This window comes from Dromaius novaehollandiae, chromosome 25 (assembly GCF_036370855.1).
Source record: "Dromaius novaehollandiae isolate bDroNov1 chromosome 25, bDroNov1.hap1, whole genome shotgun sequence".
Taxonomy (NCBI): Eukaryota; Metazoa; Chordata; class Aves; order Casuariiformes; family Dromaiidae; genus Dromaius; species Dromaius novaehollandiae.
Genome location: NC_088122.1, coordinates 4,232,534 through 4,299,318, shown reverse-complemented (window position 1 = coordinate 4,299,318; position 66,785 = coordinate 4,232,534). Strand labels below are relative to the sequence as shown.

Here is a 66,785-nt window from a genome sequence, read left to right as displayed (position 1 = left end):
GCCAGGCCTGGATGCTCCCAGGCCACCTCTGACCCAGCATCCTATCCCTGTGCCTGGTTTTGAGCATCTGAGCTTAGTCCTGATCTCCGATTTCCTCCCTCAAAGCATGCAGGGCTCTGGGCTTCCCACTGAACCTGATTCAGTGGGAAAACCGGGCCCATTTCTGCCTCCTGACCAGCAGCTAATGGTGAACCCCTCGAGCACTGAGGCAGCCCCTGCCCGTGGAGCCACACCACACCCCTCTCTGGAAGAGGAACCCACACCTTACCGCTGCCCACCACCATGCAAAGGGGATGCTGGTGAAGTTGGTGCCTGGGACGTCGTGTTCCACAGAGTGCATGAGAGCGGAGAAGGTGAAGACCCCCATGGCGATGAAGAGGAAGAGGCAGCAAACCTGCTGGTAACACTGGCGCATGGTGAAGCCGAAGGCCTGGAGGCCAGTGGAGTGGCGTGCCAGCTTGAGGATGCGGAAGATCCTCATGAGCTTGATGAGCTTGAGGACTTTTCCCAGCTTGCTCACATTCTCCATCTTGTGCAGTTCCTCATGGTAAAGTGTGTCTGCTTCATCCAGATTTTCAAAGAGAATCTGGATATAGAAAGGCAGGATGGCCACTAGGTCTACAGCATTAAATGCTGCCCGCAAAAACTTCTGGAAGGTGGAGGAAGATAAAAGCCGCATGAGATACTCGGAAGTGAAGAAAATGGCACAGATCATCTCCAGCTGCTCCATCCACTTCTTCCCAGTCTTGTGCTTCATCTCCTCCACTGTGCTCAAAGTCATGCCCACGATGGAGATGAGCACAAAGAAGCTGGACATGACAGCAATGATCTTGGCTGGGACAGAAGAGTAAGGGTTCTCAATGAGGTCCCAGATCATCTTCCGAAACTTCCCCAGGCATTTGCCTTCAAAGTGCTCTGCTGAGTCCAGGGGCTCCAGTTCTGCCTCCAGCTCCTTCTCTATTTTCAGGAACTCACTGAGTTCATCTTGCTTTTCCTCAAACAGCATCCGGCAGCAGCGCTGGGAGTATTTCAGATGGATTCCCCAGTACTCAATTTCCTCCACAAAGTGGCTGGGGCACATCTCGCCCATTATCCACAGGACACCGCTGCGGTAGAAGTGGAAGACGTAGTGGAAAATTGAAGGATCTCTGTCAAAGAAGTACTCATTCCTCTGCACTGAGTAGTCATCGCAGAGCTGCAGCTTCTTCATAGGGTCTGTGTAAATGGCTAGCTTCCCAATCCTGGTGATGGGATACCGGGCAGCTGCCTTGTAAGCTATCTGGAATGATTTGCCTCCCACATTAATGTTGAGGAAGTACTTGTTCCTTATGATGGGAATTCTGCTTTCGTCCTGGTTTCTGTCTGTCATGTTCTGCATGGAGCTCCACTGCTTTATCAGGCTGTCCTGAGCAAACGGGATGTAGACTTCCTCTTCCTCTGGGGTCCGGCAGCAGCCCCGGTGGTCCCCAATCTTCAGATTGGCGGAGAGGCTTGCACGCCGCTTCCCCAGCTGCCTCATTGTGCCCAACCCTTCAAAGCGGCGATTCCTCTTCCAGGCTGCGGGACAGTAACTTTGGCTTCACAGGAACATTCCCACCAGCCATGTGCGGACTAGGGCAAGTGCTTTCAGCTCGGAGGAGCCGTGGAGAGTTACTGCCAAGGGGCACTGCCTGTGTCACGGTGCCACGTGGCACCTGCCAGGTTCCCAAAGCCGATTGCTTATCAGATTGAGGTTTGCGTTGTAGGAGCTGGAAGCAGCTCAGTGTCCGCTCCTTAAGACAATAATGAGATTGAAGCACTAACCCTTTATATAAGGGACTATTTCCAGCCCTGCACTTCTCTTTTTCCTCATTCTGTTCTGATTAGCTGTTTGCATTTGTCACATACTACCCTATTTCCAAGCAGGGCATCTACTATAGCAAGCTGAAGAGACAGCATGAACTTGCCTACATTTAACCTTTGAAGGCCTCTTTTGCGAAGGACATAAAGGTGCAGACACGCGGGACTGGTATCAGCTTTAACCTCCACATTGCTCCCCACAACAGATGCTGCTTTTGGCATCGGTCATTAAGCACAAGTGTTAGTGCAGCTGCCATTGCTCCATTCAGCTGTCACAGCCCAGAAAAGGGAAATGGTTATTAGCTCCCAGCTCATCCCTTGAAAGCCCAGGGTGTAGATTTACAGGGGTAGCTGTGAAGGCACCATCTCACCCCTCCAGCCAGGGCCTGAGTGGGATTCACAGCATGACAGGGTGCTTCTGCGCTGCAGCAGCGCAACATCTGCTTACCGTCTCACTCGCCTTCAGCCCCATTACTCCCACAGGGCGGGAGGCTGAACGTGGAATGAGACACTGGAAAGCAAGTATGCAACAGACGTTGCCCTGGTCTATAGGAACGGAAAAGGGAGAAATAAGGCTTTGGCTTTTAAAGCAGGAGAGTCTAAGCTAACAGAAATGGGTCCATTTTTGATGTCTTACCATAGAACAGTCCATGTGAGCATGAAGAACATCATTTATTTATGTGGAATGACTTAACTAAATGTAGACAGCCAGAGCACAAAATTGTTACCAGGCTGTAAAGCAGCTCAATCTCTGCTATAATTGAAGTCTCTGAGCCTGGATACCGGGGATCGGTAAGCAGTGCACACGTGACTTTGCAATGGGAAGGGGCTGCTGCTCCTGGATCCATGCCCCAACCTTGCTCCCCATCGCACAGAGGAAGGGGCTCTGCACAGTGTGACAGACCAGTAAGTCCCAGGCTCAACACAGCTCAAGCTAAGAGGATGATCTAGGACAAGCTCGTGACAGCTGACCTCTGCCACACAGCCCTGACGGCACAAGACATGTACTGTATGGTGCTACAGCACTTCTAATGCCCTAGTTTTGCCCCATCCAGCTGGGATTTCTGGAAGTGCCTTTCTGCTCTGCTGGGCACCCCACTCCTTCCACTTGCTCTAACGAAGGAGTGAGGGATGCAAGGTCTTAAGTCTTAAGTCTTAAGTCTTAAGTTTTTCACCTTATTCTAGATTAAGCTTTTCACTTGTCATCTGTTCTGCAGTAGCACCCATGCTGCAAGTGCTGATTATATTTCTCTTACCTCCACTCTGCTCTCCCTATTTCACATTTTTTTCCTGTTATGGCTGATGTGTGCTGAAGTCACTTCAGTCCCAAGTTTGCATGGCAGCACCTGCTTTCCTCATCTGCCCACCCCAGTCCACCTTCCACATAAGCCCTTTTTCCCTGGATGTGACAATCCAGAGCAGACGCAGCCCCTGGGCTGCTGAGCACAGAGTCAAACAAATCACCAACTGAGGAACAACTAAAATCCAGAAGTCACTACTATTTCATGTTCTTTATTCTCCTTTGTCGTTCACCTGCTGTGGTTTCCACATGTTCCTACGAAAGCAGAAGCAGGGCTGTGTGTACCCTTGCAAAAAACCTCTTGGTACTAAAAATACAAGCACCAGAACAGCCCAGGACTCCGTATTTCTTATAGAAATTGTTCTCATAGTCTACAGCTGCACCCTTGCTACCTAAGAGCAGTTTTAAGCCTGTTTTAAGGCTGATGACCAGCATTTGCCCTGCAAGCTGGGTTCTCACCCGTAAGGCACTGAGTTCAGCAGCCAAAGCAGCGCCGTTTTTCTTCTGTGCATTTAGTGAACACTTGTGCAAGGGATACATGGAGCAGAGGTCAACACTGAATTAAAGAACCAGTCAGTAGTCTTCCTCCCACTGTCAGTTCTTCTGCAGAGTGTACAGTACAGAGCCGTTCAAAAACAGCTGCACGTGTCATGACCATGATCAAAGACAACATTAGATTCAAGATCTGAGTTATTTCAAGCCAAAAGCAAAGAACTCCAAACACCTCTCAAAACCCAGAGCAGGACAGGTTTAAGATACATATCTCTAACAACGCTACAGAAGCAACATCCAGAGTTCAGCACTGCGGTGGAAAGCACAGTTTGCAACGGGCTGAGATCTCTCCCGGAAGGGAGTGCACTCAGGAGCCGCCTGCCCCACGCTGCCTCAGGGCTCCAGCACAGCACGTAGCACCCTGCAAAGCCCAAGCAGACAGGAAGCGTTTCACCTTTTATCTCTGTGGTTGGCCTGACCATCAGGAAAAGCTTCTGGTACATTAGATTGAGCAGCGCCAAAACACTAGCGCAAACATGTGGTATACGTGTCTGATCTGTGCAGATTCAATTGCTCCTTCTGAAACAGGCGAGAAAGCCTGTATTCCCTGGCAAAATCCATGGGGAAGAATGGTGCGGGTGGCAAAAATATCTGAGCTGGAGACAGAAGAAAACCACTGAACGGCACCTGGCATTGCATCTGTATTTCCATAGAGAATAAAACCAGTAGGTCCAGGGTGACACTGGCGAGAAGCAGCATTAATACTTGTAGGCAGGAACGGTCTGAACATTTCTATCGCCTTTGACGCACTACTTCAGAGCACCAGGGAAGGTCCTGCCAGATCGCCAGTGCCAAAGTGGTCCCACAGTCTCAGCCCCATCTTGCAAGGGGAGCATCCTCCGATTAATCCAGTGCAACTACAACCCAGATTGGAGAGCTTATGTCTGGTTCAGTCCACACCTGTGGGGAGCAGGAGGGACACCAGGGTAGTCCCATTTCACCACATCATGGACCAAGTGCCTTGCGATGAGAAGAGACAAACATCTGGTTATTGACAGCCCTTTTGCCAAAAACTTGTTTTTACTTGGATTTGTGCAAAGTGGAGGAAAGCAATCCACACCAGAAGATTGATAACTTAGCATTTGAGGGCTCAGCTTCCTTGGTAGCAGGGGAAAGCCCAGAGACTGGCACATCACTACTGAAAGAAGCCGGCATCTTCTCATCGGACTGGATTGTACAGCTATCCCTGCAGCCAGACAAGAGCCTTCACGTCTGCTCATAGGAGAGGAAGGGAAGGGGCGAGTGCTGCCGCTTCACTGCACACTGGAATCCCAAGCATGCGGCTGGTCAGCAGCACAGCCAAAAGGAACAACTGGGAAAATCTGCCCCCAGAGGGAACAGCTCTAGAGGCTTGAAATGGAGAGCAAGAAGGTATTTCTCCCTCCCACACACAGAGCACTTGGGGTTCAGGGGAACGTGTTTGACTGGCTCTTGCTGAGCATCAGCTGTTCCCTGGAGGTTTTCTCAAGCCTGACGTTTTTAGACCTGGTTTTTGCTTTGGACTGGCTCCGTGCAGCAATACAGCCACCAGGATGCTCAGGAGCACTGAGCAGAGGAGCGCACAAGCAGAGAGCCGCTCATTGCACCTGATCTGGACATCAGTACCAGCTTCTGCTGCTCTACAGCATTAGCTAACAGCTAGAGACCAGCTGCTTCCCTCAAGCATAAGGGACAAAGAAGGGAAGTTAGTGTCAGACCACATGCAACAGGATGCCTTTCAAACGGAAGGATATAATATGCACAGATCGGAGCTTCAAGAATGAACAGGCCATGGTGTAGGGCCTCCCCTAACCCTTCCAGCCCAGAGAAAGCAGCTACTGCCACAAGTCTGGAAATGACTCCATCAGGATACTCTGTTTATGGTCTAACACGAGACCAAGACTGTGTGTAGCACTCTAGCGTTAACAGCTGCTCCCCCGGGGTCGGACAGTCTCCTCGCGTCGGAGCGCTGCTCGGCCAGGACACATCCACTTGTCGGAGCAGCTCACTGCTCGCTGGGCGAGACCCTGCTTGCTCCCCTGCAGAATTTCACAGAGAAAAAGCACAGCCGCAAAATCGGTGCTATTTTCCTGCTTGCTGCTCTCGTTGACTAGGTAAAAGGCTGTCTCACCGGGACTTTACAGGAAGGCAGTCAGGTTTCTTGGTGGAAATGCACTGCTTGCCAAATGGGTTCATTTATGTAAAACAAACTTTCCCAAGTTATGGCTTCTTGTAAATGAATTGGCTCCTGCCAGCCTTTTGATTAGCATTCGCTGCAGAGTTGAGCCAGATCTATTTTTGCCTCTACTTCTCTCCAAATGAGATTTTTTAGGCTTTATTGGCCAGCCCGGCTGAGGCAGTGGGATAAAAACCTAAGTGCTGTTTTCAGTCAGCTGACATTGCAAGGACTCTATAAACCGTGTAACACTCCTCCCCGTCTTCCAACAGCTGCAGAACCAAAGTGCTCAAGCAGCTCACTGAGGAGCAATCAGTGTAGCTCAGGGCAATAGCCAGAGCCCTGCAGCGTGAGCCCAGGCAGCCTGCTGTCAATGGGGACAGACAGGACTAACGTACTCTGTAACAGAGGAGTGTATTTGCAGCAGGCCAGGCTGACAACGCTAACTGGGCACTTCAAGTGTGAGCCTAGAATAGTCTCTAGCAGTGATTGACTTTTACTTTTAACAACCACAGGGGAAGGGAAAGGAAGTGCCTGGATTCCCTTGCACTAGCACGTACCAAATAAACTTGGAGGACATATGTTTGGCATGGAATGAAGCAGGCTTTACAGCAACATCTGCATCCAACCATTCCTCCTAAATGGCAGCCTTAAAGATGTAATGTCAGAACAAACTGAGAGAGACTAAATCTGGTTATTTGACCAGGACTTTGAGGTTGCTGGGAAGTGAGTACTTCTAGACTAAGAGTGCCACATGCTATTTAACTGATGTCTCTTACCAACAAAACAGTGTCAGGTCCTTTTGGGCTCTGCTCGGTTCTGTCCTTAAGTGATATTCCAACCATATTTAGGGGTCTTACCTTGGATTAGTTACCATCTCATACACTTGCAAATCCTCTGAGCCAAAGCTCAAAATTGTACGCTATGTTGCTATTCCCTCCAGAAAACAAATTTATGCCAGAGATGATATTAAAAATAAGTAATCTCTTGTAATTCAAATAGAACAGACAAAATGGAGGACATCACAGCTTTAAATATATTTATTAGTCATGCACAAGCAAAACTAGGATACATTCAATACAGACAGCGTCGTGGTAGTTAAATCCAACGTGGGCTTCCACATCACAGTGCTGCTTCTTAATGAGCTATTACCTGTACATCCAGCATCTCCAGCCTCATCGTATTTATTTCTCACAAATAAGGCTGGTCTTTTGAAAGCTCCCACTTCTCAAGTACTGGCCCTGGTGTCACCGGTTTTTTCTCAGCTGTTGTCACTGCAGACCCTGAACTGCGATAGAGGAGGGAAGAGAAAGGTGACTAGGTTTTAATAGCAACTTATAAAGAACACCCAGATTTAATCAGGAGTACAGATTTTATTAGCGCTAGAGAGTTTAGGTAAATCAACTTCCAACCAACTTGTTTACTTATTCAAGAAGAGATACAGAAAAAAAGTATTAGTTCAGTGTTTTTCTACTAACCTGCTAAATACAACATTATTTATTGGAAGAGTTCTGTATTTTTAGGGATGATCGAGGCAGATCAAACTAGGCTCAACCCTGCTTAGCTTGCAGAGTCACAGCTGTAAAAACGCAGGAGAGACTAGGTCAGACCTACCTGCCAGCCTGAGCCCCTGCGGCAAGGGTTTTCTGTGCTGACGTGACAACAATTGGCGGGAAAGCCTCTCTGCGTCCATCGCGGGTGCAATAATAGTTATTTGCGAACTTGTGGCTGGGACCCACGGGGAGCCGAGGTGGTGGCTGAGTTCTAGACAGCAAATGTTTCAAGAACTTCAGTGTGTAAGTTATGATAAATAGGTCTCCACGTTAACGTGAAATCAGAATACAATCACTGCAGCGCTGTGCACTGGCCAGCCTGCAGTCACATCAGTTTTTACGACAGCTGAACGTGTCTGATACAAATACAATCACGTTAAAACCCCAGAGCTGGGAAATAACAGCCCCCCTTGCCCACATCTCTGCAGTAACGAACCCCACAAGCCACAGGGACAACCTCCTCCTCTCCTGGAGGGCAGAAACTGGTCAACAAGGGAGCTGCGGGGCGAGGAAACGCTGGTCGTCCCGTCCCCGGTGCAGGGAAACGGGGAGCAGCGCCGAGGCTCGGCCGCCGGCTCTACGAGAGGCGCGGGCGGCGGCAGGGCTCCGCCACCGCCCGCCCGTTACCTCTTGGAGATCTCGGTGTAGCGCAGCGACAGCTTGGCCTGGAGGTCCCGCTGCAAGACAAGGCGAGAGCAGCTCAGCGCGGCGCCCGCCGGCGCTCGGCAGCAGCCGGCAGGAAGCGCAGCGCCGAGCCGGCGCTCCCGCAGCGCCGGGGAGCCGCGGGGCCGGGGCCGGGGCCGGGGCCGCCCTTACCCCCGCCGCGAAGTTGCGGAGCCGCTGGATGATGCGGGTGGCCGTCGCCATCTCGGCCGCCGCGAAGGGCAGGGAGGCGGCGCGGGGGGTGCCGGGAAGGCGCGCGGGGGGTGCCGGGAGGGCGCGCGGGGGGTGCCGGGAAGGCGCGCGGGGGGTGCCGGGAGGGCGCGCGGGGCACGCCGGGTCTCGCGAGACGCGGCGCTGTATAAAGGGGGGCGGGGCGCGGCCCTCCGTCTCTCTCTCCGCCGCGGGGCCGCCATGGACACGAGCCGCGTGCAGCCCATCAAGCTCGCCCGGGTGGGGGCCGCGCCGCGCCGGGGGGCGGTGGGGGGGACCGGGGCCGCCTCCGCGCGCTGACGCCGTGTCTTGTGCCCGCAGGTGACCAAGGTGCTGGGCCGGACCGGCTCGCAGGGGCAGTGCACGCAGGTGAGCGGGGCCGGGCCGGGCGGGGAGGGGGGGGGGGGGGCGGCGGCGGCCCGGCCTGACGCTGTGCCGCGCCGCAGGTGCGCGTGGAGTTCATGGACGACACGAGCCGCTCCATCATCCGCAACGTGAAGGGGCCGGTGCGCGAGGGCGACGTCCTCACGCTGCTCGAGTCGGAGCGCGAGGCGCGGCGGCTGCGCTGACCCGACCCCACCCGACCCGCCGGTGAGTGCCGCCCCCCTGCGCCGCCCGGCCCGGCGGCGGCCCAGGCCCTGCCCGCTTCCCCGGGGGGGCTGCCCGCTCTCCCGGTAGCTCCCGCTGAGGGACGCTGGGCCCTGAAGCTCCTCAGGCCTCGCCCAGGTCACAAATAGCACGAAACGCTCCTTTTTATTTACCTTTTCTACCCTTCTGAACCATTCAAAGTGGCAGTTCTGTAGTCAAAATGAAGCTGTCTCCACTGCTTTCCTTTCAGGTGACGAAAGCCTTATTGCATTTGCTCAGAGCTGCTCGTTGACATCTGCTCTGCCGGACATGGATCACAGAAGAAGAAGAAGATGGCGTTTTGAGTTAATACAATAAAATCTGGGTTTTTTTTTTCCAGTAGTGTTTTCTCTAGCTCTCAGTTATTGAATGTGTGAATGTTGTGACTTGTCTCAGTGCTTATGCACCTGCCTTTTATAGTTGCATTCAGCAGAGGGACAAAAGCCCAGTCTGCTTATTACAGCGGTTAGGCTTGCCCTTTTGGGGTAAAATGCCTTCCTCTTGATATTACTGTGCTTTTTCTGTTTTATACTAACCTGTCTTTTACAGCAAAAATAACTAGCATCATCTTGATTACAGTGATCTTAATTATGACCTTTCTGCTAAGTGTTTCCCTCTATATAACCACTGAAGTGACACTACTAAGTTTCATGGACTCTTGGAATTTCACTACTTCTCGTAGTCGAGCTTGGGGCTGCCTTGCAAGGCAGTTGCCTGCTGCTTCTGTTTTTCTGTGGTCAGTAAGCTAATCTCTAAATGTTACTATAAATATAACTACTTGCTGTCTTTCCTGGCAGTCACCCACAGACAGTGATTGTTTGCCCCCCTTAGAGGAGCTAGTAAATCAATCTTGTTTATTTTTGTCCTCAACTTTCGCTTCTGCCACAACATCAGCTGGAAAGGTTTCTTGTTTTAGGCCATTGTGTAGTGGTAAAGATGAGACTGAAAGGAGTAGAAATGAGACTGAAAACTGCTATGGTACAGGCAGGAGCTGGCTTGTAAGCACTTATTTGTCCCTGTGGTGGAACTGGCATTTTCCATCAGTTGAGAGTGATACTGGTTTGTGGTGTGTTTGAACTGAGTTAGGAGGTCTGTGGCTCCTGATCCTGCATTCTTACTCGTACATTGGTCTTTCCATTGGCAGAGTGTTCCTCCTCCCTGAATGTGCTTTACTTAATTAAGACACTTTACAGGCAGGTGGGAATGACATATCATGAAGCTGAGGAGGGCATGTCTGGAGTAGGTGCTCAGATCACTAAACTTAGGCAGATAGTGAGCATTGTTGTTCAAGAGCACTTGTGTTTTTTTTCTCCTCCTGAGGGCACATGTGGTGTGCACTGCGTCCATGTGAGTCTTAGATGGATTTTGTACTCTGGAGCAAGCCCTTGTATAGTGTGTGCTTGTGCTGTTGCTTGATCTGTTTTTGTTTCCTCTTTGGTTTGGGGTTTGAGTGTAGGATGAATCTGTGTTCTTACGGTTTCTGTGACACAGCAAAGTACCCGGGAATTATCCATAGGGGTAGAGAGAAGGTGACCACCTTGGTTTCCTTCTCCAGCTGCTGTTGGTTTGCAGCACAGCCTTGGCAGGGACCAGAGAGTGTGTGTGTGCGCTTGTGACAGACCGGTGATGTGTGGCCGAACAGCTGTGACAGGTGCAGCGTGTGACCAAGATGTGAGGAATCAGCTGTGATTCAGGGTTGGGATGGAGATAAATTAGTAGTGGGGGTGGCTCAGAGCAACTGTAGCCCTGCCCAAATATCTCTGCCTGGTCAGTGTGCTCCCCAGCCACACGAGGAGGGAGGTGACCTTGCATCCCCTCTCCCATTCAGGTGATTGCCCTAAAATAATGTAGATTAACAATACCAGAGCTCCGAAACAAACCAAGGATAGCAAAGGGCTACAGTTGGTCCTGGTGTTGATTTGTCCTGTCAAGTGAAACAGGCCAGAAAACACCACCTCATGACATCTCAATCCAGTTTCTGTCTGGGGGGGGGTAATTCAATTAGAAGAAAAGAGCAACAGATTTGGTCAGTCCATCAACTTGCAAGAAACAAATTGAAACGTGGTGGCAACTGCTCACAGCAGAAGTTGTGCCCAGGCTCTGCCTCTGCTGAAGATGTGCTGGGTGCTTTAGCCTGACCCAGACAAGGAGGCAGGAGACTGCTGATGGTCACTGTGTTGTAACTGTTCAATATAATTTTACTTTAAATTTTATTTGTATCTTAAAAATAAACATCAATATTAAAATATCAGTAAACAAACCTGTGAAACCAAAGCAGTGAGTATGAATTACATACAGAGCAGTGTACTAGGGAGTTGCTGTGAGCATCTTATATTAATTTCAGTGCAAAGCTGAAACAGGTCCATGGCAAGAAGAGCAGGGTGTTGCCCAGAACAGGTTTATCGGGGAGCGTTTCCCAGCTTACAGTATGGCTCAGACCAGGTCTGTGTGGCGCAGAAGCAGTGGCAGGAGGAAGATGGGTCAAGGAACAGAAATGGGGGCTGGGGCACTGCTTTCCTCCTCTGCGAAGGATCCTGAGGGCAGAGCATGCTTCACGTGCAAAAGCCTTTTATTCTCCCAGTCCTTAGTCCTTACCTTGTGTGTTCCCACCCGGCTTGCTGCACACACAAACACACAGGCACACAGACGCAAACGCATACTTTTACATACACATCCATCTTCACAGGCCCTAGGCTATCTCTGAGCTCTTACAGCTCTTCCCACCTTTTTCCTGGAGCTATCCTCAGCCCCTCTCCTCCCCCTTGAGAAGGAAAGTGGGTGGAAAGGGACTAATTTGTTGGCTCTCGTCTTCACAGTAGGTAAGCTTAGAACGGGCAATGTTTACAGGTAATTTCTGTCTCCCTCTGGAGAAGGTCCCTGCTCCTAGCGTGGGGTACGGGCTGTGCACGGTCTCCGACTGCGTGAATTCGTGGCTGGTGGCCCCCCTTCTGTCGGCATGCTGGCTGCGGCCCCGAGCAGCCAGAAGTTTTGCTTCTGTTGAGCAAAGCAAAACATTGACTGATTTGATGAACTGTGTTTTTTGACTAAGCAGTATAACTTCTTTTCATGTGCACATGCTAGGGAAAATTCAGATGTCAGCTGGGGAAGGAAAAGCCAGAAAAAAAGAGCAAGTATTTGAGTTTGGAAATGCTCCCAGCATGTTTCTAAGGCAGTGTTAATCAGCTGTCCTGTCTCCGGTCAATAAGTGGGGCTTTGCCTTCTCCAGCTGCCACTGTGCAGCAGGGCCCAGGACCCAGCCGAGCTCCTGGCCTGCAGAAGGGATGGAGACCGGGAGGAATTCAAGCAGGAAATCTGGTGAGATCTTGCACTTTTCTTCCCTGGCAAAAATGCTTAGTTTTGGCCTTTTCCTATGGCTTTAGCTGGGGGGGTTTCGTATTCAGTTTCTCATTTAAAAACACTGAAACTTGCAAGTTTTTCATTTCTTTTGAGGGAAGAAAAGACAATAAAAGCATGTTCTGCCCAGTCTGGTGACAGATTTACTAACGGGGCTTGCAGCCGCCAGAGGCTGGAAGACGTGCTGGCTTGCTCCAGCGGTGCTGTCAGGCAGAAGGGAGGGAAGCGCTGGATGCAGCCTCTGGTTCCGCATCCTCCTCTGGCTGCTGAGCCGCCGTTCAGCCTCCGCAGCCCTGCTCCCCGACGCTCGCTCTGCTGCCTTCCCTGAGCTGCTGAGAGCAGAAATCGTGCACTGTGTTGGCTGCGTTTGTTTTCTGTCGTTTTAGTGACTTGCAGAGGGCTCCGAGCTGGCGCAGCAGCAGGGATTGTGACTGGAAGCTGGGCTGATGGGGACCGGGAGGGGACAGGGCTGGCTTCATCTTGCTGCATTTCCTTCCCCAAGGTCACTTGACATGTGGCTCCTCTGTCACTTTGCAGAAGGAGGCAGCTGAGGGCGGGCTGCTCCCCTCAGACGCGGGCGAGCGAGCCCGAGGGATGATGCCTGCTCTATTGAGAAGGGAATAAAAACATCTGCAGCCTCGGAGAGCGATACAGCACACAAAGGAGTGGCAGGAGGGGGGACATAAATTACAGCCCAGCACCGACGGAAGCTGGCTGAGCACGCGGCTGGACCCTGGCTGGATCTGAAGGTCGGTCTAATTTGGTTTCTTTGGGCTCCCAGGACTCTTGGTGCCTGTCGGTGATGTCCCCTGCTGCAGAGAGAGAAGACGGTCACTAAATGTCTCTAGACCCCTGCGGTGACTGGAGGTCAGAGCAAGCCAAGCTGGTGCTCTGCTGGAGAGCACGGCTGAGGATCTGGCTTTGTTCTCCCCTCCATAACCACCTCCCTGGGGAGGTGTCCCCCCAAAAGGGACCCCTGCGCTGTCTGTCCTCCATGCGGCCAAGTCAGTGCCGTGGTGCTACTTCTGCGGCCACCGCGTGGGACAGGGCAGGTGGCAGCAGGCAGGGAGCCGGGGCCCTGCGGTACTCACGGGTGGCTGCATCTTTGCGCTGTTGAGGTGGGCGTACAGGAGCACAGCGATGTTGCTGTGGCCAGCCTCCAGCGCGATGGCGACAGCGTTGTTACCATCCTGGAAAGGGCAGAAAAGCCATTGGGAAGAGGTTTGGCAGAGCAGTGTGAGGCAGCAGGGAGCCCAAGCGTGCCTGGGCACGAGCGGCGGAGGGCTTGCGCCTCCCGAGCACTGCTTACGCTGTCCACGATGGAGATGTTGCAGGAGGGCTGAGCCAGGAGCAGCTTCACCGTCTCCACGCGGCCGTGCTCGCAGGCGCACATCAGCGCGGTCGAGCCCTCCTCGTCCTGCAGGTTCACGTCGGCTCCGCAGGCCAGCAGGGCTTCCACCATCTCCTGCCGGCCGTGGCTGACGGCCAGCATCAGCGCCGTCTGGCCAGCCTGCAACGCGAGGGACGCTGCCAGGCCGCTCCTCCCCGCGCGTGACGGTGCCACCCCCAGCTGTGCCTCCCTCCCATCCCGCTGCCCTGGGGAGGCTCCGCTGCTGTCCCCAAGTGCCCACACAGGCTACGAGCATCTTCTTGCCTGGAGACCAGGTGTGGGTGCAACCAGAGAGCCCTGAGGCTGGGCAAAAGCAGCTCCCGAGGTGATGCCTTCCCCACGCACGGGCCCTTCCAGGTTGGGAAACCACACTCCTGCCCTCGGGGCGGAGGCAGGAGGTGAGCATGGCACCAGGGGATGGTGGCGGGGGGGGTCAGGACACGGCACCGGTGAGCAGAGCCCCCGGCCCACACCAACCTGGCTCGCCTTGGCGTTGACGTTGCCCATGCTGAAGAGTCTCCTGACCACGTTCATGTCCTCCTCCTGCTCGACGGCTGCCAGCGCGGCCAGCATGAGGGCCGTGTAGCCGGCTTTGTTCTGGTGGTCGACGTTACAGACCCCTGCGAGGGACGGGCAGAGGGGGGGACTCAGGACACCGCTCCCAGGGCAGCGGGGCCCGACGGGTGCTGCGTGCTGGGCAGGCCGTTGTTGGCAAGACGCAGGACCGAGCTGTGCACCCCGCTCCCTCCCCTGCCTTGCAGCCCCGCAGGCACCGACCTGCTGCTGGGTCCCCCCCACCCTGCCAGACCTGGGCTACCAAAGGGCCAGGGGAAGTTGCCCAGACTCCCAGTGCTGGTGAAAAGCTCTGCTGGTGGCCAGAGCAGAGCTGTCACTGCCCTCCGGTGATGCCTCGCGCCCTCCTCCTCCAACCCAGCCACATCCCCTACAAACCAGGGTGGTCTGAGCCCTGTTCGCGTGCAGGGTCTCCCCTTTCGGCATGTGCAGGGACATGGCACGGGGTGGCTCTCCCTGCCCCTCCACGGCTGGCACCTTCCCCCATGCCTGGCACGGCAGGGACACGGCCAGGGAGATGGTGGCATCCCAGGAGGAAGGCATTTCTCATGGGAAACCCAGGGATGGGGAGCCGCGAGGAGGCCTGGAGCAAGGGGAGGTCCCGGCGGGAGGGGAGCGGCAGAGCCGGGACCCACTGACCGGTGTCCAGCAGCAGCCGCACGATGTGGAAGTTGGAGTGGGAGACGCTGTAGTGCAGAGCCGTGTTGCCGTTCCCATCCGCCAGGTTGACCACGTGGGCCAGGAGGGCCGGCGAGACCTCGGCGAAGGCCAGGAGGTGGTTGGCGACGGTGTCGGGGACGGACGACTTCTGGCTGGACACGCGGAACCACTCCTGGAGCACCAGGCTGCTGCTGGCGAGCTGCGGACGGCGAGCGGGGCTGAGCCGGGAGAGGTGGCCCCAGCCTCGGCCGAGCCTGGGCACGTCACCACGACCCCCCCAGCGCCCTCCTGCCCCCGGCACCCGCGTCACCCTGATGGGCCCAGCCACCACCTCCAGCCCCAGTGCCCGAGCAGTGCAGGCAGGGAGCAGAAATCACCTCCTTGGCTCCCGGGAGGGGAAAACGGGGCAGGTAAAGACAGACAGGACCCCAAAACGCAGCCCCTCGCTGGGATGTCCCTATAGGATGTCCCCAGCCGAGTCCACGTGGCTTTTGGGGTATCTGGAGGACATTCAGCCCCCAGAGCTGCTTCTCTGGCAGAGGGCTGGGCTCTCCGGGCTCCGGCTGGAGGCAGCCAGACTTGGACCTCTACCTGGAGCAGAATACAGGGCCGTGTTTTGGGGAAGAGGCACTAGGTCAGGCTTTTCTGGCCGGTCTTTGGGGACCCCAAGCCCCAGCGGCGCCCTCCAGCCGGGAGCAGCCAGCCCGGGACCTCGGGGAGCTGCCAGGACCCCCGGCGCCGGCGGGGCGAGCTGTCCCACCCGCAGCACCCCGACTCACCACCTCCTTGCCCTTGGCCGCGCCGGGGTGGCCCAGGTGGCTCTTGACGATGAGGCAGGCCTCCCGCATCCTGGGGCTCAGCTCGAACCTGCCGGAGCGGACGAGGGGGATCACGGCCGGGTTGGGCTGCGGGGGGTTGTCTCACCCACCGAAACAGCCCTGGCAAGGAGCACCCATGTCCCCCCCACCTCCGGCTTCAGCCACCTCCAGCCCGCGACCCTGCGGAGCGGCTGCTCCTGCAGCTCCAGGGAGGTTTTTGGCTCAGCCGCATCGAATTCCCTGCATTTCCCAACCGTGCAATGTCCCAGCTGGGGTTGGCGTCCCGGCTGGCGTTCGGCCTCTGCAAACACGCGCCGGGCAGAAACGCTTCCCACCGGGGCAGGGAGGCCGCTCCGCTCCCCCCCCGCGGGTCCGGGCAGAGCTGCCGGGAGCCCGGAGGAACCGGGGAGACGGCGGAGCCGCTCTCCTGTCCCTGCCGAGGCCCTGGGAGGGCCTGGCCTCCAGAGCTGAGCCTTATATGGACCTGTTTCGACGAGATTTGCCCATTTTTAGGCCGAATTTTTTCCTTTTGTTAAAAAATGCCACAGAAATTTTTTTTTCCAAATTATCTCCCCTAGAAAAAAGGCAGCTGCTGCCTCAGCCTCGTGTTTTCCTTAGGAGACCCAAAAAGCTGGAATGATTTTTTTTTTTCCCTGCTGAATGGTTTCTGCAGGAGGCAGACGTGTTTTTCCCATCAGCTGCACGGAAAGGCGGCAGAGGGGGCCGGGCTGGGGCCTCCCGAGAGAGCAAAACCCGCCGGCGGCCGAGCGCCCCGGGACGCGGGAGCCCTCCCCGCCGGCAGCCCCTGCCCGCACTTACTTCTCCTTCACCTCGGGGGGCTCCGGCACGGCCTCGCCGTCCCCCGGCGCGGCCCCCTGCCCCGCGCTGCCCGGGTCGCTCTCGCCTCCCTCGTCCGAGGTGTCCGTGTCCCCCTGCACCTCGCTGTCGGAGCTGTCGGCGGAAACCTTCTCGGAGGAGCTGTCTCCTTCCTCCTCCTCCTCCTCCTCCTCCTCCTCCTCCTCGCTGGAGGTGCTCTCGTACCTGCGCGGCGGGGAGAGGGGCAGCGGTCGGGAGCGCGCCGGCAGCCCGGTGCCGCGGTGGCCCCACGCCGCGCCGTGCCCCGGCACGTACTCGCCGTTCAGCACCCCCACGAACTGCAGGCTCTTCTTGCTGCCTTCGGCCTCGCTCCTGGCGGCACCGTCCCGCTTCTTCATGATGGACTTCAGGGCTCCTGGGGGTGCGGAGACGGGGCGGTCACGGCCGGGCGAGCTCAGCCCCCGGCGCGGGTGACGCCTGGCACGCGAAGGACATCGGCGGCCTCTGAGACCGGGCACTCGCCGTGACACATGTGGCACAGCCCCTGGCCACCCTCCTGTCACCCTCTCCCTTACTGGCCCCCGCAGAAACATCCCAACGCGGTCCCCGGTCCCCCAGGGCCCCCGCTACGGCCCCGGCACCGACTCACCGCCCGCAGGGCTGGGGGCAGCTCTGCCGTCCGGCGCCGGGGTCGGGCCCTCGGGTCCCGTCTCCGTCGCCCCGGGGGCTGCGGTGCCCGGGCAGGCGCCCTCCATCCTTTCCGGTGTCCCTTCTCCTCCCGGCGGCGCCGGCTCGGCGGCACCCTGCTCTTCGGGACCTCTCTGGCCGCGCTCGGTGCTGGCCGTGCCGCGGTCCGGCTCTTCGCGCGCCACGGTGTCCCCAGCCAGTGTCACCGCCCCTAGGTCGGCCTGGGCGCCTTTCTCCGCGCGTCCCGCCGCCGCGTCGGGCCCGACCGCCACGTCCCTCCCCTGGAAGCGGCAACCGACTCCCACCGAGGCGGTCGGCGGCGAGCAGCTCACGCCTCGGTCCGCCGTCTCCACGGGGTCGCCCACGGCCCGGCTCCGCGTCGGCACCGCCGCCTCCACGAGCGCCTCGGCCACCTGCGGCTTGGCCGTGACCCCCTTGTCCGCCAGCCCCCGGGGCCGGCGGGCGCACACCTCCACCCGGAGCTCCTCCAGCTCCCGCGTGGCCTCTCGCAGGTGGCCCTCCATCAGGGCGATCACCTCCTTCTGGTGGCCCACCGTCTGCTGCAGCAGCTCCAGCTCCCTCTCCGCCTCGGTGGGGAGCCCCAGCGAGGACTCCAGCACCCACACCGCCGCGTCCCTCCTCTCCCTCGCCCCTCCGTCCGGCGCGGCGCGGCCCGGCCGCTGCGACCGGTAGTAGAAGACGGCGTCGCTCATGTCCCGGTCCTCGCCCACGGCCACGGAGCGGCACGGCCTCTCGGCGGGCTTGGCGGGGCGGGCGGCCCGGCTGCCTTTCCCGTTCCGCTCCGACACGGACAGCTTCTCCGTGAGCTTCCTCAGCTCCGCGATTTTGCTCACTCGCGCCTTGGCCGGCTCCGCGTCGCTCTCCGGCTCGCCCCCGCCGACCGCCCCGCGAGCTTCGCCCGGCTCCATCGACAGCTTCTCCAGCAGCTTCGCCTTCTCCTGCTTGAGCTCGCAGATCTTCGTCTCCAGGATGGGGATGGTCTTCACTTGCTCCTCCAGCTCCCGGAGCTGCCGGAGGGCGGCCGCCATCTGCTCCCGCACGTGCTGCAGCTGCGCGGCGCTGAGCCCCGCGGCCGGCGTGCTGTGCCCCGAGGCGGAGGGGCTCATCCTCGTGGAGCCCGTGAGCGAGGGGCTCAGCGCGGCCGGGCCGTCGCCGTTCCCGCCAGAGGGGACCCACGCGGGCGGCTGGCTCGGGGCGACCGGGGCGCCGCCGGGGCCGGCCGAGCTGCTGCTCCGGGAGGGACTGGGCGGTCCGGGCGTGACGACGTTCCTGCTCTCCAGCAAGTGGCCCTGCTCCTGCTCCTGCTCCTGCTCCAGCCTCCTGCTCGTCTCCAGCAAGGTCTTCTCCACCCGGGGGTTTCGCACGAGGCTCTTGCGGGCGGGCGGCGGGAGCAGCCTCAGCGCCGGCGTCGGGGACACGGGGTGGGAGGCTTCTTTGCTCGGGGGCTCCCGTGTCTCCAAGGGCGCCCGGCCATGCGGGGACAGCAGGACCGCGGTCCTCCCCTCCTCGCTGGCCGTGGAGGTGAGGGACTCGGTGGACGTCCAGCCGCTGGCGTGGCTGCTGGGGCTGCGCAGGGCGCCGGGCTGCTGCCTGGCCCCTTTCGCCCTCCGGGGCAGCGGCACTTTCTTGAGAGTTTGGCCGCTTTCGATGTCATCGACGTATTTCAGAAAATCCAGGTCTAGGAGGAAGCCGTAGGGGGTTTCCACCGAATACGAGCTCTTCTCCCCATCGTCCTGGTCCCTGTACAAGAACGGGCCCCCGAGATCTGCAAGACAAGCAGGGAGACGCTGGGATGCGTAGGCAGCGACCTGATGGAGACAGGAAGGCTTTCCAACTGGGTGCTACTGGGCAAACTGGGATTCGCAGCCCGCGGCCCACCCCTCCAATACAGCCGCGAGGTGGCACGAAGGATGGCTGGTTCCTGGCATCACAGCCGCTTCGCACCCAGCTTGAACGCGGAGGTTGAACCAGGGTGCTCGGTGCGGCCGGGTGCTTCAAGGCACCCGCTCTGCGGTGAGGAGTTCGGTGCTGGGGCGAGGACATGCCAGGAAACCCCTGTGTTAAAGCCATCGTGCCCTGCTCAGCCCTGCTGCTTTCCCAACGCTCCTCCTGCCGTCCCCTGCCCGGTGACGGCCCCGCGTGCCCCCCGCGAGCGGCCGCCGGTCCCTCTACCTGGCAGGTTCTGGTTCAGGTGCGCGGGCTGAGCCATCTTCTCCCCGAGGACGCCAACGCCGCCGACCAGGGGACCATCAACCTGAAACGACAGCAGGTCCCGGTTCCGCGAAACCTCGTAAATCGGACCGGCACCAGCTGGCGAGCCCCGTCCGCCCGGCACGAGGCGGGTGCCCAAACCCCAAGCCCGGGGAGCATCCCCGCGGGACGCGGGCTCGCTTCTCCCCTGCCATCACCCACGCCCTGGCTGCCTCTCTGCCTCCATCTCATCTGCGAGATCCGTCCCGGCTCCCGAAAGCCTGGGGGCACCCGCTGCACGGGGTGGCGCGGGCCGGCTTCCCGGGCGGGTTAGCATCGAGCCGCCCGCGAGGCCGGGGAGTGTTTGTACATTTAAGGAATGTTTCGCAGCCGCGGCTGGGACGGCCGAGGAGGAGGCGTCCTGCCAGCTCCGGGCGTGCAAAGTCGTGAGTCAGAGCTCGGCCGCGCTGGGGGAACGGGCCGACATAACGAGGCTGTCGCGGTGCTGAGCTCGCCGGGCGGCTGAGCCCTTGCGGACGCGACTCGCAGCAGGGAAATTCGCTCTGGAAAAGAAAACGAGCGCTCTCGCAAAGCCACGTCATCGGAGGCGGCTCCCGGCCACCGGCGGGTCGCTCCGCGCTGGGGGGCCGAGCGCGGCCGCAGCCGGGGCCCCCCGCGCTGCCGAGCCCCCGGCCGGGCCCCGGGGAGGGACCTGGCTGCTTCTCGCCGACGGCTCGCAGCTGGGCGGTGTTGCAGGCAGGCAGGGGGCCAGCGGATGAGCCGGCTCGGTCCCCTCCCAGGTACAGCCCAGGGCTCGCCTGAGCTCTTCTGCTTTTGCCAAGGCCCGGTACAGCTTGTCTCAGGCTTAAGCAACGCCCTCCCCGGCCGCAAAGTCTCCCAAACGCAGGATCCGGGCCGACTCCAGCTAGTTTTGTCCAAAATGCCTTGGATAGCTGCAGCGCTGCTCCCACCCTGCGTGGGTTCCTCCCTGGATCCCGGGGCACCCCAGCTCTGCGGGAACAACCGGCTCCCGAACCCGGGACGCAGCTCCCAGCTCCCTTCCCGATGTGCTCGGGGACAACCCAAACTCCCGGGAGCCCCGAAGACGCCGCTGTTCCCCTGCTCCCTCGCAGCCCTGCCTGGTCCCCTCCAAGGCCGCCCGCACTCGGCAGCTCCCGGTTATCGGCAGCGAGGGGCCGGTGGTGCTCTCGGCACGGCAACGGCACCCTCCATCACCTCTAAAATTAGCTCCCTGCGGCTGGAGCACTTCCATAGTAGGTGCAGAGCAGGGAGAACCTCTGCTGGCTGATAACGCGGGATAAGGCACGGCGGGGAGAAAAAGAAAAGCAAAGAAACGCTCAAAATAGAGCGATAAAGCAGCGAGCTCCAAGCCAGCTCAGCTCGCCCCGGGCTGCGCGCTGGGTATTTCGGGCTGCGAGGGGCCCTTCGCTCCTGCCGAGGGAGAAACCAGCCCCTAGAAAGCCGGGCTGCAAGGAACGTCCCAGGCTGCTCGCGGGGGCAGCTCGAGACCTGATTTAAGGGAAGAAGAGGCTAAATAGCATCTTCTGCCTGGCAGTGGGTCCCCGCTGCCCGCCCGCATCCCTGCTCCGTCTCGGGCAGAAGGACACTACCGAACGGCTCCGCAGGCGACACACGCAAGGGCTGGTCCCGGCAGAGGCCCCCGGCGAGGAAGACGAGGGCCCCGCAGCGGGGCTTTGCTGGGCAAAGCAGGGAGGGAGAGTTTCTAGCCACACCAGCGTGTTTTTTCCCAGGAGCCAGGCACGGGCTGGCATAGCGCGGCGGGATACCCCCGTCCTCCCTCCATCCGTCTGGATGCACACGAGAGCCTGGCACTCAGCGTGAGGCCGCGGGTCCCCCAAGCATCTCCCTACCACGGCGCGAGGAAGGGCGTCCAGCGGGGGACAAACTCCCGACGGCGATAAAACCAAGCAGACTTGCAGGAACAAACCTGCGAGCCCAACAAAGCGAGAGGGGGAAGGACCGCCAGGGCGGGCGGCGGGCCAAGGGGTGACCTCACCGCCGGCGGAGGCCAGCAGATGCGATTGTTCGGCTCGGACCTGCTGCAACATCTGTCTGCATCTGGGGGCCGGGGCTGCGGGAACAATGCTCGTCGGTCTTCTGGGAATGCACCGAAACAAAGGGAGCCCCGCGCTGGGAAGCGGGCCGTTCCCGGTGAGCCCCGGGCCCAGCGGCTCCTGATAAGCCCCTTCCCGGCCAACGCCTTATCCGACACGAGCAGCTCGGCCAAGCCCCGGCCTCTCCCCAGCGCTGCCTGCTGCCCCGCGCGGGAATGCCGGCACCGCGCCGGCCCCGGCTCGTCTCCTGGCACGGACACGTGGCCAGCCGGGATGCCCCTCACAGCACCGCTCCGGGATCAATCCTGCCACATTTCCTCGGGAAAAGCGTTTCCCTTGATGAACCCTCTCGTGCCGCCAGCTTGCCGAGGGGCAGCAGCGTCCGGCTGGACCGCGCTCGCGCATCCTCTCCGCCCCGCGCGGGCGTCCCGGTGCCTCGGCTCTGCCCGGCTCAGCCCCGGGATCGCAGAGGCACCAGCAGCTCCAGCGCGGCCGGTGCCTCGTGCAAGGGGGGCTCAGCACCTCTCGCCGCCGCAGCACCCAGGTGCCAGGAGACACCGAAGCAGTTTGGCCCGCGGCCGCACCGGCTCCTCCGGGCTGCTATCGAATACGCCTTGGAGTCGGTACAGGCACCGTCTCGCGCCAGGGCTGCGATGGTATCGCCTTTAATCAGGGCTCTCCTGCCTCGGGCAGCCTTAATGCAGGCAGCCGCGTGCTCGCTGCGTCAGCCCCTTCCAGCCGGCAACCTTCACCGAGCGCCGGCTCCTCCGGGAGCCCCCGCGGAGCCCCCAGGTCCCGCGGAGCCCCCGGGACGCGCGGCGGGGCGATGCGCTGCGGGGAGCTGGCCGACGCGGGAGCCCGGGGCAGAGCCGGTCCCTCCGCCCCGCCGCACGCGGGCAGCGCCGGAGCTGCCGAGCGCAGCTGTCGGCTGGCAAAGCATTCGGCACCGGGCTATTTTCGGGGCCGTCAGGAAGAGACCGTCGGACGAAGCGCGCGGCGTGCGTCGGCGGAGGCGATTGCCTGCGGGTCGGCTCGGCGAGCAGGGCAGGGATAGCACAAGGGGGACGATAAAGCTCAGCAGCCTCAATGCCCCCCCAGAAAAGCAACTCAAACGCAGCTCTAAGGGAAGCCGGGACTCAGCACTGCCCAGAGAAGGGTGCAGAGACCCCAGGATCAGGCCTCTGCCCAAGCTGCAGAGAGACCTGGCTCCGGCCCCAGTTCCTCCTCCGCCAGCGATGCCCCGTGGGACGACCGCGGGGGGCAGGAAGGGCCACGGTATTCCTCACTCCGGGCACCGAGCCGTCCCTCTCCGCGCTGCCAGGCACCAAGTGCAGCAGTTCAAGCCAGGCGGCAACGGCCTGTTTTGGAGCGATCGCTCCGTAAACAAAGCGATGCCGCGAGCGGAGGCGGCAGCTGAGGAAGCAGGGCTTCGCCGCGCTTTGCCCCCCGCAGCCACGAGCAGCCGCTCCGTTCGCCCGCCCGGCGCCCGGCACAGCGGGCGTTCGCCCGGCTCATCCGCCCCACGCGCTCCCCAGCCGCTCCCCGGCTGCCAGCGACTCCGGCACGTCTCCTATATCCCCCCTGCCACGGATCTCCAGCTCTGTTGCCCCCAGGCAGACCCGGCTCACCGTCGTGTGCAAGCCTGGCCGAGGAAAACAGCTCTTGGGCAAACGAGAGGATGCCCGGAGCTGCCCGGCAGAGGGGATGCCGCAGCGGCTCCCCCGTCACGCCGGTCCAGTTTGGGAAGACGCGCTGGCCCGAGCTGGGACCGGGGCACACCGCTCTCCTGGATGCTGCTGCCTGCTCCGAGCGTTTCCAGGCTGATTTTGCACAGAGCCGAGCGCTACGCCCTGTTCCCAGCCACATCCCCCGCATCCCAGTGGGCTGCGGGCCAGCTTTCCCCAGCCCTGGTGGGTATTTGCACGGCCAGTGAGCCTGTTGCTCGTCCCGTTGCTTGTTCCGGGGAGGAAAAGCCGGGATTCGGGGGCAGCTGCCAGGCCAGGCCCTTGTGCAGAGCTGGACAAGGCTGGGGCCGGGGACCCAGGCGATCTGCCCCCCTACGCAGCGACCTGAGCCCCCGAAGCACCATCGCGAGCCTCTCCAGGGAAGGATGCTGCGGGTTCCCACCCTTCCCACCCCTGCGCAGCCCGTTACTGCTGCGAGGACGCCGGCCCCGCCGCCGCCAGCCCCGCCGCAAAGGCAGGAGACGTCGAGTCAAAGCGGGGAGGGAGCCGATGCTCCCACACGCGATGGGGGCAAAGCCCTGAGCCGCATCCCGGGGCTCCCCCGCTCCCCTGCCGACCCCCCTGCGGCCGGATCCGGCCTGTGCTGGGAAACGGCCGCCTTCCTTCTCCGCACATCACAGCGCTCCTTCCTCCAGGTAATTAAACAGTGCCCGGGCCAGGATAAACTTCCCGCTGGGCTTCGCACGGGACGTAAATCAAACGGGAGGAAGAGGGACGGCAGCAGGACCGGCCACGTGGCCCCGGCGCTCATCGGGCCGCTTCCTGCAGGGAAGCAGCGCGGCGGCTCCCTTCCGCCGGGGTATTGTCCTGCCTGGGGCCGGGCCAGGAAAAACCGCCCCGGCCCCGGCTTCCCGCGGAGCTGCCGCCTCCAACGGCCCCGCCGGGAGCGGTGCCAGGCCCGGCCGCGGCGCGGGGAAAGGGCTGCTGGCTGCGAGGGGGCTGCTGAGCGCTGGGCACGCCGGCCACCGCGGCTGCATCTGCCCCGGGACCTGTCCCCGAGGTGTCCCCGAGGTGTCCCCTGCTTCGAAGGCTGCTGCGGGCGCGAGTGGCAGGCTGCTTCTGCGTGGATCAGCCGTCGAAATGGGAATCAAAGCACATCTCCGCCTGGGACCACCACGAGCCGCTGCTCGAGCCGAGCGGGCCATCCCGCACGTCCCGCGCCTGCTCCTCGCACACCCCTGGCAGCCGCCCCCGAGCCCTCCCCGGCTCCCTCCGCCCGGGCCGCGCTGCGGGAGCTGCCGAGGACCCTGCTGTCCCCCTGCTCCGGGGACCCCGCGACACGCTGCTCCTCTCCGCTTCCCCCTCGTGCTGCCGGTTCAGCCGGGCAGCCGCCGGCCCCAGCGGCTCTGCTTGGTATCGTCAGCCACGTGCTCATCTCCAAAAAACCCTCGCTCGCTACTCCCGCATCCTTCAGCCCTGCTCATTTTCGGCCTGACCGTGGCAGATACCAGCGGATGGGGCAGATGCCGGAGCCAAGCTGGACGCCTGAGCTGCAGCGTTGGGCCGGGCCAGGCGTTGGGGGCCCGCGGGCTCCCGGCGACGTGCAAACCGGGGCAAGCGGCGGGTTGGGACGTTAGCAGAGCGCGGGCCGGAGAAGCAGGCTCACGTGGTTATTTGCACAGCTGCAGAAGGGAGCCGCGTCCAGCGCTCACAAAGCCCCTTCCTTCCTCCTTCCCCCTCTCCCGGCTTCCTCGCGGGGTCCCAAGCCGCTGCCAGTCTCCCTTGAGCCTCGAGGCCTCGCCACGCCGACGAGCCTCCGAGAGCAGAGGACGGGAAACGGGGGCGGATGGGCCCGGCGAGGCTGCGGCGGCGAGAGGGTTAAGCGCCCGCACCTGCGGCCCCGCCGCGGCCACCGCCTGCACAAAGCCAGCCTTGTCCTCGGCCGGCCCCGCTCAGGACGACGCCGGTTCAAAGGGACGCCGCTCTCCGGCTCGCCTGAAATCCCGACGGGGAAGACGGCGGCGGCTGCTTTGTTGGAGGCCTGACCTCCCGCAGCCTCGGCGGCCCTGAAGCTCGCGTGCTGCCGGGGCCGGGCATCGCCCCGCGCGCCCCGGCCATGCGTCGAGACACCCCGTGGGGACACCGGGACCTCCCGGCGGCTCCTGCAAGGCCAGGCTCAGCGGTGGGGCTCGTGGCAGCACCAGCTCCCCGAGGCAGGAGAACCCCGGACAACCTCCGCTTCCTTCTGAAGAATTAGTGTCACTTCTCGCCCTTGCATTCACACGTGGAAGCTGCATGGTGCAAAGAGAAGCGCAGCTGGGGAAGCCCATAAACAGGAAGATGCGGATGTGCAAGGCCAAGTCGCGATTCTGGGGGCAGAGCTGGGGTCACACTTCACCATGGGGCCATTCTTTTATTCCGTCCTCTTGCCGTGCGTTTGCACAGACACTAACACACAAAGCTTTGGGCCCAACCTGGAGCCCCCCCAGCTCAGGAACGCCAAAAAAAGCAAGTCCCGTAAGGGCACACCGGACACGGCACGGCGAGGAGCGGGGCAGACGGCCGCGGGCCGCGGAGCGCGGTCGGGTTGCGGCTGCCTGTCCGTGCACACCCACGGCCAAGTCACGAGCTAAACTGCGCCCACACGGACCAGGCAGCAGCTGACAGCGAGGAGGCCTCAGCTCTGCCCCCACAGAAACCCAACCTGCCACCCAGCCCCTGGCAGGAAACCGCAGCTCGGGTACCGCCAGACGGGCTCGGAGCCACTCCGGGCGTTTGGGAGGCTCCCGACCCGCGTTCCTCCAGCACGGGATTCAACAGACGCCCCAAGGCGAAGGCAGCGGTGAGGGGCTCCAAGCCCAGCTCGTGCTGCCCAACAGCTCGGCGTCGGAGGCAGCGAGACCCCCCCGGGGCCTCCCAGCCTCGGGGTCCGGGGGCGATTCCTCCTCCGGCTCCCGAGCAGGGAGCGGTTGCAGACCTCTGGGTGGATTCGCTCCCGTTTGCCAGGCAGGCTGAGGACATGGGGTGGGGCGAGAGCTTCTCCTAAAGCTTCGGATTCCTCCGGGCCGCGTTTCTCCAGCGAGCGGCACAAGCGGGAAGCACGGCTGCTCCCCGGCTGCTCGGCCTCTCCCGGGGAAGCGCCTCGGTCCAGCCAGAGCCCCTCAAACCCCGCGGCTGCGCTGGGGTGCTGCCGGGGCCGGACGCGCTGACAGATCCCACCAATTATCCTCCCAAGCCAAAATATTGAGGTCATCAGGAACGCGAGAGCAACAGAGTCCCGAGCAGCCCCGGCCAGCACGACTTGATTTATCTTGGAGAGCACGTTTCCCCTGAAGCTGCGCGCAGGCGATAAGCCCTAAAGCCCAGGGCTGAGGCTGTTCCAAAGCTAAGGGAAACCCCTGAGCAAGCAGACGGCTTCCTCTGCAGCGAGCGGCCGGGGCACCGCCAAAGACCTGCCGCGATTCGGGCTCCTCGCGCGAGGGTCGGGTCAGCTCCGCTCCCCAGCCGCGTCCGCAGCTCCACGCGCGGCTCCGCTGGGAAGCAACGCGGACGGCTCGGCCTGGACCCGGGGCAGCGGCTGCCCCCGGCGCCCCTCACCGACACCCCCCGGTTCCTCCGGGGCTGGCGGCAGCACGTGGGGTTTGCAACAAGCCCCGGCAGCCTGAAAGACCTCCCGTCCCGCCGCCGGCAGCGAGCGGGGAGGTGCTCCTCGGCGACGGGCTTAAATTTACGCTCAGGACAAACAGGCGCGGTCAGGGGGTGCTGGGTGCTGGGTGCGCACCCACTGCAGCCCCCTGGCCTGCCTCGGCCCCCGCGCCCGCCCCGTCGGGGAGCACCCTGAGCCCCACAGCACCCTGGGGTGCCCTGCAGCATCTCAGGGAGCCCCGCAGCACCCCCAGCCCTGCAGGACCTCCAGCACCCTGGGGTGCCCTGCAGCACCCCCAGCCCCACGGGCCCCCCAGCAGCTTGGGGAGCCCCACATCACCCCTGCCCCATGGGCACCGCAGCACCCTGGGGTGCCCCGCAGCACCCTGCAAGCCCCAGCACGTCGGGGGGGGGGGGTTGCTGCCCAGCCCGGGAGACCCCGCGGGGGCTCCCGCCGCTGCCCCCGGGGTGCCCGGCCCGGCAGACCGGAGCCGCCGGTGCCGGTATCACCCCGGTGTCGGGCGAAGAGCCCGGTGCCGCTTTGGCGGCAGCAGCGACAGGGCTCGCCGGGGCCGCGGTGAGGCGGGGGATGCCCCGGTCCGGCCCAGCCCCCGCCGCCGGCCCAGCGCGGCCCCGGGGCTGCGGCAGCGGCGCCTCCGCGGGGCCCCGGGCGGCGGCGGCGGCGGCGAGGCGGCTCCGTGCTGCCGCCGCCGGGACGAGCCGCCGCCCCGGTGGCTCCCGGTGCCGCTCCCGGACCCCCCGCGCCGGTGGCGCCGCTCCCTGCCGGGCCCCGCGGGGGCGGAGGGCGCCCGGTGCCGCCCCGTCCCGTCCCGGTCCCGGTCCCGGCCGCCGCCGCCGCCTCACCTTGCCGGGCCCGACGGGTCGGTCCAGCCGGGCCCCTGCGCGGGCGGCCGCTGTCCCGGCCCGGCGGCTCTGGGCCGCCGCAGCCCCGGGCCGAGGGCGGGCCGGCGGCGGGCGGCGGCGGGGCCGGGGCGGGGCGGGGGCGGGCGGGCATCGGCATCGCCCCCGCGGCCCAGCCGGGGCCGCCCCCGGCCGCTGCCGCCGCAGGACCCGCTCGCCCGGGGGCCCCGGTCGCCGCGGGAAGGGCGGGGGCTGCTCCCGCCGCCCCGGGGGAGGAGGAGTCCCTCGTGCCGGTGACCCCGGCGAGGGGGTGTCCCCTCGCCCCGTCGCCCTGGGGACGGTCAGCCCCGTCCCGGTCGCCTCGGAGGAAGATGGGTCCCTTGTTCCAGGGACCCCAGCAAGGGGGACGTCCCCCGCCCTGGTGCCCCTGGGGCTGCGGGTGTCCCTGCTCCGGTCACCCTGGGGTGGGGGTGTCCCCTGGCCCAGACATCTGGGGGGAGGCCTGTCCCCAAGATAGGGGGGTGTCCCCTGCCCTGGTCACCTTGGGGATGGGGGGATCCCTTGTCCCCGTGTCCCCAGGAAGGCGGTGTCCCCTACCCCAGCACCCCAGGCTTGGGGCGTCCCTCACCCTGATCTCCAGCCCCCGCTGCTGGCCCAGGCCCCCCCCCGCCCGGCCTCCTCCCGCCCGTGGCCGGGCGCCCCGTGCCGCTCGCCCTGGCTGGGCTCCCCGGGCCGGGCCCCGCTGGGTTTTCTGGCCGGCCTCCCTCCTCCCGGCAGCAGGCTGTTTGTCTCCTTTTCTTGCCAGCTTTCTTCCCCGCCTGCTTTCCGGGCTGCTTCACGCGCTGCGGGCTGGGCCGCGCTCCGTCCCGCAGAGACCCTCGGCAGCTTAACACCCCAAAACTCTCCCCAGCTTTCTCCGTGCTGCCCCTCGCTACCCGATACGGTCAGAGATTGCTCTTTTAACGCTGCAGCTCTTAGCAACGATTTTGTTTCTTTTCCTTTCAGCTTCAGCTGAGTGAAGCCACGACCGCCGGAGCCCGGAGCATTTCCTACGGCCGGTGCCGCGGCGAAGCAGCCCCGCACGGTCCCTCCGCCGGCCCCCGCTCTGCGACCGCTGCGCACGGGAAGCGCAGGAGAAACACGATGTGCTTCCCGGCAGGTCCCTCCCATGCCGGCAGTCAGCTCCGGGACTTCCTGGGAAAGGCTTCGCATCCGGACACTCGTACCTCAATAGCCCCGATGGAGCTACCTCCGCCGATTTCCATAACCCCCTTCCAGCCATTTACATATTTGGCCACCGAGACATCCTGTGCTAACGAACTTGGTGATTTCATGCCCTCATTCTTTACCCAAAGCAGGTCTAAAATAGCACAGCTCGTGTTGATTCAGTGGCTGCTTGGCAAAGAAAGCTTTCGGATCCTCCATAACTGCTGCTTTTGTTCCCCGCTCTGTTTCTGGAAAGGTGAAGTCTGTCCTAAGGTGCAGGTCCCACCGGTGGCTGCTTCCCGGGAAGGGCACGGAGCTGTGTCCCCCCGTCCCAGCCCCCGGGGCGGTCCGCAGTGGGCTGCCACTTCTGCAAAAGGCCCTGAGCATCGGAGTCCCTCCTTCCCGGTGTTGGACATCTGACAAGAATTTCACCCATCGCTAAACATTTCTTGTTTCCTCCTTGTGAGTGTAAAAAAAAAAAAAACCCATAAAATAGAAGCCTGAAAAAACGAGCTTGGAAAAGCAGAGTCTGAGCGCGGGGTTGAGCTCAGCTCACCTGTGCAACCTCGTGCCACCTCGGCGATTTACAAGGTGCAGGTGAAGGGTATGTATAAAAAAGAGCTGTAAAATGGTGTTAAGACCTCAAACATCCCATGTGCCCTGAGGAAATAAGGACCTGGGGCTGCTGGGGCGAAGAACTGTGGTGGCACAGAGATATTTCTGATTCCAGGTTGAAACTCGAGCGCAGCCTTTGGAGAAGCAGCGCTCAGATGCTGCTCACACAGAGCAGACTCCCCTCTCGCTGTGAGCTCCTGCCTTTAAACTCTGATGACCGAGAGCAGTTAAACCCATGGGACCATCCTTATTTCTTATTTCTAACGCTTGTGGTTTCCTGCTGAAATTCTGCAAAACTCAAATACGAAGACCCAGGCAGAGAAGTCACAAGGGTGGCTCGAAGTTTTATCAGCACGTGGATCGCAAATGCTTCTAGGAGGCAGCACGGAGAAAAGCACTTTATAAGTCTCAGATTTTGGACCAAGGAAGGATTGTCTGCCTCGCTGCTTCCCTGCCTGCGCGAGGGCTTTCCCGAGGGATGCAGGTCCGAGCCGCCCGGACCGGTACGAGCTGTGGGTCCTGCCTGCCCGGGACGGCAGCCACAGCCTGGCCCACGCTCGGAGGCAGGTTGCACAGAGCTGTGGGTTAGTAAAGGTACATTTAACCTTAACACTGTGCTGGATTTGCAAGCGAACAGCCAGGAATGTGGATCACCGCAGCCTGGGGCCAAGGGCCTGTTTTCAGCATCTGTCTCTGTCACCCTGCAGACTTGCTGTGAGGGCTGGCTGGATTTTCACTGCTGGCGGAGGGGTATTTTTGCCAAAAATGCTGGGTTTTTTGAGCCTGGATGTTGTACTTTCGTGGCACTGTGGCAGGGCCCTGGCAAGGCCATCCCCACAGCCCCAGACCCTGCACCGGCCACCAACACCAGCACGCCTGTCCCCGCCCTGACCCGGGCGGGAGCAGCACCTGAACAAGCAGCGTCAGGACTCGATGAGTTTTCGGTTCGTTGGAAACATTAGCAATTTTTTTGGTCTGGAAGGCGGTCTCAGGAAATGACCTTTGTCATGAATCCTTCGCTCTGTGCCAGCCTTGACTGCCTCTTTGTGCACGTGCCAGCACGGCACGGCGTTCCTCTGCAGGCTGCACAAGCGTGGTGGCCTGTCCGTAGGGGCACGTGGTGGAAGGGGTGGCCAGACCCTGTCTGCGTGTGCCGTGTGGGACCTGAACCCCGGTCCTGCACCGGGCAGGGTGTGTGCTGGTGTTGGGCCTGAACCCCTGGGCACCTCGGTCTGCTCGAAGGGCACCAGGATCCCGAACCCCTGAGCAACTCGGTCTGCTCGAAGGGCACCAGGATCCCGAACCCCTGAGCAACTCGGTCTGCTCGATGGGCACCAGGATCCTGAACCCCTGGGCACCTCGGTCTGCTCGATGGGCACCAGGATCCCGAACCCCTGAGCACCTCGGTCTGCTCGATGGGCACCAGGATCCCGAACCCCTGGGCACCTCGGTCTGCTCGATGGGCACCAGGATCCTGAACCCCTGGGCACCTCGGTCTGCTCGATGGGCACCAGGATCCCGAACCCCTGGGCACCTCGGTCTGCTCGAAGGGCACCAGGATCCCGAACCCCTGGGCACCTCGGTCTGCTCGAAGGGCACCAGGATCCCGAACCCCTGAGCAACTCGGTCTGCTCGATGGGCACCAGGATCCTGAACCCCTGGGCACCTCGGTCTGCTCGATGGGCACCAGGATCCCGAACCCCTGAGCAACTCGGTCTGCTCGATGGGCACCAGGATCCTGAACCCCTGAGCACCTCGGTCTGCTCGATGGGCACCAGGATCCCGAACCCCTGGGCACCTCGGTCTGCTCGATGGGCACCAGGATCCTGAACCCCTGGGCACCTCGGTCTGCTCGATGGGCACCAGGATCCCGAACCCCTGGGCACCTCGGTCTGCTCGAAGGGCACCAGGATCCCGAACCCCTGGGCACCTCGGTCTGCTCGAAGGGCACCAGGATCCCGAACCCCTGGGCACCTCGGTCTGCTCGATGGGCACCAGGATCCCGAACCCCTGGGCACCTCGGTCTGCTCGAAGGGCACCAGGATCCCGAACCCCTGGGCACCTCGGTCTGCTCGATGGGCACCAGGATCCCGAACCCCTGGGCACCTCGGTCTGCTCGAAGGGCACCAGGATCCCGAACCCCTGGGCACCTCGGTCTGCTCGATGGGCACCAGGATCCCGAACCCCTGGGCACCTCGGTCTGCTCGAAGGGCACCAGGATCCCGAACCCCTGGGCACCTCGGTCTGCTCGATGGGCACCAGGATCCCGAACCCCTGGGCACCTCGGTCTGCTCGATGGGCACCAGGATCCCGAACCCCTGAGCAACTCGGTCTGCTCGATGGGCACCAGGATCCCGAACCCCTGGGCACCTCGGTCTGCTCGATGGGCACCAGGATCCCGAACCCCTGGGCACCTCGGTCTGCTCTGGGGCTCCTGAAGCCCTGGGTCTGCTGCCGGAGCCCACGCTAGCGACGGCCCATGGAGCATCCCGGGGGAGCCGAGTGCACGTGGAAGAGCAGCTGGTTGGGTTGGTTCGAGCCGTTTCCCAGCAGGCAGAGTTAATCTCCAGGAGCCCTGCTCCCGGCTCCGTTAGCCGCCTCTTGCCCCGTGGGATCCGCGGACCCAGCTGGAGGGAAAGGCCGTCCCGGTGCTTCGCCTGGCGCAGCCCCCTCGGAAAGCGCTGCATGCATCGCCGCGGTGCACAAATAAACCAGCCCCGCAGACTTCCTCGGTCCCTGCCGAGCCGGGCGAGGACCGTCCAGCCGCAGGATGTCCTGGTTTTCTGCCGGCAGGTTCGGGAGGGGGCAGGAAGCCCATTTCCTCTGCTGGCCTCTCCGGCTCCTTCTCCGGCACGTTGCAGCAGCAGGACAAAACAAACAACCCCAGCGCGGGGCGGCAGCAGCCTCCCTCGAGTGCCTGACCTCCCCAGGCAGGGGCACCCACCCCAGGGCCCCCCCGCCGCCCCCATACGTCACCCACCACCACCTCCCGCGGCGGGGCGCAGGGCCCGGGGGGCCGGCAGCAGCTGCAGAACCACCTCCGATGTCCCCCCGAGGAGCGTGGCTCTGCCCCGCGTGTCCTCTCCTCCCCGGGGGTGCCGTGTCCCGCCGTCCCCTCTGATGTAGCCGGCTGCAGGTGACGTTTCCTGCCCGGGCGGCGCGTTGGGCGCAAGCTTTGATGTCGGTCAATACCGAGGGCGCTGGGCACGGCGCCCGACCAGCCCTCCGCAGCCGCCAAAGGCCGGGAGGCTTTTTTGTGCCCGCGTTTCCAGCCCAGCCTTATCAGGGCTGCTGCGTGCTCACCCCAGCGGGGTTTACCCTCGCCGGGCTCCAGCCCCGCCGGCAGCTCCGGCGGGCCCATCCCGGCGGCTGGAAGCTCCCTGCCGTTACAGCCGTGAGTGCTCCCCAATGGTCCACGGGAGCTGCCGGCGGGATGCTGCCGGAGCCGCGACTTCCCGGGCGTTAGCTTGGGGCTGGATCAGCCTCGGCGCTCTGCCGAGCGGTGGAAATGCCGCGAGGGGCTCAGGCTCGGGGCCGCGCAGGGCACCGCCGAGCAGACCTGGGATGGATGTGCGCTGGGGGGTGCGCGGGGGGGACAAGCCAGCTCTGAAGCACCTCCTTCTCCGGCCTTTAGCATCCAGCGAAGAGGCCAGCCAAGTCCTTGAGGACAAGAGCCCTTCAGACAAGGACGTCCTTCCCGGGGCTGCCCTTCTGCTCCGCAGCCACCACCAAAGACCTCTCTAAATCTGCCCCTTGACAGAAGGGGAGCGTCACCGCCGGCCACTTCCAGCTCTCCGTCAGCCTCCCGTCCCGGCTCCGCTTCCCCGTCGGATGCCCCCCCGCAGCCCGGAGCGGCTCGGGGTCCCCGGCTCACCCGTGACATTTCGAACAAAGCCGAAAAGAGCCGCGTGTCCCGGCACACAGGGCGCCCTTCTCCGCGCGGCGCCCCGGGAGCAGGCGGGTCCCCGGCTGCCGGGGATCCGGGCAGGGTCAGGGAGAGGCAGCGGGAGCTTCCCGCGGGCGCCGCACAGACCCGCTATTGAAGCCCGGCAGAAAGCCGCTCTGTGCGGCCGCCCGGCAGCGGCTCCGCTGCTCCCCGCGCACAATCGGGCTATTGAGGCCGCGGCGGCAGCGCGGGGCCGGCAGTACGGCGCTCCCCGCTCCTTCCCCTCCGGGGGCCGTTGCGGAGCCGCGGGAGCCTCCCCAGAGCCCGAGTCCCCGTCCTGGGAACGCTTTGGCCGTTGCTTTCCGCTCTCTGATCTCCGTCGGGAGCTTCCCACCTTCCCAGCCCAGCTGCGGGATGGGAGCGGGTTCCCGCGTGCTGCAGCACCGCATGCATTCACCGTTTCGGACGAGAAAAGGCGTTTGCTTCGCGCACGCCCGGCGCTCTGGACTCCGCGGCGAGTGCAAAGGCCCCAGTGCTGGCACCCAACACCTTTTTATTTGTTTTTGCCAGCAGACAGACACACAGACACGGCTCCCAGAGCGCTGCTGCCGCTCGGGCGGGTGCTCTCACCTGAGATCTGCCTGGAGGACACACGTGCATCTGCCCTCACCAGGCAGGATAAACCCAAACGGGCCTGAGCTGCTCAGGGTTATTTCTGGCCCCGGGGCTGGTATCAGCCGTGCAGGGATGTGGCACATCCCGGGAGGAGAGGTGCGGGGCTCCCCGTGCCGGGTTTCTGGCAGCGGGAGCTAAAACGTGGCCGGCCTCCAGGCGATTTCTCTGCAGACGGTGCACAGTTAAGCCGGGACCCCCTTGCTGCAGGACACGGTGGACATCTGGGGCTTATAGAGGTTCCAAAATTACTTGAGCCATCCACGGGAGACGTGTGCACCGACCTCACTGCGGGAAGCGGTCGCTCCCGGGTCCCTGGGTTGCCGTGTTTGCCTCGCTGCGGGCTTGCCCCGTTCCCGTGCAGGTCCCTGGATATTCGGGCCAGCATCTGCAGGAGGGTCTGGAAGGAGATGGCCCGCTGGGTGCTGTCGGAGGAGAGAGCAGAGGGACGTGACGGTGGGGCTGAGCAGAAGGTAAGGTGCAGGGAGCACTTCGGAGCAGGACCAGTGGCCCTGGGCCCCCCTGCACGGCTGGCAGGAGACACGCGGGGACACGTGACAGCCCCGCGGTGACCGCAGGGACAACCGGAGCTGCCAGGCGTGCAGGACCTGGGTCCCCTCTCCGCCAGGAGCAGGACGAGAGGGGCAGCGTGGCCCGGCCCCGCAGGCACGGGACGGGACGCGAGTTCGGGCTGCGCGGGGGCACCCGCAGGGGTGACGGCACCCAGGGCTGCCGGGGGGGCACCGGGGGGGGGGGCAGAGGCGCTGCGCTGGCCCTGCCCAGGCGCTCCCCAAGCCGCTCCGGGGTGGCTCGAGCCGCTCCAGCGGCGCGGCTTTGCCAGGCGGTCGGTCGGCCGGGTGGGTTAGACATTAACCAGCCGGGTGAGGAGAAGGGGAGGCCGGATCCGGGCGGGGGGGTGGGAAGGGCCCCGCAGGAGCCAGCGGGTCGGGACCCCGGGGCGAACAAGCCCCCGGGAGCCCTGCTGCCCTCCGGGGACGCGGCTCCCTCCCGGGCGCAGGACGCCCAGCAGCGCTGGCACCGGCAAAGCACAAATAACAGCAAGAACATCTTTTAAAGATTAATTTGTGTCCGGGATTCACCGGGAGCAGGGAGCGGGGAGCGGGTGGGGGGGTGCCGAGCCGCCGAGCTGTGTTGCAGCATCCCCTTTATCCCGGGAAAGTCCCCGTTAACCTGCAGCGCCGGAAGACGGGACGGTGCTTATCCCCGGGGCTGCTTTCTCACGAAAGCTGAACCGAAGTCATGGTGTCCCCCGTGTTTTTTTCCAGGAGCCAAAGCGGGGAGTATGATCTAGGCTAAACCGGGATGACGGGGGCTGAGGGAGGCAGGAGCCTCGCCGGGGGCTGCGTTAGCGAGCTGAGCAGCCGCCCGAGTCTGCAGGAAGGGGTGGGCAGCGCCCGGCCGAGCCGCAAGCTGCAAAATCCACGTCGCTCCGGGGAGGGGGAGAGCAGGACCCCATCCAGCCCCGCTCCGAGCGGGCGGCAACGCCGCGAGGCGGCCAAGGCCTGGGCGCTGCAGCCGGGCTCTGCACCGGCCTCGGCCGCTTTGGGAAGCTGGGGGAGAGCGGGGACGGCGGCGAGCGGGAGCAGCAGATTAGAAATCGGGGCACGTGAGGAAAGGATGGAGGAGCTGGATTTGGGGTTAGAGTTAGGAGGTTTCGGTGTCGTGAGCAAGATAAGAGCAAGAAAGTAGCCTGGGAGCCCACAAAAGGCGGCGGCACAGAGGGAGCGCGAGGGTCTCCGTGGCCGGGGCACCGGGAGCCCCGGGGGGGGGGCGGCTGCATCGGCAGAGCTTCAAGGGCAGCGTCAGGCGCAGCTTCACCTGGGGGGCTGCGGGGCCGGGGTCACCCCGGGGGGGGCCGGGGGGGCGGCTCCGGGAGGTGGGAGCAGCCGGCGGGAGCAGCCGCGGCCGCGGCCGGGAGAGGGCGGTGCCGGCCCGGGAACCGCCGCTGCCCGGGGCCGGGGCGCCCGCGGTGCGGAGGGGGGGACGGGGGTGCTGGGGGGGGGGGGGACAGGGGTGCTGGGGGGGTACCTGGGGGAGGGGGGGGTCGTGGGATGGGTGCTGGGGGGCTGCCTGGGATGGATGCCGGGGGGTGCCTGGGGGGGTGCAGAGGATGGGTGCTGCAAGTGGGTGCCTGGGGGGCATGGGATGGGTGCCTGAGATGGGTGCTGGGGGGGGGGGGGAGGCACCTGGGGGTGGGTGGGTGCCTGGGGTGGGTGCCCGGGATGGGTGCTGGAGATGCATGAGCAGGGTGGGTGCCTGGGGTGGGTGCTGGAGATGCATGAGCGGGGTGGGTGCCTGGGGTGGGTGCTGGGGATGGGTGCTGGGGGGGGGTTGCATTCTCAAGGGTGAGGAAAGGTTTCAAGCACCAGGTTTCGCAAGCAAATCCCTGGAGTTGGTCAGTCCGCTGCCCATTTCCAGCCCGGCCACCGTGGGCCTGGGACCCTCAGGATGTGCCGGGAGCGGGGGGGGTTGGGGAGGGACCTGCACACACGACAGTGCTGCTCATGTCCCGTCACACGTGGAGGGACGGTGACAAAAGGGATGAGAGGCCACACAGACCAGGATAGAGCAAAGAGGCTTTTAGGCCCCCAACCATGAGCTACGCAGCCCATAGTGTCTCTTCCCCGTGGCGTCACTGCCAAACTGGGCTCATCCTGGTGCCTCGGAGATGCTCCACCACCCAAAAAACATCAGCATCTCCAGCAGACGGACGGCAGCGTTACATCCTTAATGCCGGCTTTTGCAGGGGGTTCCTGCCGTGCCGGTTTGCTCCCCCGCGGATGAGGCCCGGCGTGGTGGAGGGGACGGCTGGGGACAGGGACGTGTGGCAGCCCTTGGGGAGGGCAAACCTGGCACGCAGAGCGCGGGGCGCCGGGGCCACCGGCCATCAATCATTCAGAGCAGTTAATTTTTCATGTGCAAAAATCTCTCTAAGTAAGGGGCCCGGCACGGAGCAACGCTGATGATTAATTCAGAGCGTGACGCAGGAGCGCGGAGAGCCGAGCGCCGTGGCAGCTCCTCCGTGCTGACGTCTCTGATCCTGCGGGGCTGAGCCGGGCTGGGGAGAGCACCCCGTTTGCACCCCGTTTGCACCCCGTTTGCAGACTTTTATAAGCAATGAAAGCATCAGGCAAAACTCACTCCTTGTAGAGCCACAGCTCCCTGTGCCCTTCCTCCCCGTGAGCAGGGCGAGACGAGCACGAGCCTGACACACTGACCTCCGAAAGGACGAGCCGAAACCAGAGGCTGTTAGTGGGGCGTGAGCGGCCGAGAGAATCATCCATCCATCCATCCATCCATCCTTCCGCAGCGGGACAGGGAGGAAAACACACAGATAACGGAGGTGATTCAGGGCGTTTTGCTCCAGCCTTCGCTCGGACCAGCAGTGACCGGGGAGACAACATGGTTCACACCAGTAAGCGGGATGAGCTCATCGGCTGGGCTGGGGAAAGCAGGGCGGAGAGCACGTAGCCCGAGATACCGTGGAGCCAGGCAGGCTTTCTTGAAGGGCAGGACTCCTGGCTCTGCCCCCCGGCAGAGCGAAGGGCTGGGGGCCGGAGGAGGCAGGGACGTGGGAGGGCAGGGGAGGAACAGCCCGCTCGGCTCAATTCGGCTCCCAAAGGAAAACGGGGACTGAGAGTCCAAGCTGCTGGTGCAAGGACCGAGGTGCTAAGGAGGGGGTGAGCCTCAGCCATCTGCTAAAAGCCACGGGCCGCTCTGCAGATGGCCGCGGCGCGACGCTGGGGCCAGACTGCCGCAGCCATCAGACCCGGCCTGCCAAAGCACCGCTATCGATCACCCAGCAAGTCAGGCCTGACAGAGAGGATCAAGGTGAGCCCAACCCAGCTGACCTGCTTAAACTGAGTCACCGCCCTCAGAGCTCTGCCCAAGCAGAGTGACTTGTTGCCCTGCGGACATTGCTGCGAGCTCCAGCAGAAACCCTCCCTTTTAACCACGCTAACTGCCTGGTTTTAACCACCAGCCGTGGATCCCTGCGGCACAGGAGTGTCCTCGGGCAGATGTACCGGCGCAAGGGCATGTGGTTTTTGGTGCTAAAACGCAGCTGCCGCATTTCAGAAGTAAACAGAGAAGGTGTTCCCTCAGCTGCGAAGGTGTTATTCCCTTCGGGGCTGATAATTGCGTTTCTCCAATGGATACTTAAGCCTCCAGGCTTTAAACTAAGTGCTTCAAGAGCTCTGTTCATCATTCCTGCCTTCAGGTTCAAAGGCAATTAATCTGGGGGATGTGTCACGTCAGGGGTTGCCATGGGATCTGCCCTACAGGGAACCATCACAGACATTTCAGCTTTGAACAACTTCACTTCTTGGTACTGAGTGCTGGAAACAGAGCAGTAAGGGACTTCTCTGTTTTAGCAGAATACTTGTTGTCTCAAGATGCCCCATCTGTCAGTGTTTCCATGTGTCCCTTGTCTCATGCTCTGGTTGTGAGCTCTGCTGAGCCTGTACAACCTCAGTGCGGAGACTGCTGGCCCCACACATGGTTTGGTGGAGAACTGGTGGCAAGAAGAGCAATGACAATAATCCGTGCAATTTTGGGAAACGTGATGGCAATGAAATGAGTGAAAAAACAGTGAAGTTCTGCTTTAACCGTAAGGTCTTTGCGACTTGAATCCTTTTTAGTTTCTGCTCACAAAACACTCTCCCTCCTTGTCTTTGCCAGAACAACTGTCCCTGGATGGACAGAGCAGACGTGTGGGGTGACCTGTGCCCACAGTGACGCTGGTGATCTCCCCCTAAGTGCAGACTTTAAAACGTGCAGACTTTATGGCCAACGCCTCTGCTCCCTGCAAAACTGGGCCACGTTCAGCACGGCGATCAGGGCAGTCAGCCGTCCCGAGGGACACGCAAGACTGCAGCATGGTCCTGCCAGTCTCCACCAGTTTTTGGGATGCTTCCCACGACTCCCAGTGCCCCCCGTCGGAGTCACGGCCTCTCCAGGCCGAAGGTGGATCCGGATCCAGGCCCAGCCTTGCTGATGGGGCTGTCCTGTGTGTGCTGGAAGTCCTCACCTGGCCCAGGGGGAAACCTGCTGCTCCGCACAAATGCAGAGCAATAAAGTGGATTTTCTAGTCCCCAAATTCCACATGAGGCACGGAGGAAAGCGTGATAATGGAAGGGCTCCACTTCGGGAAGGGGGGTTTAAATAATTGAGAGAAATAGTGAGGTGGAAACGAATGTGCAGAGGGTTTGGGGCTCCCTGGAAGGAAGCGGAGATGAAAAGAACGGCCTTGCTACAATATTCATAAGGCTCTGAAGGCAAAGGCAGCGGTGCCCTGAAGAGGGTTTATTGCGTGAGCTGTTCTCCTCCGGAGACCCCGTGAGCGGCTCCGGGAGGCTGGGGCTGCCCGCACAGGCGTGGGAGGCTGTGCCTGGGCCCCAGGGTGCTTTTTACGTTTTATGGGGCAGCTGTGGGTCTCGTGGCTTTCTGTTAATGATGCTGTGTCCAGGAGGATGCCTCAATGCAGCCCGGCCCAGCTGTGCGGGGGGTTTGCTGCAGAGTCTGCTGGCATCGCTCTGTGGCTGCTGGGAACGACGCCAAGGCGACCTGGCCGCTGCTGGCAGCGGGGACCAGCCCTGGGCAAGGCATCACCGGGCTGCAGGAGAAACGCTGGCGTCCTTAGCCCCCCCGTGCAATCCCCCAGCCCCCCGGATCTGGGTCACTGCAGCCCCACGCGGACAGACACAGTTCCTGGGCGGTCAGGGCTGTTTCTCGGGAGATCTGGCTTCATTTTAGCATTCTCCACTTTGGACTTTCCGTTAATATAGTGCAAAGAAATGGGGCACTTTCCACCTCCAGTGCATCCCGGAGTGCTCGTGCTGGTTTGGGCTGCTCGTCCCATCCCGGGTAGGAAGAGAGCCCTGCTCTCGTATGTCCCCCCTTCCTGGCACCCAAGGAAAGGTGTCTCCTAGGGAAGGAATTGGCCCAAGCTGAGCTTTCTACTCGTCTCCTCCATAAAAGCGGGGAAATGCTGCAAAAACTCCCGTCAGTCAGCGTGTCCGGGGAAGAGCCCTTTGCCAGTCCTTACGCCTGAGGTGGCACCACGAATCTGGAATTGCTCCTAACATCCAGGACCCCCCTGACTGCTGCCCAGGGAAAACCTGTTTGGAGGACGTTACCGCCGGAGGCGGACTGCCCCGAAGCATCCTCCACCCGATCTTGGAGCATCTGGTGTCCTCAGGCCTGGCTACGTGGCTGATCGCCCCGAGGAGAAGCACAGAAGCTCTGATGAAACCAATTTTGCCACTGATCTTCATCGTCTCCAGCCAAGCCGAGGTCCCCAGGTAGCTCCCCGGCACAGGCTCCGTCGATGCTCCAGGCAGCAGGACAAAACTCCCAGAATTTGCTGCTTTCCTCGCTCAGAGGCAGAGGTGGCAGTTTGTGCAAACCACAAACAGCTGGTATCTCTTGCATTTTTTCTCTCCATGTGTTCCCCATTTTCGGGTGGACTCGGCTGGCACAGCCCAGCATTAAGGAGAGCCACAAACATCTGGAACAGCTTTTAGAAAGAAGAGCCTAACATGCTTTGCCTTTCTCGGCTCACTTCCCAAAGCGCCGACACCGGTGCACGGTTCCGACAGGGCTGTGCCGTGCTGGGCCCCGAGGCTGCCGGCCTCTTCGCCCCGCGCGCTCCCCGGCTCCGACGGATGCCTTCGGGAAACGCACGCTCTTAAACGCACGCGTGCTTGGAGCTGCCCTTTTCTGCGGAAATCTAAGCAAGCCGCTGCCTTTTCCTCCCAGCGGGCAGAGGAGGGGGGGTTCCTGCGTGGAGATGCCCGCAGACTTTTATTGCTGCGTTAATGTGAAGTCTGATTCCCAGCGCGACCGCGGGCGCCCGAAGGCAGCGGGAAGCTCCCTCGCGCTGCGGGGAGCCCTTGCACGTCGTGGCGGCCGGGAGCAGCGGGAGCCGCCTCCGAGGAGCACGGGCAGGGCCGAGCTGCCGTCGTCCCGCAGGATTTTCCCTGGGTCCGGCTGCGAAGTCAGGGCTGAGAGAAAGGAGAGGATCTCGGCCGAGGCTGGGAGGAGGCAGGAGGAAGAGGAGGAGAGCGCGAAGCAGCCGCAACCCTGCGAGGGGGGTTCAGTGGCACAAGGTGCTGGAGAGGTGGACAAAATCCCTGGCATGATGAAATCCTCCCGGGAAGCAGGACTGGGCACGCTTTCTCCGAAAATACCGATGAAAGAGATACCTGGTTTTCCCCCGCGCACGGCAGGGCAGTGCCGCCCCGGCACCGCACGCCGAGGAGCGCAGCCTTCGGCCTCGCGGGCCCCGCCGCGTGCAAGCCCGGCCCCGGGGGCTGCTCAGCACAGCAGCAGCTTTGCGATATGATTTTTTACCTACCCAGGTTGCCGAGCTCTGTCGCCATGGTGACTAACGGGGTCGGGCTGCTAACGAGGTTTCCGGGCGCTCGCTCATCCTCCTCCCACCACGACGGCAGGGGCTGCACGGCGGGGGCTGCTGCCACCTCTCCCCATCCGTCCCCGAGCCCTTGGGGACCGGAGTGCCCGGGGACAGAGCCAGGGCCACCTGGGTGTCCACCAGCACCGGCAGGGAGCCCTGGACAACCTCCTCCTCCTCTTCCTCCTCCTCCTCTTCCTCCTCTCTGCCTGGAGCTGGTGGGGTGATGCCAACGGCACTAGGACCGTTGTCACACCGGGGGACACTTGCCCACCTTGCCACCCCTTTGACCTGCCACGTTCTCTGGGGTGCAGCCAGTGCAGCCCCCCAAATTCCCACCTTTCTCTAGACCTGGACCCCGTGATGCCCCCCCAGAGCCTGCAGCTGGTGGGACGACTCCCACGGAGGGACTCCCGGGGAAGGGGGCTGAGGACCCCCCCCAGCCTGCACCCTCCCACCCCGCTGCCTCGCCCAGAACCCCCTTTCTGCCCCCCTGCATCCCCAGCGCCCCGGGGGTGGGAGGGTCCCGGGCCGGGCTGTGCGATGGCGATGGCGATGCCGCGGTGCTCAGGGCCGTGGGGGTTGCACAGACGCTGCTCCGCACCGGCGCGGGTCTGCCTGGGGGTCTCTGCAGCGAGGAGAGCGAAGAGTGGGGCTGCAAAAGCTGCTTAAAGGATTTGAATTCTTAATCCCCATTAGAAATTAATGTCCAAATCCCTGGAGTGGCAGCAAATCCCACTCCAGAACTTCATTTTTCTTAAAAAAAGAACAAAAGCTGCGAGCGTGCGGGAGCTGGCAGGCGCGGGAGCCGGGCTGGTTTGTGCCCAGAGCTGCCCACCCGCCCGGGCGCCCTTCGGGAGAGCCAGCCTTATTTTCCCTTCGGACATTGGGACCCACTTGAGCCGGCTGAGTATTTTGAGGCTTTTGGAGGGGAGAGATGTGCGCGGGTGCCGGGTGCCTCCCAGCAGAGCTTAGGGCCAGGCTGTGGGGCCAGCAGGGTAGAAGGCATCTCCACGGGCTTGTTTTGGTCCTTCCAGCTGGTCCCAGGGAGGGCTGGCCCTGCTCCGCAGGGCTGTGCTGGATCCACGGCATCTCCAGCAGCTCCCCCCGCTCCCAAGCACCACCCAGGATCTCCCGGACCGACGTCCAGCGCAGGGATGTCTCCGCTGAGCGGGGCTGCTCCGGGTGCCTCACTCATTGCGGGACGGAGGCAACCGAGCTCTGACTTGGCAAGGTGAATTTTGACAAGAGGACGAAGCTCCTTCCCCGCTTGGGAGAAGGAGGAAAGGGAGGAGCAGCGTGTGCTGGAGATGGAGCATCCTGGCTGCTTGTTTCCAGCTGTGGGGGAGCAGCCACAGACGCGACTGCTTTTTGCACGTCGCCTTTCCAGCTTTGGGATGCCTCGGCCCAGCTGCTCCTGGGGTCCCCGGAGCCGTGCCGGGGCCCTTGGCATCGCCCAGGAGGGACCTGGAGCGGGAGAAGCCAGGCAGCCTCCAGCAGCAGAGGAGACCGGGACTCCCCACCCTGAGCTCTCCACAAATTCTCCCGTCCCACCGTTCTCCCGGTTTAATCACCTTCCCCACCGGGGTAGGGAGGTCCCGCTGGGATGTGTTCACGCGACGCACTGGGAGAAACGTCTGAGCTGAGCCCCTGGCCAGCAGGGAGAGGAGACAAGCAGGAGCCTTTCCCTAGGGCGAGTGTGAGAGGGAGCCTCCGGCAGCCCTGCTGCCTCTGCTTCCAAGGACACGGCCCTCGAGGCAGGAGCGCGCTCGCGGATGGGTGCTCAGGGTGCAGGAAAAGCCAAAACTCATGATATACACCCACCTCGGCTCCGTCCCCCAGGGACCCGCACCGGGACCTGGTCACGAGTGCCTCAGCACGTGGCAGATCTCACACGACGAGGGCATAAAGTTTCTTCCCCGGAGCCGAAAGTGTGTGTGCAAAGCGCGTTGCATGCCTCCTAACCCACGGTAATCCCATTTCCTACCTGGGACGGACACCAAGGGGATCTCACCCAAGTGCAATCTCATCCCTCTCCAACCTGCACGTTAGCGACTTCCTCAGCACCCTCCTCCCAGGCGTTTGGAAAATACTTTCCTCTTCCTTCTGCTCTTGAAAGCGGCTGAGCAGCCGCGCTTCAGGAATCCCTGCAGATTGCATTGCTTCTAAAGCGATTCCCATCTGACTTAGCAAAGGGCTAAGTTAATTTTACACACGACTGACTTTCACACCTTCGGTAGAAGGCAGTATCCTCCTCCATGAGCAGTGCACATGACATGTAATTTGATTATTTGTTGAATGAGGGAGAACAGGCAGCATAGAAATTGTATTTGATTCCCTAACCATTGGAGAAGGACTACAGACTGCTCATTGCAGGAGTGAACTGCAAAGGGAATTTTCTCCCCATACAGATACGACTAAATAAACATATGCAGGGGGTGTGTGTGAACTGCCAATAGTGAATTTGGTTGTTTCTTTGCACTGAGATTCATCGGCAAGGGTCATCGCTCATGTTGAAGCCAATGAAAAAGTCTGGGTGGGAAATCGTCTTAAAATCTGGCTCTGCGTGGCCTTTCCTTGGCATTTCTGCCTCTTGTTGGACTTGGTGAGAAGCACCTTGCCTGGCTGCGTTTCTGCAGCCACGATCGTGTGCTGCGCTGCACCAAATTCAGGCTGCGCTTTACCTTTCCTGCTCTCCGTCTCCGGTGGAAACCTGTGACTTGGGGCTGAGGAGATTCATGGGACCACCTCGGGTGGCTCCTGGGACGCCAGAGGTTGCGGGAGCTCTTGCTTGGAGGAGGACGGAGCTGCACAACCCTCGCACGACACGGGACCCTGCACCGTACGGCCACTAATAGCAGCAAAACGCCCAAAGCAATGGTCCCGCTGATCTTCTCCCTTTGCATGTCTGGGCAATGCATGCGTTTCCCTGTAGCTCCAAGGAAAGCTCCTGGGGGAATCCTGCCAGAGGAACCGAGCGGGGTTTTGGCACCTCGCGGTTGTCCTGCTGCCGACATTCGCAGACGCGCACGGGCCCGCGCCGGGCTGCCTGCGGCAGAGTGAGCAGCAACACGTCCCGACACGCACCGAGGAGCGGAGGAAGCACCAGCTGCGCGAGCGGGGGGGCAGCGAGGGGGAGACGGGGACCTGGGGGGGGACGCGGCGGCTTTGAGGCTCGGGAGCAACCTGTGCCGGCCCAGGACCCCCGGAGCCATTGGATCACTGCGGGCAGGCAGAAAGGGAAGGAGCCCAAATGAAGCTGCAAACGGGTTCGTCGCAGCCCCCCGGGAGGTCTCCGTCCATCAGAGCAGGAGCAGCCCCAGCACTAGGTCAGGGCTTTGGGCAGCCAGGTTTTGGGAACCCCCAGGGAAGGACCGAGATCGCCACGGCTCTGGCGACCTGTCCCACCTCCAGGGAAGGTGCTTTTCCTTGGGTCCCCCCTGAACCTGCTGCAAATGGCGCCCGCTGCCCCTCGCTGTGTCGACTGGTGGGAGTTTGTCTCCATCATCTATAGGCTGGGGCTAAATCCCCCCCTTTGCATCCTCTTTGCATTTTGTCCTTTTGGGCTTTTGCTGACCCCACATCCTTGGGATGAGGGGCAAAAATCTCTGCTGTAGCATTTCTTTAAATGGTTTTTGTGGTCTTTTGCAAAGAAAGGCTTTAAAATATCCGCTCCAGAGGGTCAGACTGAAATCGCCTCTTAGATTCTCTGACGCAGTTCAAAAACAGAACAAACATTTTTAATTTCCATGTAAAACGACGTTTCAAAATTTTCTGACAAACCGAAAGGCTTCACTTCCCAGCAGATTAAGGCAAGGTTTCCTAGCCGCATGAAAGGCCACCTTTAAAATACAGAACAGGAGGAATTTCTAAACAGGAAATAGTCTGGATTTGCAGAATTTGATCTAACAAATGCCAAAGCCATTAGTTTTTTCAGAGCTGGGGGAGGGCTGCTGATCCTCCTGAGAAATTTGGGCCCAAGCCGCTCCACTTCACAACTAGCTCAGAGGCCCCAGCTCTGCCAAAACTGTGGTCCGAAGACCCTCTCCGGCAGTGCCCCGCGGCCAGGCAGCCCCCGGCACCCAGAAGCAGCCCCGAGCACCCCGCACGGCCCCCATCAGCCTCGCGGGCGCTTGGCGCTGAGCCCTGCAGAGCGGCTCCGGTGCTGTCTGCATCTGCCCCGTCCGAAGCAGCGGTCTGGGTGCCGTCGGCGATGCCGGTGGGAGCAGGCAGACTTGTCCGGAGGCCGCATCCCGTGGAGAGGAGCTGCGGGCTGGCTGGGCAGCTCCATAACTTGCAGGGGAGCCTTGCAGGCGCGTGCCGGCTGTGGGCTGGCGTCCTCCTCGGCAGAAAGCCACAGGATGCCAAATGGGGTCCATCGGATGGGCTCCTCCTTCCCTCTTGTCTTCTGAGCCTTTCGAGTGATGCCAGCTCAACTTCAGAGGCTTTTTCCTTCCCCCGTGAGGACTCAGGGCAACCTTGCCTCCGAGGGTGAAGTTCTCCTGCCCCGAGGGTCTGGGCATGGAAGATGTCCGTGCATGCTGGCGAGATGCAGCGTGTGAGCAGGGCCCTGAAGGACGTGCTGTCAGGGCAGGCTGATCCAGCAGAGAGGCTTTGAAGTGGGAATTTGGGACATTTGCTTTTGCAAACCGAGTGCTGCATGGGAACCGGCTTTCGACCTTTGTCTCAGTTCGGATGCAGAGCAGGGTGCCCTCACCCCGCTGCCACGCGCCGGTCCTGGCTCCTGCGAGGAGACAGTCCCCAGACCTTGGCAGCTCCTGAGTTTTGACATAATTTACTTGCACGGCCGGTGATTGTCATGAACATCATCACCGCGAGGGAGTGCGGAGGGAGCCAGGCACCGTCAGTTGGAATGACATTTTAATTCAGGTTAATTAAAAGGTTCAGGCAAGAACAAACAAGAAGACAGTCTCCTTGAAACAGGCTGTGTGCAAACTGAACCCAAACTGACAGCCGCCGCGGGGAGACGGCCAGACCTCGGGTGCTAAAGCAGCGCGGGGGGAAACACTCTGTTTGCGATTGCGTGGGGCACAAAACCGCGCTGCTGTGCGCGGGTGCTTGGAGTTTCACCCAGAGATCCCAAGAGATGCAAACCGCCTCGCAGCAGGGAGCAAAAGGCCCCAGTTCATCCCAGGACCTGGCGGGCGCCCAAAGCCCTGAGCCGGGGAAGCGTTTCTTGTGCTAAATGGCCTGAAACGAGAATGAAGGCTGCAGGCAGCTGTGGTCCCCCGGGGCAAGGGCAGGTCTGAGCGAGATGCGCCCGGGCTGCTCAGGCCTTCGCGGGTGCCGGGGCAGCTGGGCGCCCTCCACGCTCCGCTGCCGCGCTCCCATCAACGCATCCGGGGTGGGAGGGATGTGCCCGGACTGGACCCAGTCTGACGCACTCGTCCCGCACTGAGAGCACTGCGGATTTGCACTGAGCAAGCCCTAAAATGTTCACTGGGGTTGAGTCAAGCTCAGCCATTCCCACAGCCCCGGCACCAGCAGCGCTGGGCCCGCGGTGCCAGATCCGGCGGTGCACGGTGCCGTTGTCCCCAGCGCGGAGAGTCACCCCCATCCTCAGCGCGTGGCTGCGTGCGGCCAAGGGCTTGGCCCAAACCTTTAATGAGGCGTGAGGTTTATTTGCTCGGCTGTGATGGCAGCTGGAGTTCAGGACCGGACAGGCTTTCCGGGCTGAGATAACCTCCAGACAGCTCGGCTTTCTGCGTGCCAGACTCCCGGCGTTCGCCTCGGCAGGGTCAGCCTGCGCATGCGGGGCCCGTCTGCATGAACCCCCCCGCCCCGGCCGCCCGCCCCTGCACGCTGCAGGCGTCACAGAAATCCTGGGTGAAACCAGCCTTCTGACCGTGCAGGACGGGACTAACAGGCTTTCGGACAAGCCCTGAGCCGGCCCTGGAGCAACACGAGCCGGCGTCCGAGCGGGGTTTTCTCGTGATGCAGCGGGCAGGGTCTGCCCTGGGTGGGACGGAGAAGGATGCTCAAAATCCACACTGCGCCCTTTGCCTCTCTGATAATAACTCTGCGGCTCGAAGGAACCAAAACCTTCATTTCTGCTACGCTGCTTTGGTGCTGGCTGTGAGCGCCGTTGGCAAGGGGGTTCTGGCCGTGCACCCATCCCTCCGCTCCTCCCTCCATCCCTCCATCCCCCGGCCCACTCACCCTCCGCCCACCCCCATTTCGGTCCCCGCAGCACGGCACCAGTTACGGAGGGTCCCACTGAGCCCAGAGTCTCGGCTGCCTGAACGCAGTCAGCCCTGGCTGGCCTGGGAGGGTGCCTGCATGGAGCGTGAATTATTTCCTATTTTCACTGAAAAATCCTGCTTCTGAGGGATGCAGTCATGAAATATAAATGAAAGACCTGCTTTACGCGGGCAGAGCCTGGAGATGCAGGCAGGGACTGCGCAGGCGAAGGCACGCAGCCTTTCATAGTGCATCTGCAATTAATAAAACATGATTTTAAAACAGGAGCTGGGAGCCGGGAGCCCTGAACACCCCAGTGCCTGTCAGAGCTTGCTCGCTGCACTGTGTCCCTCGTCACTCACCAGCACAGACCGGCACCGTCTCGAGCCCCGCAGCCGCCCAGGGCCACTACGGGAGAAAGTCTGTCACCGGGGATAGGGATGGCGCCAGGGGACTGGGGACGTGGGTCAACCAGGGCTGGTTTCTTGAACTGGGGCTGCAGGATGACCCTGAAGTATGATAAAAGTTCCCAGATTTGGGGCAGAAAGGAGGGAAGAGGGACAATACCCACCTGTGGGTGGGTAGATGTGGATGGAAACTTCTTTTCATAACCGTTCCTGGATGGAAAGTTCAGTTTCCGCAGCATCAGCATCCTCTTGCAGGGAAGGTGAACCAGACTGTTTCATTTCGAGCGAGCTGACCCCGAAGCGCTGTGCCGGGGAGCCGCCGGGCGCTGGGCCGAGGCTCGGGCAGGGAAGGGGAAGTGCTCGTGCCCGAGCGAGGGACAGGGCTGAGCCGAGTCAGGGCAAGATCAGCAGCTCATTGCGAGGGGGGGGATGTGAGCGTGAATCCCGCAGCGGCAGCACGTAGGCATCGCGGGCCTGACTCGCACATGACCGGCTTTTTTGTTGAAAACAGTGATGTTGCAAGGAAAGGCTTTAAACGTCGGTTGGGAAAGACAGGCAGCCCGGGGTGAGCGTCGCTGGGCCCCAGGGGGGAGGAACAACCTTTATCAAGTTAATGGCTTGGAAGAGCAAAGCCCGAGGTCGGGAAGGCAGGAAAGGTCCCCCCAGGAGCCGGGGCAGACCCGGCACGTCTCCGTCCTTTGCTGAGCAGCTGGGATGGCGTGGGGCTGCCAGGGGTCCGGCACAGCTGCGGGGGGGGGGGGGGGGTTGCCCAAAAAAGCAGGGCAGGGAGTCACAGGGCTGCAGGCAGCGTGTGGGGGGGACAAACAGGGTGCAGGGGTTTAAGAGCAGGGTGCAGGGATACGGCGGGGTGCAAGCAGGGTGCAGGGGGTGCAAGAAGGGTGCAGGAGGCACAGACGAGGTGCAGGGCGTACGGGCAGGGTGTGGGGGCTATGGGCAGCGTGCAGGGCTGCAAGGAGGTGATAGCTCTGCAGGGACACGAGGTTTGGGGGAGCTGTGGACGCCCCAGAGCCCGGGCAGCACGGCGAGGGCGAGCAGCGGTCCGTCAGCCCCCCCCATCCACCGGGCTGGACTGGGTGCTGGCACAGGCTCGCTGCAGCCCGGTTCTGCTCATCTTGTTCAGCATCTTGGATTTTGTGGATCTTAAGCAGAGGCTTCTTCCCTGGAGCCCCACGCGTAGGCTGCCAGCTGGGTTATCAGCCCCTGCAGCCGGGCCTGGGAGGAGGGTGATGGTCACCGGTGGTGCTGGGGCCACCCGCACCCACGGCAGACCTGGGCACCCAGCTGGGACGGCAGCTTGTGGGTGCGTGGGTCCCAGCGGAGCAGGGTGCCGAGCCGTCACCCCGTGCCATCAGGGCCAGGCGGGGTGTCACGACTCCCGCTTGCCTGCGCCAGGGCTGAACTTCTCCCTCCCGGCTTCTGCTCTGTTTTCAGCTCTGCTAGAAAACAAACCATTTGGCTTGTTTTTTTTTTTTTTTTTTTCTCTCTTTCCTAAATTAGTCCCAAGGCCCTGCAGGCAGATAAAGGCAAGTTTATTCCTCTCCTTGTGTTTATGGCTGTGCTGGAACATGCTGCTCCCGCAAATGTTACATCAAGGCAGCGTGGGGAAGGCTCAGCTTCCCGAGCACGGCTTAACTCTCACCTACATCAGCCGCCTCCAGGAAAACAGCCCCGGCCGGGATCGTCTCCGGAGAGCCGGGGCTGCTTCGCCCATCTGGGGGACCGGCGCGCGGGGGGCTGCGTGTCCGGGCACGGCCGCACGTGCCGGCCCCCGGCCAGGGCTGCCCCAAGCCGTCATCTGTTGGAAAACACATCCCGGAGCGTTTTGCAGCTGGCAGCAATATCTGTGCTGTTTAAAATAACCACAAGGGACTTGGGAGGAATCGCCGAGATCTTGCCCTAAAAGGAGCTCCGAGCGCTGGGCTGAGCTGGGCCTCGCGTTTCAGCCCCGCCGCGGTGCTTTAGACAGTGCCGGGGCCTCGGCGGTCCCCTTCCCCGGAGGAAAAGCTCAGCCCTGGGCTCGGCAGCGCGACGGCCGCGGCGGCTTCCTAGAAAACCAGACCCAGAGGGGCGGCCGGTGCCGGTGTCCCGGCTCAGCGCGGGGCCGCGAGCGCCCGGCCACGCAGGCAGCACGCGGCTTCCAGCGCTGTCGCAACGAAGCACGAGGCTCCGGGCTGTGTTTGCTTTGCTGGAACAAGGCGTCACCGCTGCGCGAACCCCGGTTGCGTCACCCCGGCGGGGACGGCGCGGCCGTGCCCAGCCTCCGTCCGGGCCCCTCTGCAGCGGGAGCCGCTGGCTCCGGGCGCCCCGCGGGAGGGAGGTGGCAGAGGCCGGAGCGGAGCGGAGGACGGCGTCGGGAGGGATGCGGGAAGATGGGGCTGAAGGAGGGTTTGCTGGGGGTGAGGAGCATCCCGAGGAGCTGGCGGGGAAGGATGCTGGCTCAGGGTGGGAGGTTGTAGCGGCTGCTCCCCAATATAAGGGACTGTCCCCTGCAGTGCCTGGCAGAGGCCTGTCCTTCCCAGCCACAAAACTGTTCTTCGGAAGCAGCTCGGAAATCAGGACTGGAGGAAGTTGCATCACGATTTCAGCATCTTCCAGGGCAAAGCCATGGGGAGCCACAGGCTCCCGGCCCCGAGGCTCCCTCCCGGGCTCCGCAGGCAGCTGGGATGCTGCCAGGGACCTGCCTGCTCCCAGGGTCTGGCCTCATCCAGGCTTTAAATCACTGGAAGAAAAGTGAGCTCAAGAATCCCCTTACGGTGACAGACAGGCGGATGGACAGACAGGTCGGTGCAGGGCTGAACATCCCATGCACATGCTCTGCCCGGCACCAGCCCGTGCTCCGTCCCCTGTCCCGGCCTGGATGGCCCAAAGCGGGATAAATCCTGCACCCGAGGGCAGTGCCTGCGCCTGGGGCCGGCAGCCCTGGGGGACGGCACAGCCATGCCCTGGAGCACACACCCCGCTACTCGCCAAAGAGATTTGACTAAAATGCAAATATCTGCCCGTCTGACCCAGCTTCTAGGAGAGGCTGCAGCCCTAAAGCCTGTCTCGTCCCCTCCTCCTGGGCAGGGCAGAGTCACCCAGAGCCGCTGCTCAGGAGCTGGGTGGCCACTCATGCAGCCGTGCAGGGACGTGTTTCGACACCCGGCAGTGCTGTCGTTAGGGAGGTGGGTGCCAGCACCCATTGCTGCTCTGCCAGCCCTGCCTGCAGCGGGCTCTGAGCGCCCAGACAAGTCGGTGCAGCCCGTCTCCGGGAAGGTCCTTCATGCTCTGCTGCCTGCTCAGCTGGGACGCGCGTCTTGTGGAGCTGTGAACCAGCAAAAGCAGGGACGGCCTCAGGGCCAGATCCTGGAGTGGGGCTGATTTCATACCAGCTGCGTGCAGGCTCCATCTCAAGCTCCTTAGGCAAACGAGGGGCTCCCACCTCCCCGGGCTGACCGGCCGTCCTGCCACCCCTGCTCAGCACAAGGCTTCTGGCTCAGTCCCTCAAATGGGGTCTTCTGTGCTGGGGTGACACTGGGCGCTGGCACAGCCCCAGCCCTGATGTGGCCTTTGCATGATGCCACAGAGAGCTCAGTGGGCCAGGGTCTTCGTGCCGGCACGCGGGCAGCGGGCAGGGCAAATTCGGGGCTGTCCATCACCAGCGGAGCTGATTCACCCGGAATGAGGACTGCAGACTTGCCTACAATCCTCTCCCGGAGGGACTGTTGTGGCGAGAAAATTTACTCCAGGTCCCTGCTTGTTTGCTGGGGCTTCGAACCAGAGGTTCGTGTCCACCGTGCGCAAGTCCTGGGCTTGGGCAGGAGCCTGGAGAGACAAAGACCCCAAGGAAAGAAGATGGGGCAGAGAGGGCAGGGGTCCAGCTCGGGGCCTGCGTTGCTCCCCCAGCAATGCCGGACTGCCCTGCGCTCTTCCCACCTCGGGGCAAGGCAGAGCCCCTGGACACGGGCACGGCCAATTCTGCTCCTGTGCTCAGCTGGGAGCTCCTTTGCTCCCTGGCCCTGGCTTAGCCCCACGACCACTGAGAAAGCCAGCACCCACCCCAAGGCCGGGCTCTGCTCTGCAACCTGGGCTTGCTTTGGAGGCAACCCCGCATGAAGAGGGGACGTCATGTTCCTCCAAAATCACCAGGGAGGCCAAGGAATAAGCTCTTCCCTGAGCAGCAGTGGGTCAGGGACACCCAAAGAGACACTGGGCCTTGAGTGAGAGGTAGTGTGAGGACAGTAAAGGAAATCAGAGATACGGGGAGGAAATAACAAAAGTGAGTCAGCTGAGAAATACGCAGGCAAGGGCAGCTTTGGAAAACTAATCTGCAAGAGATAACTGCCTGGGATGGAGGAGCCGCAAAGTCAAGCGAATCGCGAGGGAGATGGAGAATCACGGCACAGAGGTGTTTGAAACCCCAGTGCCCAATGTGGTCCTCTGCATGTATCCGCACCATGCTTGGTGACATCACCCATGGGTGCTGGAAGGAGTGTGGGGCAGGAGTGGGGCTGAGCACCCACATTTGGCTGCTCTGGACAGCACATGGGCTCAGGACAGATTTAGTAGCTTCCAAACATTTCCATAGCCCCTGAAATCCTGCGCTATGCTTTTATCCCCGTGCAGACGGGACTAGCTGTGGTGCAGCCAGCCTGCTTTTAGTCCGGTGGAGATTAAGCTCTCCAGGGCCTAATGGCAATTCTTTTGGCAACCATTCAGCAGGCCTTAATCCATCTTATCTCCCCTCTGAAAGGATGAATTAGGCGCGTCTCCAAGTGATCAATGGGGAGCAGAAGCGACAGGAGCTCTAGCAGCACACAAGCTGCTGTGGGCTCCCTGGGGCTGCCCTACATACGGCAAAGAGGCCGTGTAGCTGCAGTCCCGCGGGCAAAGGCCGAAGCAATTTGGGGGCCTGAGAAGAGGCATCGTTAAAGGTCCCGTTGGCCGGAAACTCAGCACACTTTCCCCTGCACATCAGCACCTTCTCATGTTGCTCCCACTGAACATCCAGATGTTGGGATTACTAGTCGTGCCTGAGAGTCTTGGCCCGAATATTGAAGGCCCGAATTTCCTTGGGATTTGCCTGGGTATGAGTCAAGGGCGGGTTCTTGTCCCCTTCACACTGGGGGAAGCAGGCAGGACTTCTCCGTGCTGGCTCCCTGGTGGGAACAGGAGGAGATAGGCGCTGGGGACAACGTGGCCCTGCAGTGACACATCACTGCTCCCCTTGTGCAAAGGCTCCCACAACACCACTAGCACCTTTCCAGTCCTTGCAGCCCATTTGGTACCCAGGGATGTCCCTGCTCTGGCAGCGGGATGTGTCTGGACTCATCTCACCAGCCTGCAGAGGACATCATGGCCATTACGCCATCTGGCCCATCTTTTACCGGGCAATCACTTTGCAGCCATATGAAACTGCATTCCCACTGCCACTCTCGCTGTCCCACGGTTGTGCACTCGCCATCTCCTTCACAGGGACTCTGAATCTGCCTGTTTGCAAACTTTGTCCCGATGTCGCTAATAATAACTGTGTTAATTGGGCGTCTCTCCCAGCTCTGCATGATTTGTTTGGTCATTTACGGGGGGATATTGTCACGCTAACACAAATGAGGGGTGGCACATCTCCCCCGCAGCTGTCTGGAGCACAGGACCTGTGTCTGAGCCGGTGACCTGGGGCGCTCGCTGCACTCCCTGCCAGGGCGACCTGCTCGCTGCGGGCACTGCAGTCAAGGACGTCGCGCGGCTCAGCTCGGCGTTGACGTTTCGCCAGAGGGATCGTGGCTTAGACCTCCGCCGAGCACGAAGGCAGTGGAGGAGGGGGCTTGCATAAGACGTCTCCACCATAGGCACCGAGAGGCAAAGAACTAGGTCCCAGCCAAGCTTTCTGCCCCCAAACTGCCGGCTATCGCTGGGTTTTAGATGACCGCCCATCACTGTGGCATCTTGGCTTCTCTCGGCCCCTTCTGCACAAAATCACTAATGACAATGAAATCTTCTGGGGACTCTGCAGAGCCTGAAATTTCCTGCTTTTCCGGGTCAAACCCCTGCTGGAGGTGGGCGTTTGGGGGTTTAACGTCTTTTCGGGCACGTTATTGCTCGGCTGACAGATGGCCCAGCTCGCTCGCGCACCAGCCTGGCTGGGGGTCTGGGCCGTGGGGTGGAGCCCGGGCAGGGTCTCACGGCCCTGCGTCTGCCGGGGGGACCGGATGGCCCCAGGATCAGAACCAGACGGGACGGCTGCCCTCCAGCCGTGCCGTGGCCCGCGGCTGCTCGGAGGTGCCCGCTGGGTGCTTAGAAAATCACGGCACGGGCTCTCTCCCCGTGATAATGAGATGCGAATAAGGAAAACACCCTTGGGAAGGGTTTGGGTGGTGGGTCAGAGCTTTCCAGCCCACCTGAGCCACGTTTTCACGCTTTGCTCTTCAGCTGCAGGAGCTGTGATCTTGGGTAAGCGGCAGCGGAGGGCTGCTGTTCTCCTGGCTTGGGAGCCGAGGCATCGGGAGCATTCCTGGATATCGCACGACTCACGAGACCTTTACAGGAGAGAGGATTTTTGCGGAGACCTGACACAGCCTGGCTGCTTATGAGCCATCCACTCGGCTTCAGCAGCAGTTTTCGCGAGAGGGTGAAGCTTGGAAAGGGGGATCCGAAGCATCGGGCAGCCGTTCAGGGGAGCAGCACGTGCACAAGGCACCGACGGAGCCTGGGCAAGTGACCAGCAGAAGGTCCCCAATTAGGCCCCTCTTGGCAGGGGAGGAATGTTTTTGGTTTCCAGTTTCCTGTCAAGACCAGAAAAAAATTAACCACGCTGGGAAATGAAAGAAACTGGTTTCTTAGGGGGAAGGAAAAGCTTTTAGCACCTGGAAAACCCTTACAGTGAGCCACGCGCCCTGGCCCTGGGCCTTGAGAGGGGGCAGAAACGGGTGGAGGACGGTCCCGCAGTCGCTGCTGCGGAGGATGGGGGCCACCAAGCCCGGGGTCCTTGGCTGGCCGGGGGGTGCTGGCACTTGGGGGCCCGGGGGCGAGCAGCAGTCGGGAAGCACTGCACGTGCTCTCCAGCGCGCTCGGAAACCCAAGCAGCCAGGATCCCGCTTCAGGAGCTGCCTCTACCCCCTGGCCCTGAGCAACCCCTCTGCAAACACCCCGGCAGAGCCGGTGCTGGGCAGCTGCCAGCGGGCCGAGACGCCCCGCCGCGGGGCTCCAGCCCCGTGCCACGTCCTCGCATGGCTCCGACGTCCCCCGCGCCGCGGAGAGCAGCCCGTCGCCGTCGCCCTGGACCTCCTGGGATGGGGCCAGCGCCGAGCCTCGCTCCCGGCGCCCGTCCTTGCTCCCGACCCCGGGCATCTGCCTGCCTGTTTGCTTTGCTCTGTGCTGAGCTGGCTGCTGACCCCGCCGCTCGTGAGTCAGCGTCTGAGAGGGGCTGAAAAGGCAGCTGAAAGCTCTCCAGGTGCTGCCGGGGTGAAACCCTGGCCGGCGTGTCCGGGCCTCCCGGGGCCCTCCGGAGCGGCCCCCGGCCCTCCCACGTTTCGCGGGCGTCGCATCACGGGACGCTGCAGCAGCGGTTCCCAGCGGCTCTGCGAGGCCGCGTTAGGCAGGGGCACAGCAGAAAGCCCTGCATTGGGCAGGGACCCCCCAACATCCCTCCCAGCCTCTCTTTCCCGATGGTTCTTGGAGGCTTTGCTGGAAAATTTAAGCTGTGTCTCTTTGTCAGTGGTGCATTTCTCTCCTTGGTCCCCAAAGCTCCTGTTTCCTCTGGAATAGGAAACTTCAGCTTATTGCAGCAGTCACACGCAACAAGTTAATTTGTTCTGACTTTCCAGACAAGTTCAAGGGAAGAAGGCTCCCAAAATAACAGACTTTGGCTCAAAAAGCCCAAGTAACAGACGCAGCAAGAGCCGCTGGCCGTGCTCCCGAGCCCCAGGACGGGGCAGCTGGGAGCCCCGTATGAGCAGCTGACTCTGGGCCGTGATCCCATCTCCAGGGCTACTGCTGGAGCTGATGTCTGTGGCTAGGGATGCCCGAGCGGCACTGAAATTCTTGGAGTCAAGAAAAACCCATTTGGTAATTCACTCCGGGATCAACGGAAGAGCTGGGCACATCCCCTGTTCCCCACGAACCACTTATTTGCCCAATGGATTCAGGGCAACGGAAACAGGGAATTAAAGTTGAATTTGGCAAATAGGCGTTGGCTGCACTTGGGGAAATCTGGGGAGAAAAAGCCAAAATGCTTCATGACGCACTATCAAAGGGAAACATTTTGACTTTTCATTACTAGCAAAGCTTCATTTTGGATCCCAGCAGCAATTAATTGAAAAGTAGAAAATGAAGCTGCAAATTTTTAGGCAGAAAGTCAAGTGTTGCAGGACCTGCCCGTTGCTTTCTGCTGTAAACTTGCACTTTAATTCTAACCCGGGTTCATCTCGCTTCAGCTGCAGTCACTGGATGCCCTCGTGTCTATTCCTGGCCCGAAGAGCCCTGCGCCAGCAGAAATCCCCTCTGCGTTGCATCACCGAGAGTGGTTGAACTCTGGTGCATGCCGTCTCCAAAGCAACAAGCAGCTAAAATTGGTAGAAAGCATGATCTGAGCTCGAGCCAAGATTAATTTTTAATTGCTTCTAATTTCATTCTCTTTGGCTCGGGTTCCAGGCCCTGCAGAAAGGTCACAGCAGCAGGTGCGGGGCTGAGCCACCCCCGGCCGGTGCTCCAGCCAGCGCCGCGGCCCTGCTCCGGCCAACGCGCCCTACGAGGAATGCGAGGACTTCTGCTGGCAGCCTTCAGCCAGGGCTGGGCCGTGACCCTCCAAAGGGTTTGGAATTGTCGGTGCCTGGAAAGATTTGCAGGGGCTTTAGGGAATTCCTGGGGGTTGGCTCCGTGTAGCTCCCTGTTCTGGACATCCTGGGACGCGTGCCCGGGGAGGGCAAAGGGCTTGCACAGGTCCCATGGGAGCGTGTAGGATCAGCTCCACGGGCCGTGGTGCTCTGCCGTTGCCCACGTGTTCCCCCTGCACGGCCGTGGCAGGGCTCCCGGCTCGGCTGGCCTCACTGAACCCTCTCACCTGCCCAAACGAGCATCCCTGCTCCCGCAGGAAACCCCTCTGCCATCCTCATGGAGAAGGGATTTAGTGTCTTAACTGAGCCCCTGAAGCCAGGAGCCCTGCTCCTCCTGGGCCACAGCTCACAGCCTGGAAGCGGTCTTTCAGCTTTTGCTTTTCTGCATTCAAAAAAACCGCCATGGTGCAAGGATTTGCTTCTAAAACCCGAACTCCTTGCAGCAGCCCTACTTCCCAGCCCAGCCCTGCAGCATCCCCGCTTCCCATCCGCACGCCCCAGGCTGGGAACATGCCGCGGGCTGGGAGCCTGCCAGCCGGGGGGTGACCCGGCAGCAAGGTGCTTCTGACATGGAGATACAAGAGGAAGCTAAGAGGCTCGGTTTGCATTCGCTGAAATGCATCTCTTCTCCCGGACGCCTGTCGCGCAGAGCCGGGATTAGGAGGCCACTTCCCCGGTGCGTTTCACGGCTGCCGCCGGAGAGTGAAAACCATCTGGTTCTGGCTGAGAGCTCTGGAACCTCCCACAAAAGCCCCCAAACATGCCACGCTTATGCTGACCAAGCAAATATTTATTCAAATGACAAAGGTCACTTCTTCCCTTTTTGACAGCTATTTTTGTAGCATGTACTAAAGTCCAAGGAGAGCGGAGCTGCAGAGCCATGCGTGACATGCTAAGGACGAGGCTCCTTCCCTCGCGCCAGCTCAGGACATCAGAGGGATTTAAGGGAGAGGAAACAAACCTAAGAAATCATCCCAGGGCAGGAATGGGGAGGACAGGGTCCCTCCGCTCTGCAGTTTTTGTGCTCCCCGTGCGAGTGCCAGCACCGGCGCGGTGCGGGGCAGCGAGGCGCAGGGGTTGCGCGTGCCTGGCCATGAGATGCCCACGACTGGAGTGACACCAGGGCAGCCCCAGCGTGGTGCCGCCTTTCCTCACTAAGATATTTTGTTTTCCTGCTCCTCTGTGAGGCCCTGTGGAGAGGGCCCTTGTTCCTAACCTCTGCCCTGGCACCTTCCCTCCGTGCGCCCGGGGCTCCAGCACCAACGTCCCCTGCAATCGCCCCAGCAAGCTCCCAGCTGGGGTTTTGCAGCCACTGCCTGGTGCAGTCATCCAGGGCTTGTGCAAACAAGTGGCAACGTCCCAGCAAGGAGAGGGCAAAGCTGACGGTGTGGGCTGGGTTTCCCTCTGCCCAAAGCCCCGAGGCTGCTGCGGTGGCCCCAGTGCGGCCCCCAGGCAGGTGACGTGTGGCGAGCAGCTGTGAACGTCTCGGTGACATTCAGCACCACGCTGAAAGCATCAAGTCAGAGTGGAGCCACCAGGCCGGAGACTCCCGTCAGGCTGCAGGGATCACCGGTTCCTTTGACTCACCAACAGTTAAAATAACAATTTGGGGCATTTGAGATTAATTTAATGCTGATTTTCTTAGCAGCTCAGAAAGCTGGAAGATGCTCTTGGCCTAGGGATCTGCAAACCCCAAATGCCCTCCGGGGTCTCATGCCCCTCTGTGCTGCCTCTGCATGTCCTTTTGGCGCAGATTACCCGAAACCTGGGTCGCTGCTCAGGCCCGTGTCCCCTGGCATCTGCAAGGAGGCAGATGTGGCTGGGGACTTAGCCGTGACGCTAACAGATATTTCCCCCAGTCCTTTCTGTCGTCAAGCCGGAGCGGCTCACTCCCACGGTGTGGATAAGGGAGAGCGTCCCACGCAGTGCAGGAAGCCTCCTCCGCAGCTGCACCCGGATTTGCTCCAGAGGTGGAAAAAAAACACAGCAACGCCAGCCCAGCCCGTAAGTCTGACATGGATATGAACAATGTTTCCTAGTGAAACGGTGCTTGAATCATCGCTGAGTTACAGGAATAGGTTCGACTTACAAGCATGCATTCCCGACGGAAATTCCTGGCTTGGAGCTGGTTCTCTGTGTGCGCTTTCTTGGACTGTGCTGCTGGCCATGACAGCATATGTGCAGCCTGCGGTCTTGTTTCTTGGCTGAGTAAACACTATTTTTTTTTGCAAATACACCTTTCTTGATATTCCAATATCCCCTTCTTCAGGTGCCCTGAAATTTCATCAGAAGTTCAGTTTTTCTCCAGAAACCCTGCCAGTGCTGCTGGTGAGATGTCCCTGGGGACCCACATGTTGGGAGGATGACTATTTACCAGAAACGGCTGGTGGACTAGTTGCTCCAGGGAAAATCCTAATGAGCAGGATTCTCCAGCAAGGTGTTGTGACGTGGTTGTCTCTGTGGTGACCAGCTGTGTTATCTGTCATATCCCTCATGTTCCTCTGATGTTAAACAAAATCCTTCCGAATATTGGACACGTGTGGATGCACTTGGAGGCTTGGGGTGGGGGGGTCTAGACAGGGTCCCTATCTTTGTAAGTTCTCCTGAGCTCAGACCGTCTGTTTTCTATAGTCCTCTCACGTGCCGAGAGGTATGTCCGGGTGGAAACCAAAGCGGTGGTGTGCTCTGCTCCAGCCTCTCACCCCCGAGGGGAATCCTGGCTTCTCTGGTGAATCAGAGACCGTATCAGAACTTTGCATTTTTTGCAGCACGGTCCTTCCTTCTGCAGGCCGCCCTGGGACATGGCCCAGGCGAGCTTCCCCCCCGTCCACGCCAGGCCAGGGATAAAACAGATTCTTAAAATAGCCTTGCCGGGTGACGTAGTTTCCTTGAACGTGGCTTTGGCCAAGAGGTTTCTTTCCACAGTGCTGGTCGCCTCATCCTCCATGCCATGTCTGAGCTCGGGGCCCGACCGGACCGGCTCGGGGTGCACAGACTGACGGGGAGGTGGAGGTGAACCATCGCCCCTTCACCCAGCTGCTCTTACATGAGATACTGGGCGGCAGAGGTGGGAGGAAATGGCAGAGGATGGGTTGGTTTTGTGCTGAGCGCATGGAAGGATCCCTTGCACGTGGCCAAGGTGTCTTCTTGCTGGCGAGGACTGGGCTGCTCTCTGCCTGGGGCTCGTGGCCAGCTCACGGGGACCAGGTCCCTGTCTCAGCCGCACCTCTCTGGAGCTGACGGTGCTGTGCACGACGCACATCCCGGGCAGCTGGGGCCTTCGCGACGTGCCAGCCCCCCCGTGCCCTCGGGCAGATACCCGCGGTGGGGATCACGGGCTGGGGAGGGCAGGCCCAGAGCTCTCCCTGCAGACACCCACCCAAATCCCAAGGCGCTGGCTGTCCTGACCCTCAGCTCGAGGCCTCGGATGCCTCCACCGGCACAATCCTTTCCTCCAGCCCAGGTCTCCTGGCCACCGAGGCCACAAGATACTGTGCGAATCTGAGCTGCTCAACCAGTTAAAGTTAAGCTGAAAAGTCCTCTAATTTGGAAACATCGCCATGCACAAGAGCTATCCCAGCACAGCAGATGGGGAGAGCTGTACGGGCCCCAGCCTGGTGCACAGCCCGTCCCCGCCAGCCCCCGACCAGCACGCTGGAGCAGGGCTCTCCTCCGCACCCCGGCCTCTGCTTCCCCCGCTCCAGCCTGGCTTCCCCAGCTTGCAGCCAGCCGTTCCCAGGGACACCGTTAACGAACGCCCGTTCGTTATGCCAAGGGCCTCACTCACTGCAGGGCACCCAGGGCTCTCACCCTTCTGGCGTTCACCCACTTATAGATGTCCTGCATGATTTTAAGACAGGTACTTCTTTCTATTTACCTCTCTCACTTCGCCCCTCCGGTAGCAGCATAAACCTTTGCTCATGTCGCGTCCAGGGTAGATCACCCTAAAACCACCCGCTGCGCCAGTAAGGGCCAGACATGTCCTGACCACCCCATCCTTCCTGGGGACAGTTGCGCACAACCCCATCCTTCCTGGGGACAGTTGCGCACAACCCCATCCTTCCTGGGGACAGTCATGCACAACCCCATCCTTCCTGGGGACAGGCACGCACAACCCCATCCTTCCTGGGGACAGGCACGCACAACCCCATCCTTCCTGGGGACAGTCATGCACAACCCCATCCTTCCTGGGGACAGGCACACACAACCCCATCCTTCCTGGGGACAGTCATGCACAACCCCATCCTTCCTGGGGACAGGCACGCACAACCCCATCCTTCCTGGGGACAGGCACGCACAACCCCATCCTTCCTGGGGACAGTCATGCACAACCCCATCCTTCCTGGGGACAGGCACACACAACCCCATCCTTCCTGGGACAGGCACGCACAACCCCATCCTTCCTGGGGACAGTCACGCACAACCCCATCCTTCCTGGGGACAGGCATGCACAACCCCATCCTTCCTGGGGACAGGCATGGACAACCCCATCCTTCCTGGGGACAGTTGCGCACAACCCCATCCTTCCTGGGGACAGGCACGCACAACCCCATCCTTCCTGGGGACAGTCATGCACAACCCCATCCTTCCTGGGGACAGTCACGCGCACCCAGGAAGGACCAGCAAAACATGCCCTGATGTTTCAGCAGTGGGAACCATCGTCTGCACGGTTCGTGGCCCTCTCCCCGGCGTGGGGCGAGCAGGGGAGGAGGGACCAGCCTCGAGCCGGGCAGGAGCACCGCTGCAGCGCCCATGGTGCTGGAGACAGATCTGTGCCCCAGGCTGGGTCCACACGAGGTGGAAGAGGGGCGGCTGCACTGCGGGGCCGCGAAGCCACGCTCATCGCAGGCTGGGAACGCGCGGTGCCGACAGGGCGAAGGGGGTTTATCTCCGGGGAGCTGGCGGACACTGATCCGTCACCGCTGTCCGAGGGGCGGCCAGGCATCCAGGCGCCTCTCGCCCTTGCAGCCCTCGGAGGAAGGAGATTTGCAGCACGGTGTGGGCAGCATTTCAGGTGGACCGGGCTGCCCAGGAGCCAGCGGGGACCCAGGGTGGCATGTGAAGTCCCTCCACTGGGGAGTTTGGTTTGTCTGTGCTCCGAGCTGCCTGGGGAACCATGAAGGAAGAAAACGGAGTGCACGACCTCCCAGCTGATCTATTATGCATGAAGCCCAGCCCTGAGCGTGGTGGCGGTTTATAGCAGCAGATTTCTTCTGCTCTTGGTTTTCTCATTAGAAATCCTGTCCGTGCTACCAGGGCTCATGGTGCGTGACCGGATCATGGACACACAGAGTGCAGCAAGACTTTTTCCCCTTTGGAAAATATGGTTTCTTCCAAAATAAAATATTCCCTGGCCAAGGGCATTGATATGGGTGGTTTCCTAAATGTTTTCCAATTAGGAGAAGTGAACCCCAAAGCTGTGATTTTAAAGCAACACTTCAGAACACAAATTGCAGTTTTCAGTTTGAAATGTTGACGTCAGTGTGTTCCATGATCTCAGGGTGTCGCTGGTAGCTACAGCTATTTTGACATCCTGAGTCACTTTGATGGGAAATGTCCTATTTCGGTTTCATCTGGGGTTTTTGGGGGGACTTCCTAGTTTCTGGGCTGTGTTCAGGATTTCACTTTTCTGTGTGCTTCGCAAAGAGGAAGCAATTTCCAAGCACCCCACCCCTCTTGGGCAGTTTCTTGGGGTCTGGCTTTTTTTCTGTGGATACCTGTTTATCCTGACTGTGACCAGGAGCATTGCCAGATGCCACATGCATGCAGCTCCAAGGGGCACATGCTCAGTGCCTGACAGGTGAGGTGGTTCAAAGAGAGCATCTTATCTGAAAGCTCAGACACAGACTTTGACCTGCTTCAGATTTGTTACCGTCTGCAGAGCAAAGTCCCACAGATCGAAAAATCCATCTATACTGGAAAAAAAGTCCCACCACATTTGTTTTTCTAAGGGAAGAAAACTAAATCAAGGTTGTTCTATCCCAGCCATACACAGCAGAATCGCTTTATTGCCATATGCTCCTTCTCTTGGCTGTGCAAGAGAACATAAGGGAAAGCTGAAATTTCTGACCTGGAAATGTTCTTCTGGTGGGAGATATTTATAGGATGGCTCTGCACAAAGGCACAGGGGGCTGAAGCCTGGCTGAAGGTTGCTGTGATGCCAGTCGACCCCCTTACTTCTACAGGGAGGCCGTGGTGACCCCAGTGCTTCCCGGGGCACGAGCCCAAGGACATGAAGCTCTCTCCAAGGCGTATTGTCCATGCACTGGTCCAGGCAGCAGGGCAGCCTGCACCCAGCTCCTGCCTGAGTGTCCGGGGGATGCTGGCACCTGGATGTGCCGAGCGCCCACAGCTCCTCCAGGCACGTTGGGTGGTGGGTCCCGGGGTCCGGGATGTCCCCAGGCCTCTATCTGCAGGTATCCCCAGGTCCGGTGCCTCCCGCTTGTGAAGCCAAGCCTCACACCAGAGACGAGGGCTCCTGCCAGCTGGGCAGAGTTCAGATCCTCCCGGCAGGCAGGAAAATGCTCATTTTGCAACTAAGGAAACTGAGAAACAGCTGAGCTCACTGTCAAGGCAGGGAAAAGAGCCCAGGGCTGTAAATGGGGCCAATCCCCACCTCCTGTCTCCCTGTCACCACGGATCCATAGCCCTCCCGTAGCCCACTGGGCGCTCAGACTTCAATGCCATTGCACCAGCAAGGCTGCTGGGAAACTATTTGCTGAAAAATTTTCTGCTTTGGGGCATTTTCATGCTTTTTTTTTTAAGTTTTCACTGAAAAAAGAAGAAAGTTATTTTTTCATCGCCTAACACCCACACGTCCTGTGGGGTGAGGTCTAAGTATGAAAACGCAGAAAAAATTTAGATAAGGATTAAAACACACTTATATACCCACTTGGAAATCGTTCACAGGAAAGAGAAAGTCTGTTCTCGGTCGCTTTGGTTCTTTGCTCCAGCAGAGCCTTTGCCGTCTCTTCCCTTCCCGGAGCCCATGTGAGCTCCGACCTTCTGCAGCCAAGGGCGGCCAGAAACGTTCCCACCTCTGAGACGCATCGTGAGACACCCAGGCACCGTTTGGGGCATCTCGGTACATGGGTTAGGTCCGGCCTCGGGGAGCTGGCGCTGAGAAACGGCACGGTGACCTCGCCTGGTCCTTCAAGGCAGAGCCGTGAATCTCCCTGCGGTTTGGCCACGGGAGCAGGCCGAGGAGCCAGACTTGGGCCACATTAGTCATAAACCAAACAGGAAGCCGCTGGGGAGAGGTTCGATGCTGACCTGGACCTGGGAGGACTGTGCTGAAATGCCTGTTGGTTTTTTCCAGTGCGTTGGCTGCTCTGATAAGGAATATCCCGCTACGTGCAGAGCTTGCCTTGCCTTCCTCCAGCCGAGGCCCCACAGCCCTCTCCGGAAGGTGTCCTGAGACAGCAGCTCCTCTGCTGGATGTGGGAAACCTGGAAGTGGCTGTGTGGGGATGCAGGAACCCAGGGACCAGCAGGTCCCTCAGCACGTCACTGCTGAGACCGGTGGGTGCAACACTGGATCCAGCGCCAGCATCACCCCGGCCCTGGCGTCAGCTCCGTGTTGCCAAGACGAGCTCTGACCAGCTCAGGCCATCCCTCGCTGTGTCCGGGTACTGATGGTGTCCTGAAGAGGTGGGGACCTGCCTAGCAGCACCATCGAAGGCTGCAGACAACCTCACGAGCGAAATGAGTGATGAGCGTGGCACGTGGAAGAGATCCGCAGGCCTACGGGCACGTACTCATCAATTACCCTGCGCGGTGGCGAGTGCCCGGGTGCCGGTGTGCCCACCTGTCCCGAATGTCCTGGGGTGGCCAGAAACCTTTCCGGGCAGCAGAAGTGACCGCGAGGTTTATAACGCAGCGCAGCCAAAAAGACTTTAGTGCCGTGTCAGCGGAACCAGCTCCTGAGGGCTCCTGCCAGCAGGACGAAGGGGTCACGGACACGGGCAGACGCCCATTGATAATTGGCAAGTGGAGCCAGAACCGCCTCGGTCCTCCATCCCAGAGGATGGTTTGAGGGACTAGGGAGGGACCTGTCAGCATCACGGACTCGTTCGCTCACGCTCACGGCTGCAGGTCTCTCCTTCCAGCAGTTCTGGGCAACTCCTTCCAGAAAAGGCAGAGGAAACGAAAGGGCTTCCAGAAAACATCTAGGGAAACCTCCTGTCACTAATGCACCATGGAGCCCACTAAAGGCTCTTCCAAAGCCCCTGTACCCATTGCCGGGCAAAGGTTGCTAACGGAAGGGAAGCTACCGTAGTCTCTTTGAGAAACAAGAGCCCAGATATGTTTTCCTTTGGTAGAAAAGCTCTTTTCCTGAAGAGGCCTGTGGAAATGATGCCTTCACTGTGCTTCTCCCAGCCCTCTTTTCCACCCGGGCCAAGCGGAGGACACGCAGCCTGCGGCTAGCAGCGGTCTGCACGGGCCGTGCGGCCAGGGCCAGGGCACCGCAGCATGCCGCAGTCAGGCTGAACCCACACCCCTCGTCAGGGAACACGGCACTTCCCAAAAATAGGTTTGCGCAGAGCAGACCAACTTCCTGGAAGCAGGTAGACCCTCCAAAAAAGGGTTTTCTCCCTTCCCAATTATCCTGATTAATGTGGAGTCCTTCATGTCATCAGATGATCTGGTGGAAAAGACATCAAGATCGTGGACAGGCTGAACAGGTTCACCTGGGCCAGGCTTACTGCCTGCTGGGTACAACTATTTCCTTCCAAAGGCCAGCAAAAATACGGTCTTGCGCAGCATGTAGTCCAGCCCTTCATGTGCGGCCTGGGTGAACCAAGGGCAAGGCGCTCCGATGTGGAACATCCCCCTCGGGAGACCTGGAGCTCCCTGCATGAGCGAGCTGCGAGCGCAGCCAGCAAGAGCCACTAATTCAAAACGCATGTTATTTAAATTGAAAGATGACTGTAAAAATAAGGGTCTGATTTCTCAGGCTGCCAAGCCTCCCACGTTAACCAAAGGCCTCTGATTTCCTGTCTTCTGGTGAATGTGACCTTCTCCACAGTAACCTTAGAGCTCCCTGAGGAGCCCCGGAGATGGCAGGAAGAATAAAGGGTAGCAAAGACTTGCATAACTTCCATTCAGCCCCGCCAGGAAAATAAGGGGGCTGGCTGGAATGAGAGTGTCAGTGGCCTTTTGTGTTGGCTCTTTATGTGACCGTGAAACTGCCTTCCTTGCTCCTGACTAACGGTCCATGAGAACCTCCCGCAGTTAGGAGAACCCCAGGTCTGCAGCGGGTGAATGCAGCCAAGGCTGCAGCCTCCTCCCTGTCCCCTGGAGCCTGGGGGTGACGGTGCAGACTGGGGCACTGACTTCTGGCAGTTGTCACCGAGCGGACATGGGCCTCACTTGGGCTGCCAGCGATCTACCCAGGGCTGCTTTGCTGCGCTCAGCGGGGCTGCTGGCAGGGAAGACTGGAAGAGTGAAGGTGGAAACGGAGCCCGTGGGACATCACTGCACTCACGATGCATCTGGGCCTTGCTGGAGACGGAAGCTGCAAGGAATTTTCCATGGGTCATTCCTGACTCACCCTGCTTGGAAGTTAATCTCCACTCAAGAGGAAACACCATCGAAAGAAGAAGCCCTTCTGAACCAGCCAAGGTGAACGGAGGGGTCCCTGGCCCCGGGGAAGGACAAGCCGGGGTGCTCAGCCAGCCCTGTGCAGCTCCCCGCTCTGCTACGGCCTCCCTGCACGCTCCAAAGGGGAGCTGACTCCAACATTATGGGGTCCCTCAGGAAAGCGTCACTTGCTGGGTGACAGCATGGTCCTACCCTGTCCCCGGAGCCATGGGAAGGACTCTGCTATGAGCTTGGAGAG

General features: G+C 61.1%; 3 protein-coding genes and 3 long non-coding RNA genes across 8 annotated transcripts in view; 2 read left to right on the top strand and 4 right to left on the bottom strand.

Moving 5' to 3' along the window:
- The window catches only part of LOC112986275 (potassium voltage-gated channel subfamily V member 2-like), a 2,614-nt gene extending 1,095 nt beyond the window's left edge, over positions 1-1,519 (bottom strand). The window contains exon 1 of the mRNA XM_026105471.2: positions 269-1,519. Within this exon, the coding sequence (XP_025961256.1) occupies positions 269-1,519 (1,251 nt within the window). The remainder of the gene's footprint in view (positions 1-268) is intronic.
- Positions 1,520-6,871: 5,352 nt separating this feature from the next.
- NDUFA7 (NADH:ubiquinone oxidoreductase subunit A7) lies at positions 6,872-8,349 on the bottom strand. The gene is made up of 4 exons (XM_064497597.1): positions 8,216-8,349; positions 8,027-8,076; positions 7,461-7,610; positions 6,872-7,134 (listed from the first exon to the last, which is right to left on the bottom strand). Exons 1-4 carry the CDS (start codon positions 8,264-8,266, stop codon positions 7,038-7,040), a joined length of 348 nt encoding a protein of 115 aa, XP_064353667.1. The 5' UTR covers positions 8,267-8,349; the 3' UTR covers positions 6,872-7,037.
- Positions 8,350-8,406: 57 nt separating this feature from the next.
- On the top strand, positions 8,407-9,241 carry LOC135323634 (uncharacterized). Its single transcript, XR_010385118.1, has 3 exons — positions 8,407-8,512; positions 8,594-8,641; positions 9,111-9,241. It is a non-coding gene; the product is annotated as an uncharacterized LOC135323634 (long non-coding RNA).
- Positions 9,242-11,092: 1,851 nt separating this feature from the next.
- On the bottom strand, positions 11,093-27,831 carry KANK3 (KN motif and ankyrin repeat domains 3). Of its 3 annotated transcripts, none has more exons than XM_064497594.1 (11): positions 27,699-27,831; positions 19,391-19,472; positions 17,160-18,983; positions 16,826-16,925; positions 16,514-16,735; positions 15,656-15,743; positions 14,856-15,075; positions 14,121-14,263; positions 13,563-13,763; positions 13,345-13,443; positions 11,093-13,065 (listed from the first exon to the last, which is right to left on the bottom strand). In XM_064497594.1, exons 2-11 carry the CDS (start codon positions 19,425-19,427, stop codon positions 13,009-13,011), a joined length of 2,991 nt encoding a protein of 996 aa, XP_064353664.1. In that variant the 5' UTR covers positions 19,428-19,472; positions 27,699-27,831; the 3' UTR covers positions 11,093-13,008. The 3 variants fall into 3 exon arrangements, with proteins under 3 accessions (XP_064353664.1, XP_064353666.1, XP_064353665.1); XM_064497596.1 differs by having other exon boundaries at positions 11,093-13,062; XM_064497595.1 differs by lacking the exon at positions 27,699-27,831 and adding an exon at positions 19,627-20,002.
- A 6,107-nt stretch (positions 27,832-33,938) lies between these two features.
- On the bottom strand, positions 33,939-37,447 carry LOC135323611 (uncharacterized). The gene is made up of 2 exons (XR_010385083.1): positions 37,314-37,447; positions 33,939-34,499 (listed from the first exon to the last, which is right to left on the bottom strand). It is a non-coding gene; the product is annotated as an uncharacterized LOC135323611 (long non-coding RNA).
- LOC135323610 (uncharacterized) lies at positions 37,385-44,335 on the top strand. Its single transcript, XR_010385082.1, has 3 exons — positions 37,385-37,510; positions 37,819-37,926; positions 38,776-44,335. It is a non-coding gene; the product is annotated as an uncharacterized LOC135323610 (long non-coding RNA).
- The last annotated feature ends 22,450 nt before the right edge of the window (positions 44,336-66,785 follow it).

Coding starts and splice junctions, on each gene's coding strand:
- NDUFA7 (XM_064497597.1), bottom strand. CDS start 8,266: ATGGCGACGGCCACCCGCATCATCCAGCGGCTCCGCAACTTCGCGGCG. Junction 7,611..8,026: donor TACACCGAGATCTCCAAGAG/GTAACGGGCGGG, acceptor TTTGCTGTCTAG/AACTCAGCCACCACCTCGGC. Junction 7,135..7,460: donor GCAGGGGCTCAGGCTGGCAG/GTAGGTCTGACC, acceptor CCTCTATCGCAG/TTCAGGGTCTGCAGTGACAA.
- KANK3 (XM_064497594.1), bottom strand. CDS start 19,427: ATGGCTCAGCCCGCGCACCTGAACCAGAACCTGCCAG. Junction 15,744..16,513: donor CCCCCCGAGGTGAAGGAGAA/GTAAGTGCGGGC, acceptor CCGCTCCGGCAG/GTTCGAGCTGAGCCCCAGGA. Junction 14,264..14,855: donor GCGGCTGCTGCTGGACACCG/GTCAGTGGGTCC, acceptor CGTCCCTCGCAG/GGGTCTGTAACGTCGACCAC.